This window comes from Ornithodoros turicata, chromosome 1 (genome assembly GCF_037126465.1).
Source record: "Ornithodoros turicata isolate Travis chromosome 1, ASM3712646v1, whole genome shotgun sequence".
Taxonomy (NCBI): Eukaryota; Metazoa; Arthropoda; class Arachnida; order Ixodida; family Argasidae; genus Ornithodoros; species Ornithodoros turicata.
Genome location: NC_088201.1, coordinates 74,392,606 through 74,464,385, shown reverse-complemented (window position 1 = coordinate 74,464,385; position 71,780 = coordinate 74,392,606). Strand labels below are relative to the sequence as shown.

At 45.4% G+C, this 71,780-nt stretch overlaps 3 protein-coding genes and 1 pseudogene across 7 annotated transcripts; 1 reads left to right on the top strand and 3 right to left on the bottom strand.

The window, feature by feature from the left end:
• Positions 1-14,458: 14,458 nt before the first annotated feature.
• LOC135378395 (uncharacterized) lies at positions 14,459-62,818 on the bottom strand. Of its 5 annotated transcripts, none has more exons than XM_064611431.1 (8): positions 62,406-62,818; positions 60,233-60,403; positions 59,178-59,532; positions 51,699-51,852; positions 44,692-44,874; positions 42,271-42,336; positions 36,334-36,488; positions 14,459-18,481 (listed from the first exon to the last, which is right to left on the bottom strand). In XM_064611431.1, exons 2-6 carry the CDS (start codon positions 60,305-60,307, stop codon positions 42,288-42,290), a joined length of 816 nt encoding a protein of 271 aa, XP_064467501.1. In that variant the 5' UTR covers positions 60,308-60,403; positions 62,406-62,818; the 3' UTR covers positions 14,459-18,481; positions 36,334-36,488; positions 42,271-42,287. The 5 variants fall into 5 exon arrangements, with proteins under 5 accessions (XP_064467501.1, XP_064467496.1, XP_064467500.1 ...); XM_064611429.1 differs by lacking the exons at positions 14,459-18,481; positions 60,233-60,403 and adding exons at positions 25,055-25,093; positions 26,036-26,170; XM_064611426.1 differs by lacking the exon at positions 60,233-60,403.
• LOC135373213 (tigger transposable element-derived protein 6-like) lies at positions 22,988-24,529 on the bottom strand. The gene has a single exon (XM_064606466.1). It carries the CDS (start codon positions 24,527-24,529, stop codon positions 22,988-22,990), a length of 1,542 nt encoding a protein of 513 aa, XP_064462536.1.
• Positions 29,610-31,363, top strand: LOC135373136 (myb/SANT-like DNA-binding domain-containing protein 3; annotated as a pseudogene).
• On the bottom strand, positions 31,435-33,146 carry LOC135400972 (putative nuclease HARBI1). Its single transcript, XM_064633033.1, has 3 exons — positions 32,679-33,146; positions 31,982-32,196; positions 31,435-31,759 (listed from the first exon to the last, which is right to left on the bottom strand). Exons 1-3 carry the CDS (start codon positions 33,129-33,131, stop codon positions 31,435-31,437), a joined length of 993 nt encoding a protein of 330 aa, XP_064489103.1. The 5' UTR covers positions 33,132-33,146.
• Positions 62,819-71,780: the final 8,962 nt, after the last annotated feature.

The window sequence follows — 71,780 nt, the reverse complement described above, 5'->3', positions numbered from 1 at the left end:
TTCTTTTTTTTTCAGTTTCTGCTACCTCGTTTTTGTCTCATAGATGGAAGCTACCTGACGGATAAAAATGAAATCGGAAATAGGGAGACAAAAAAATAAACTAGACTTTAATACGTAAGACAAACGTCTGACATTGCCAAAGGTGTAGTGTCGAATGCCTCCATCAGAATCAACTGTCGCTTCTCCCCGGCCGTCTCGGGTATCGTGCCATTCTCTCTTTGGTGCGCGCGTACTTCGACCGCTGCGCTAACACGCTAACATACCCCAAAGGAAGCAAACGTTGTTCCGAAAAGCTACATTTGAATGGTATGGAGGAAAGAGTATGTTAGAAGCTCTGTAATCGAAAGTCGCCGGATGCGATCTTTCCGGAATCGTGCGTTACGTGGGTCGTCGCATAAGCTGGGACTTAGAAAGTTTTATCTCCGTACGTGTCGAGCAGTTAAGAGACCTTTGTGTGTGAGAGTGGCAAGGAGGGGCAGGACGCTCTGATGATGGGACACGGTGGGGTTCCGAAGGTTCTGGCACTTAGTTTCTTATTTCTTGCCATGCATGCCAATCGCTCGGTTTTGGGAACTGCAAAAGAAAGTCAGTATCTATAGTATCTAATTTATGTTGACGAACACTGAAATCTTGAACAACACTTACTTCTACAATACACTATCGCTTTGGTGTTCAGTTGCAAGTTACTTAATTCTGTACAAGCATGCTGCTCAAAGCGTTGCACCAGGGATTTTACCACCACACACACACAAAAAGAGAGGAACAATACTGCACTACCACCAGTATATACCTGCTAGAAAAGCTAAAAAGCCCTAATTCCAGTAGATATAAGATTTACCCCCCCCCCCCCCCCCCGGTACCCCAAGATGAAAATCGTCTTCGAGATCCCTTCCTTAGACAGGAAGTGCATGCACTGAATCCTGCACCGCGCGTGTGCAAAACCTGCGACAGAAGTGCGTTCTGGTACCTTGGTATTAAATTCGTGTATGGTGGCATGCCAAATGTAACTCTCTATCCCAGCGGATCCATCACAATTACGACAAAAGGCTCCTGTTTCCCAAAGCGTTGTGCATAGCGGCTGGTAGAGACGCGGGCGACAGAGCTCTCGTGCAACAGTTGGAATACAAATGCGGATTAACCAGCCCAATGACATCATTACCCTACACTGCGAGGTGTTCCCGGGAACTAATCAATGCAAACCATTCATCAATGTATCAATGTACATCTCGTGGTCGTGCGTTGGCGGTGATGTAAATACCCGTACCATCCTGTACGATGTCGGACAATAACCTTTGTGCTTCTTCAGGTGTCGTGTTTTATCTCAAATAAACAAAGAAAAAGAACAGCTTGTTGACTGCGAGAGCACCACGTTTACGGAGACATTCAAGCCGTCAAGCCAACGCGGAGCCCCCTTCACGGCGGCTTCCCCGCATTCTAAAATAAAAGCTTCTCGCCTTGCACCAACAAAAACTGTAGGCGAAAAATTCATGGAGAGATCGTTCCTTGATACACGACAACCGTGTTTACTTATCAAAATATTTTTTTTTTCTACTTGCACTGGACACACAAGTACATCTGAAAGAGTGCATTGCAGCAACCTTATTTCAGAGGAGCAAGTACCTGACGGAGCGCGAGCGCCGCGCCGCGGCCACAATTAGACTCGAGGAATCGGGACCATGCTTTCTCAACGGCGACTCGGCAGAGTTCGTTCTCCTTACTTCTCCTCCGTGCTCAGGATCTAGCGTCTTGTGCGACTGTTGTGGGTACAGTAAGATGGCGGCAGTTTCTTCACGCTCGATCATGGCTATGGCTCAACGCTCCTTACCCGCGATCCAGCCTTTTAGAATCGAGATCAGTGGGTTCAACCCACTGATCTCTATAGTATAGGCTGGATCGCGCATAGGGTGCTCCACAGCGTGGAACCGGCCGCCATATTGGTGGGCCCAACGCATTCTGTCGTCTGCGTTTAGTTCAAGCGGGGCTGCCCGTATTTTTTAAGATTTACTTTAAACTAAAGGGCATGTCATGCCAGTTTGTTGCAGCTTGGAGTACACTTCACACGGACAGAGAAAGAGGGATAATTTTTCACAGGTAAGCTCCTTATTTTGAAGAAAAATATGTTTATCCGTATAGCGTGTATCTGACAACTCGGACTTGTTTGCACTTCGCTGGTGCCATTGCGCACTAAGAAAGTATGTGTGACTGCTCCTACAAATCTCAAGACCACGTATTTTCTATAAACAATGCCCCAGACAACACGTATCGTCGCAGGGACGTCACAAAAACGTCCCTACGTCGTTCGTTCCACCGGGGACATTCAAAGCACATCCATCGGACGTGCGTTCGTAAGACATCCTACTCGCGGCCCCAGAGGCACGTAAACGGGAGTACAGGAATGGTTGTCGGAGGAGGGGGGGGGGTGAAAGAGAGGGAAGCGGTGGTATAGCGCCATCTATGTGGAGCTGTGCAAATATATGCAAGGCAGACGCTGCTTAGCTCCACGCCAGTCGTTTGAACCGGAAAGCTGACTCATCAGGTTGTGTTCGAGCAACGTGCAAGTGCAGCAAGTTCCAGCAATGTGCAGTAAGTGTATATGTTGAGTCCTTTGCTATACGTTACGTTGTACACTGTTGCATTGTTGGACACTGGCCACTTCAAATCAAGGGAATACAACGCGTTTTTTCTTGGTGTGGGCTGTGACGCACATCATCCACGCGTTCCTTCACAAGAAGCTGCTATAACTGCCATGAAGAAGTGTAGGCAAACAGTTCGTCAAGTGAAGCGGGCGCTTCAAGAAAGCCTATCTCGTATTCACCCGTCATCAAGTCCTCCACACGATTTCACCCTCAGTATACCTCTTCAAGATGAACCTCGTCCTGTGTCCATAGATGATGTTGACACTGATATTGCTTCATCTCAGTATGGTTCTGGAGTGTCAACGCGACTGCCCTTACCTTCCCGCGGCAATGGCTCTGCATTTGATGATACGGCAATGGAATTTGGCTTTTCTCATTTCAAGAGAGCGAGGAAAGCTGTGCGATAGCTAGCGTTTCTTCGCTGCCATGCTTCGAAGAACAACTGAAAGCCTGGGCGCTCGAATTGACCGTTACACATTTGGACTTAACTAAACTTCTGAAAGTATTACGGACGGTTCCCAGTCTTTCTGAGGTTGGAGTGTGTGCGAGGACCTGCTACGAACGCCCCGTGCTGCTTCTGGAGTAGAGCGGATGGGAGATGGAAAGTATTGCCATTTATTGTAAAATGGCACACATTTCATTCATGCAGAAACGTGCCTTCAGTTTTGAATGAAACTACTTTGCAAAGTACTATCACAATATAGCAACAGCCCCCTGTTTTACTGGTGGAGGAGATATATGTATATTGGAATAAAATAAATCTTTATGTATTTTTTAGTTTTCATGTGCAATATAATTGAAGGTTAATTATATTCCGTGCAGAATTGTACTCAATGATTTCTGAGGTGCAGAATGGGCATAGAAGGTGGCTTACAGATCTGACATCTATTTTCTAAATGACTAAGCAAGCTACTGCAGCCAAATATCTCGCACAAGTTCAGCGTTATGCCGGGTAACCCACAAACGCAAAGTGCATTTAGGGAGCTTTCGTCTTTTACTGTAAAGTGCTGTAGAGTGATTTCATGCCGAATCAGACGGGGTGGTCCGGTCGACGTCTCCAATTTTTTTCTTTCAAACATATATTGAGACCTTGTCCCTAGGAGGCAGATTGGCACTGAAAGTAGTTGAAAATAATTGGTGGTTATTTTTTACTGACTTATGATTCAGTTGTGGGCATTTTGAGCACTGCGCTTCCTACGAAGTTTGACACCGCGTATCTTCATAACTATTCAACATATACAGCTTATTTTTTTACATATTGTCAGGGGTGGGTAGCATTGCATCCGAAGTTCTGAAGATTCTAAGGTTTGCCTTTGTGGACATAAAAAACTCGCAAAGTTGCCTCATTTGTGAATTATGGTACGTTTTGGAACCTCACTAGTCGTCTCTCAATTGCGATACCCGAAAGTAATCTACATCATTGTGTTCGTCTCGAAATGCACTTTGTTCTCATAGCGAGTACGTCGTATTGTGATTTGAGGCAACGCACCCAACAGTCTTTTTGTGAGAGGTGTCTACCGAAAATGCGTAACTCGACAGCGCGCATCCCATACATCCCCACTCGTGACAACTTTCATATTAGTCACAAATGTTCTTCATGACTACTCAAAATAACCCAGAAAAAAATTTGCTTCAGAGATGGATGAAGTTACGTTCGTAACGCAACGTCATTCGCAACGTTACTTCGACGATCTCTGAATCAATTTTTTTATGTGCTGTTTTGAGTCGTCATGAAGAACGTTCGTGAGTAAAATGAACCATGTCACGAGTGGAAATATGTGGGATGCGCGCTGCCGAATTTAGGCATTTTCGGTAGACACCCCTCACAAAAAGACTGTTGGACATGTTGCCCCAAATCACAATATGATGTACAGATATGATGTACTCGCTATAAGAAGAAAGGGCATTTCGGGATTCTTTGATTCGGGCATTCGATTTCTTTTCGGTGCAGATTCCTTTATGGAATCACAATTGGGAGACGACTAGTGAGGTTCCCAAAACGTACCATATTTTACAAATGAGGCAACTTTGCGACTTTTTATCTCCTCAAAGGCAAACCTTAGAATCCTCAGAACTTAGGATGTAATGCTATCCACCCCTGACAATATGTGAAAAAAAATCAACTGAATATGTTGAATAGTTATGAAGATACGGTGCGTCAAACTTCGTAAGAAGCGCAATGGTCAAAATGCTCAAATCTGGATGATAATTCATTAAAAAATAATCACCAATTATTTTCAACTATTTTCAGCGCCAATATGCCTCATAGGGAGGAGGATTTAATGCATGTTTGTAAAGAAAAAAATTACAGAGGTCGACCGGACCACCCTGCCTGATTCGGCGTGAAGTCACCCTGTAATGGATGAAGACACACACACACACACACACACAAACGAAGTGGGAGGAGCTTCCCGGCATATGTCCCATGGAGAGCTGAAACACGTCCGAACGGCATCGCGCAGGTACGTCCGCTGAACGTCTCTGTGATGTACTTCGGTGTTGCATTCGCACGTTTTTGGGATTTCTGGAGGATTGAATTCGGACGTCCCAGGGATGTCCCCAACGTCCCCCGATTCACGTCCCCGGGATGTGTTTCGGATTCGTTTGTGTTGTCTGGGGCCCCAGTAAACCAAATATGTCCCAAGAATATCCTGGGGAAAAACTGAATTTGACATTTGGATATCCCAGGGATGTTCGTAAACGTCCTGTTTACGTCCGTGCGACATTTCTGGGAACAGACTTTCTTCCTCATTTTGCAGTCCGGGGGACGTCCTATGAACGTCTCCGTTGGATATCTGGATGTGAATGGGACGTTTACCGTTTCATATCAAATTAACTTGTATGCTGAGCACTATGCATTATTCTTCAGATTTTGTTATCTGTCCAGGTTCTAGAAATATTTTTGGATAAATAATCGACATCTTTTGTTTGAGACCGGTATGCAACCGATGTATACAGCAACGCCACGTGACCTGCGTATCCCACTGTATGGGATCCCGGGCATGGGAGACCGCTTGCACTCGCACATACACACATTTGTGATATCGAGTAAGAGCACTACCTACGGAGGCCTGTGGTGGTCTCTTTTGGCGTACTAGATGGAGCATATACTGAAATGACAGTTGTAGGAGTACGTTCAGTACGTGTACAGCGGGGTGAACTACGCTTGTAACGGTGAAGACGTTTTGGGAATTAATTAGTTTGTGTGCCAACAACGCCGAAGCATAACCGTTTATACTTTTGGCGTCCCTTTCTCACAAATATTGTGTTTTTAATTCAACCTATCTTCCATGATGTGATTACTCTGCAAATAAAGGTCTAAAACCAAAATGCTTCTCGCTTTGCTTACGTCACTTCAGTACGTCCCAGATATGTGCGCAAAACGGTGGGGTAATTCCTTTTACATTATGCAGATGTCCCTGGGAGATACGATGTCCGACGATTTTCAACGTCACGTTGTGGACGTCCAAATAACGTGTGGTGGACTTCCTGGACATAGGTAACGTGTTCGACTTTTCTGGGACGTCCCTGGTATATTTCTGGTTTACTGGGGCGCTTGTGCTTGCAGGTTCCCCTCACAGTCACTCAGCTGTGCCGAAGAACCGGATGCAGAACCTACGCCAATATGGGAATTTGTTCCACTGTTCTTTTAATCTGTGAGGTACGGTGGAAGCAAATAAACTGCTGTGCTAACCTCGTATGTGCAGTCGCTCCTACAGCGTGTGTGATAAGTCATGCATGTGCATGCTCTTCGTGCACAGGGCTTCGAATTTCTGTAATGAAATACGCTGACAGCTGAACAACTGCAAGGCACTCGTGACAATAATAACGTTATTTTAAGATGAGGAATGGGGAGTGTCATCGCCAGGGTCCATACTCCACCCCATTGCTGGTGGTGGATAAAATATAATGATCCCCTTCAGAATAAGGATCGAGGTTAATTGTGTGTTCTGCAATACACACCGGGACACTAGTAGAATATGTATAATACGATAACGGAAAAAGTCAAACGAGAACCATACAACACCAAACCACACAATAACGAACGCCGCGCGCGGAACACCACACGAAAACCGAACAGAAACGAAAACAAACAAAAAATGTGAAAACGGAAGTACCTCACAATAACAAACAGTGTGAAACCTTTCTGAGCAAAAATAATTAATTTTATAGGTTGACATTCACCAAATTCACCTTCATGCGTATGCGCCCTGTGCACGACAGTTACGACCCCCTATTGGAATACAGGCAGCGGAGAAGAAAAAGAAGGCAATTACCATTAAAAACTACACGAACACGGCTGAAGCACGTTTGGAATACATCAGCACATTGATTCCTAAGAAAGATGCGTGCTAATCAGTAATGAGGAGCGTTTAAAGCGCAATAAATACTCCAAATCAAATCGCTTCCCATTGTTTCCTATGGGAGCAGCATTTCCACATCTTTTATATTCAACGTGCTGGACATCTTAGTGTGCAACCCCTGACACAATCAAAATCTGAGCCAGTATGGGCTCATGAACACACCGGTGTAGCATGAGCAAAAATAAGACTGACGACATGTAAACATGTTGCAAACCGCTGTTCCATCTTACAAATTTGTCATGGACGTCTAGCTATTTTTGATATTTTTGAAAGTTTTTAAACATTTCCAGTTCTTTTATATTCAACGTGCTGGACATCTTAGTGTGCAACCCCTGACACAATCAAAATCTGAGCCAGTATGGGCTCATGAACACACCGGTGTAGCATGAGCAAAAATAAGACTGACGACATGTAAACATGTTGCAAACCGCTGTTCCATCTTACAAATTTGTCATGGACATCTAGGTATTTTTGATATTTTTGAAAGTTTTTAAACATTTCCACACCTTTTATATTCAATGTGCTGGACATCTTAGTGTGCAACCCCTGACACAATCAAAATCTGAGCCAGTATGGGCTCATGAACACACCGCCATAACATTAGCAAAAATACGGCTGTTCCATCTTGCACATTCGTAATGCACGTCTAGGTATTTTTGATATGAAATATTATAATCATCAATGATGATAAGGGCTTATTCGATGCAGAAGCATGGTCTTTGATGCAGATATGTTGGATGGTCCTGAAAAGGGCTTTTTTTCATAGGCCAGGGGTAATTGAAGACGTTGACGTAGATCAGCTTATCCTTGATTTTGTCATTTGCTCCAGGGGTAATGACATGAATGGAAAGCCTTCACTTATCACGTTGACAACCTCGTGCCGCTTGCGGGAATGGATAGAGAGAGCAGCTTTCTTCAGCAGTCTATCCAAGTTCTGATACATATGCGAAATGCCCAAATCTGAAATTTTGCATAACGTATCATGAAACACACATTTTTATATGCAAATAAAAAGCTACGCAACAAAAACAAACCTTACAACACCTTTCAGGAGAATACAACATCATGTGTACGTGACGGATCGAAACAGGTTCCGGATTGTGCGCACAACACATGCTGGTATTGGCGAGCAGTGGCTACACACACACCTGCAATGTTTGTACAATTTAGAATGGTGTCACGATCAGGCGGAACATATATAAGCAAAAACGTGCGCTTTTATGGATGAGTCTTACCCGTCTATCGATTCCGGATCATCCACTACTTTCACTGGCTAACCACATTGTTGTGGCAAAGGGTCAGTAGCCAAAGGTTCATCGACGTCCCCGGTTCTTCAATCGATCGGCGCCGATGAGCTCATCTTCACCGCTTAGTGACAGCTTCTTAGTGACACCACTTAGTGACACCGCTTAGTGACTTCAACCCCCCCCCCCCCCCTGGATCCGCCCGTGGACTGATGCCAGCAGGGAATGGCTCCGCCCCCATGCGCAGTGTTTGGACATCTTACAAAGTTGTAATCTAGTGTAAAGCAGAGCGTCCAAGGACAGAGTTATGTTGTTCTCCATCAGAGCCAAGCCCGCGGTGCCTATGACTCAACAGCCTACAAACCCTACAATACAAAGGGCACATCAGGACTAAATGCCCTTTTCACGACATGCACTGCGAGGAAGCCCTCACGAGCCCTGAGGTTGGTCTGAGGGTATTTTATAATGTGGTGAGCAACTGACAGTCTTCAGCATTGTATTGGTGTGCAACTGCCCACGCCCTTCCCCTCCTACAGATACTTCGACTCACAACTTCCTACGTTGCTTTTGACTTGTCAAGTTCAGCCTCTATCGATCTGACCAAGCCGATCACCTTCCTCGTAGACATCAATAAGTGAGCAAGAAATTTCGATTTTGTCAACGCAGCGAGGAAGGAAACAAACTGAAGTTTGGCGAGCGAAAGCTGATCTCATATGTAAATGCTGTCCGATATCCATAATACGACTTAAATGAACATTGTCGTCGAAATATGTTCCTTATCCTCTAAAAATGTGTTTGTTTCCTTCAGGTCTGGTATACACGAAGAGCTTCGCAAATATAAAATAAATACAATGTGTAACACGAGGAATGTGTTTTTTCGTGCTTGTATGTGCGAATGAGGGCATCGTCACCCCCGTTGCTTCAGTCCTGGAAGTGGGGAGAGAAATGAGAACACCAATTTGGGAAAAATGCAATTCATGACCCTCTTGTGATATTTGACAAAGCCTGGTGCCTAAAGAGGACCCCTAAAATGCAACCGTTAGCGGCAATTCTACTCTGTCATTCACTGAGAACTCCAGAACGCCAGCAAATATTTGACGGGAAGTTTTTCACTGTCGCCCTGAAGATCGAAAATCAATGAACATAAGAAGAGGAGGCAAACAAGCTGGTATATACGATTGAACGGAAAAATCTCCTTGAGTACCAGGAGCAGCGGGGGGGATAGACAGGACAGACAGGGGACAAGAACTGACGACGACAACCCAAAACTAGCAAATGAACACTTTGAATGAAAGTGGAAGAAGCGATAACGAGTTCGTTAGCTGGTTTTGAGTCATTGTTGTCGGTTCTTGTCCCATGTCCGTGCTTTCTAGTCCCTCGCTGCTCCTGAGATTCAAGGAGTCGTTTCCGTTTTATGGAAAGTCGGTCTAAGCAAGATTGTGAAATCATCACACTGCATAACGGAAAAATAAAGAAATATGTGGCCATTGTGTGCAGCAGACATGCATCCACAGGTGGCTCTATTTATACACTAATTTAAAAGAATAATGTGCCTGGACAGCTCAAAGCATTTACGGAAGTACTTACAGTATTTAAATACTGTCCTAATGTATTTATATTTTGTATTTAATTACTTTCATCATAAAATATTTAGTGTCAGTATTTAAATACATGAAAACATGTATTTTATATTTATATTTAAATACCCGAAAAGTGTATTTATGCCCGTCCCTGGTGTGTATGCACGATAGGAGTACAACGAAAAATTAGGCACTTCGATTAAAATGCAATCTTGAATTATGATAAAACGCAGGCTGCGCCAGAAGAGGAGAAACACTTTCGTTCTTCACGTGACATACCTCAGTAGGGGAAATGGCATATACATTAGGTGAACTTGGACCCCACGCCGTTCCGTCTGAGGGAACATGGCGTGGGAAGACACGAGCATAGTGATACGTGGTCTATGATGTAGTGTAGGGAAAAAATGGTCATAGGAAAAAAAAGTCCCTGTGGCTGCATGGGTGGAAATAATGGTCCCGCAAGGTTCCGTGAGTCCAAACATACAGGAGTGTCGCTGTGGAAAGCTGTTTAAACGGACGATCAAGTGCTATAATTTACTGTCTTGATTTGTTGAAATTAGGAGACATGCTTTTTTTTATTATCATTAATGTTCGTGAACAAAAAACAGGCATTGAACAAGGAACATAAAAGCCGTTGTATGGTATGGTGGGGAAAGATTAGACAGAAATTTGCAATTAAGTGTGAAATTTTTATTGAACATGTTTTTGTAAAAAGATATTGCCAATTGCCATAGGCACATTCTCAGGGGTCTAGCGCTTCTGACCTGTAAATTCAGTACGCACGTAGCCAGTATGAAATAAACACATTCAAACAGGACATTCAAAAACAAGGATTTCTCATCTTGCCCCAACTCTCGTGGCAAGATGAGACAGGTCGTGGTAATGAACTATACAGATTAGTTTTTGCAATGCAAGCTTACAAAAGTAAAGACCGTGGGCCCCTACACAACCATCTTAAGCCCAACGTCCACATCGTGCAAGAAACCATAGATCGAGAAGTTACCCGTCAAAAAGATCTCGTTACGAGTTAAGTTAACGTGTGAAAAATGTAACTAAGTTAATAACGAAGTTCTTCAGCCTGAAATGTAACTCGCAGAACGAGCGACTTCCAAGTTACTTCAGACACAAAATGACTTTACACAGGTGCAGTGCGCGTGAGAGTTTAGTTACACATTGAGTTGCCTGTGGAGGAGTGCAACATGCTTAGATATACATAGTTTTCGTTTATGTCCAACAGTAGACATTTCTCTGTTTGTAAGCAAATGATGTCACAGTGCTCGACAGCACCACAAATTTGGTGGAGTTGAACTACGCTTGAAGCTAGAGGTGAACAAGGTCGCGCCTGAAAGCCACGGATGGTCCCTGAAAGGGAACGTTCGTGGAACCCAGTCCTCTTCTTCCGATTTGTTTCGGTTTCAGTCTGTCTACCAACGTCATGATGACGCTTCTCTAGTAGAGGTCTATTGAATGCTTTGCATCTTACTCCCTGTGGGCGCACAATGGTTCAGCTTCATTTCAAAGGCAGCGGTTCTTACTTCCTGAATAGAATACTGTCATTGATTGAATATCACGTTTTATGGCAAAAAATGCCATGAAAGAACTGGAGAGAAACCAAGAAAATATGTGGACGTGAGTGAAAAGTGAATTGAAAGTAACTTAGAACTTAGCTTAAGTTACTTTGGAAAACTTACCTGAAAAAGAAATTAGTTCCTCTGAAAGTTACCACGGCACAAAAGTACAGAGTTAAGTTACCAAAAAAAGGAACTTAGTTACAGTAATAAATTTCCTCGAACCCACACAGGACGAGTGACGAAATTTGGGCTTGTTGGTATGAGACCATATTGCTGCTCAGCGGTATAAAGACGACTGTAAAAGTAGAAAGAACCGGCAGGTGGCCAGGGGCGTTTAAGCAGCTGATGCGACAAGTTTCATTAAAGTGTTGGAAGTTAGCGCATGTATTGTGTTCCTGTCTTATGTCCTCGTCTTTATAGCGCTCAGCAGCAATATGGCCACACAGGACCTGGTGCTATTTTGCTCCACTGTCCTACGCAAGCAAGGCACCACCAGTCTGATGTGTCGAAGGTCGTTCCCTTTTGCGTGCACTTCTGCTTTGCTTGAAATATCATAGGAACGAGGAAAATCAGTTGGAAAATCCTAGGCAGTATGCAAGGCCACCTAACAGATGACCTATCTGTTTCTGTCGCTTCTGTCGAGCATGGAGAAACAAGATGAGGTCCTCATTGGTCAGACAGCTCAAGTGGTGGGTTCAGCATGAAGTATAGCCGCACTCTATGCGTGGCTCCACTGAGCTGGATTAGTGGCTCACGTGTGACTAACGTGGTCATCGTGATCAGCCAACCACGGCGAGCAGTTCTCACCATCAGCACCACCACTGCAGCAAGCAGTGTTGCCAAATCTCATTCACAGGAAGTCGGTGGTGCTGACTGCAAAAGTCGCTAAGAAATCGTTGCCGCTGTGCACCTTTTGTTCGTTGCACTTATGAAACTTTTTTTTGTATGCGGTGATAGCGTCGCGAAGCGACTGTAGCTATGACCGGCGCACAGATGTGAGCAGATGGAGAGAGGACAGCAGGAAGGAGTGGGGGGGGGGGGGGGGGTTAAGACACGTCCTGGGCAGTCTTCAGGGGAACTGTGTCGACATTCGTCTGGAAATTCTTCGGAAAACAGAGGAAAAGCCTCAGAGATCACAAGCGCTGGTACGATTCAAACACACCACCAACCATTATTCCGCACGACCTTGGCTATCACCAAGGAGCGGGACGCCTTAACCCGCCCGGCAATGCCGCTGGTACCCTCCTTTTCTGAAATGAATGTGGTGACAGATCTATGGAATATTCCAGCAAATGAGCATGCTAGACAGCCAAGAAAGCACAAAATCGGTGAAGTGGACAAGAATGAGAGAAAGTGTATGAAGTTCTGAATGTCGAAAATGTTCTGCATAACTTTTTCTTGTGTTGCCATCGCAGCCACCAGACATGATTGTGGTCTGTATGTTGCTTGCTAAAGTTCCGATGCCTTCCTGTGTTTTTGCGACATACTATGCTTCTCTGTCTCACGGACTCGCATAAATCTCACACTTGCAATAGGTGCACTGTGCCCTTGTGTCACAATGCGTGACTGGACGCAGTTACCCGTTGATTACTGACAGCATAACCCAGCTCTTGTGGTACTTCTGGTATACTTAGGGGGTATTTTGGAAAGGTATGCATGTAATCTACGCGGCACGTGAGAAAAGGGACAAACTGGAAAGTGCTCAAAGAAACTAGCGCTACTAAGAGCAGCAAGCTGCAGGGAGCACACTGGAGCACTCCGTGAGATGTGATTGACCCTGAGCAGTTATGTCCAGCAAAAAGTAGCGTGATTTCAGATTATTCTTCGCCAGAGCTTGTCGTCCACCGAAATAACCCAGGAAAATCACAATTCTTCCCGACGTCATAAAGGAATTTTCGTGTCCCTACGTCGCTGAACATATCAGAAAGTCACAGAAAAAATCCGCTACTCCCAAATACAAAATTTTATCTCTAGATAGACCCCGAAATCCACCAAATTTATCGACTTTTCCCTGAATTGCTAAACACAATGGCAGCGGCGTAAGCGGAGGCACTGCAATGGACGACAATGGGGACGAGGAGTTAGTAAGAAGATGACGCAGAATAAGAATGCTGCTGCAATTAAAAGTAGCTAAAGCTTGGAAAAATTGTAAACGTAACGGGAGAACAAAAATTTCAATTTCTAAAAAAATGTTGAATTGTTGTTAGCTTTAGAAAGCATGCCCGTGACCCACGGACGCTGCGACCTGTAGTTAACGATAGCAGGGCCGCCGCTAGATTTTCGCCACTTGCTCGGACAGCCGTCACAAGGGTCCTGCAACAGCCGTTAGTTTAACTGCCCTGTTGTCAATGTAACAAACTGTAACTGGGCTACGATACCCAGGCCCGGCGAGAATAATCGCGGGCCCTGGGAATCAACCATCTCCGGAACCCCACCTCACGTCCCGATACCATGGTCTAAGTATATGATTAGGACGGGCTTTAGGGTCGTGCGAGGCCCTAAAGCACGGGCACCAGCCCCAGCTGCCCCACACTTTCATCGGCCCTGGCGACATCTGCATCATGATAGAAAGTGGAAATTTTAATTTAGAAGTGGCAGAAGCAACCGACAGAAAGAATGAAGCGCACAATTACGGTTCATATAAATCCATGAAACCAAAGTGTAGGACAAGTGAATATAACCAGCGCCGCTCACAAGCAGCGCTAGCCTGAAATTAAGGTACTTACCTTAAAAAGGGGTAGTCGATGAGCGCCCACAACCAAACCACATTGGCCTCTAAAGCCACAGGGAAAAGGAAACTAAAAATAAAAGTGACCATGTGCAGGTGGTAGGACTCAATACTCTCGTAAAATAAATAATAAAAAAAAAAGTCACGCAAGAAACCGCAGGATACCACAAGAGAGCAGGTTACACTCCGTTTACACTTTTCTGAGGTATAGGAGAAAATGTGTGAAGGTATTGAAGAAATCGTAAATTATGTAAGTACCACGAAAGATTTGAAAGTTAATATTAATTAGTGGAAAATGAATACGAGCACAACTGAGACGCTGAAGTGACCAGCACTGACATTGAAACGATAATTTATTTTGCACAGTTGAAATATCGAGAAGAGAAGAAAGTAAGCTCACTCAGCCTGTGGTGGCACTATTTTCACAAGCGTTTCCTTGGTTTCGGTACACCCATAGCACCTCCCTACAAATTCTACGCACCTATTACTATGTTTAGTTCTGAATGCAGCTACACTATCCTTGTTCCGTACTTTTCTGCACAGCACACTCAATTTGTTGGTTAATTACAATTGGTTGGTTGGGTGATTTCATTCAAGCAAGGCCATTCCACTTTCATCCATCAGCACCACTGACAACTTCAGATAGCAGCCCAACATTAAATAATTAAAACGAGCACTGCATGGCAGCAATCACACTATCATTTGAATAAAGTTGTTAGTGCATGTGCTACAGCAACCTACTACACCACCTACTTTCAGGCCACCGTCCAATTACAGTACAGTAGAACCTCATTAGTTTGAAGTCGTACGTATGGATGACAAAAAAAAATATTGAATTAAGAGGGTTGTCACATTAAGCAAATGCCGACAAGTCGGCTGGAATCTAGCTTTATTGAGCATGTAGAGGGCTGCAGAAAACTACTTTTCCAAATCAGCCACGCACAGTAACTGGCATCGGAATCGTGTGTCCAAGGTGGCATAGGTCAGGACCATCTATTTGCTGCTGTCAGGGGCGTCGGATGCCCCCTCACAGCAGAGGGGGCAGCCCTAACCTAACCAAGCCTAACCTAGAGGAGCCATTGATGCCATTATTGGAAATGAGTCGTCCATATGCTATCTGATGGGTGTTATTACTGTTGCACTAAGAAGGCTCTGCCGAATGTTCTGGCCATGGGTCAGGCAAAGACAGCAGATATGCTACGCGTGTCATCAAGCGATGACCAGCGAATTGCTTAGAGACTCCTTGCCGCAGGATAAGAGCTCCCCTTCCTATCCCCGAATGTGTCCTCGCGTGGATAAAAAATAAGTCGACTTCCTTGCTGGAGCGGTGCCACAGGGGACCTGTACTGTAACTCGTTGCCACTACTTCTCCAGATACAGCAAATTCATACACCTTGCACGTTTTTGAACATGTTGCATCCTTTGCAGCGTCGATGATGGCTACCTATTCTTTTGCTGTGAGTGCCTTGTAGTTAGGCATTGTGTCACATCGCTCAATTGCAGCATCATTTTATGAAGACAAAAGTGACTGTCGTGCACAGGGCCTCAACAGGTCATAGCACGAAACAAGCAAAGGCAAGAGGGTGTGGTAGCTCATTGGCTGCTGCCATCGAGTACGTGAGTGTGTGACATCTAGGTTCTCTCGCAATCCTGCCGGAAATCTTACAAACTAACATGGCTGAGAGGTGCAGCTGACTCGAATCATGGGGTCAGATTGCAATATTCAAACAGGGGACAGCAGGAAACTTTCAAATTAATCAGAACTTTCAAATTAAGCAAGTGCATAGTGACGTATTCTCAAGGGGTTCAATTGTTATATGCTGTTAGATTCGTTGCTTCAGTCAAAATTAAATCAACATCGCCCAACTCAATCCCTAACTCTACGAACGCAAATATCGGTTGTGATTCACACCGTTCTGTTGGCTGTGTCGTCAACAGGAAGGGTCTTGATTCCCTTAAAACAGCGAAAGCTTTTTTTCTCCTGTGTTCCAGCCTCAGAACATCAATTTCCATCACGTTCAACTGATGCCGCTTGAGTCTCCCTGTTGTATGAATGTGTGAGAGTGAGAAAACATGCAAGAGTGAAACTGGAATGTGAGTGAGCGGACGTGGCTTGTCCCTTGAAATGACGCAACTCTGGAGCTAATTGAGGAGGCGCGTTAGCTTAGCTCAATTGGTAGAGCCCTGGACCGGCAATCGAGAAGATGTGGGTTCGAGTCCTGCAACTTCCTCCTGACTTCCTCCTTTCTTTGTAACGAAAGCTTACTTGCTTTGCCAACCACGAGAAAGCGGTATCATTTGTGCACACTATTATGGCGGTTCATTCCATGTTCTTCTGGCACAGGTGGCGAGTAACAGTCATATAATGGTAACAAGCAAATTGAACACTTAATAAGTAAGCGCGCTCCTGACATGCCAGCAGTGCGTGGCCTAGTGCTTTCAAGCCGATGTATAGTCGGGCTAATCTGAGTAATCTTGTTCAAATAAACCATTGCGTACATTCTTACGTTAGAATTGCTGGGTGTTTTCTCCCATGGAGGAAAGTTTTCTCCATTTCTCCCATGTTTTCTCCCAATACAGGACTTTGATGAAGCCCGAGCATCGCTTTGAATTATCCGTCAGTTTGGATTACGGAAATGTACGGTAATATTCTTCCCGAAGTGAGGCTATGAAGCCTGACCAAGATTATTTCGCCATTTTGTATAAATAATATGGCATGGAGCACAATGTTTTTTGCAGATGATCAAGGCCCTAGTTCAGCATGTGGAGAATGAATGAAAACTGCAGCGAATGAGGCAGCTTGAAAGAGAATGCAAACTCTGTGTGGGTTTTACAGATGCTGTCACTGCGGTGCTCTAGAGGATCTGGGGCACATTCTTGTTCATTGCCCATACTGCCAACCATCCCGAACCGCACTCTCCGGGTCTCTTAGTCAGCTGGACTCTCGCCCCTTCTCCTTATCAAAATTGCTTGGTCCCTGGCCGAATCCAGACCACCAACGCTCTGCCCTCAAAGCTTTTTTGACATTTTTTAACACAATCGGACTTCGATCCTTATTGTGAAGGGGCTCATTATTTCATTCCTCACATCACCACCAGCAATGAGGTAGAGATCGCCTCTTGGGATGAAACTAAGCTTAAAATAAAGTTGTTTTGAAAGAGCTAAGGCAGTGCTGCCCTGCAAGTTGCTGTAACCTGTGCTGAGAATTTTTGTTTTCTTTGCAGCCACTGATATCTGAAGTCAGACGAGTGATATAGTTAATAAATGCCTTTGCTTTTTCCAGTATAAAACTTGCATTTCTGCAAAGTGGGATTTACAAATCTGCAAAACAGGCAAAAAATGTTACAGCATACTCCCAAGGTCACATACCGGCTAGTCCCATGTGCTCTCCCAGCCTTTTGTAACTTCTCAGTGCACAAAGCAAATTAGACTCAGCCCAGAAAATTTCTCTGCGGGCATTCCTGTCAGCTAATTGTCTTTCGTCCCGGCACTTTCAACCGTGTAAGTTCCAGCAGTACCAGTCGCGTCAGGCATTGCAGCCATGACTGATCAGGTTTCACCCACGAAAATGTAGCAGATCAATTGAAATCCTTACATAAGTTTGTAATATGTAGAATATTTAGAGCCTGATGTTTTTGGGAAATATTTTTTTCTAAATTTGTGGGGTTAAAATCTGGTAAATAAACATGTGCTCTAAATTCATGCGAATTCGGGTTAAAAAACTTCCAGTATGCTAAATTTGGGGAAAGAAATCGGGCTCAATTGCTCAAACTTTACTCTACTGGCTTGCTACAAACGGTTATTAACTGCATTTGGTGCCAAACAAGTTAGTGTGCATTCCTACAGACTCCTCAGTGAGGGTAATTTGCCGGGTAAAAATCGGGTTTCACCCTAAAGAGTAAACTTTCAGGTCAGGGTGCAAATTTGGGGAAGAATCAAGTTAAACCCTAAGACTTCAGGCTCTAAGAATGTTCTGTGACTGGTGATGATTCCGACAGAAACCTGAGGTTCCATAACAACTAGAAAACTAGGGGCTCTAACTGCTAGTCACAGAGGAGGTGCTTTCTCACAAAAAGTAGTAAAAAAACTTAGTAATGAAAGGGAACAGGCTTGCTTGAACTGAATTGAAATTGCCCAGCTACAAGCGACAGTCCGCAGAACACTGAATCAACCTTCCAAAGATTATGGAAATATTCAAGTAAAGCAGTCGTCAAAAAAGCCAGACGGCACCACTGGCGTGAAGTGAATGTCTGCTATGGTTGCTATGGGAACATGCCACGTTCTTCTGAGAATGCCTCCAGCTTCACAGGATCAGTACAGGTGCCACACGTATCAAGCAGGCTCATGTCCAGCCATATCTGAAATGGAAAAATCTGATCCACCACAGGAGCAAAACAACTGGGAACTGGAAATTTAGATATAACCGCAAAAACCAGTCACTGTATTGAAAACAAAAGAGCACAAAATCTGCTAATGTTGGTGCTGAAAAGTAGTAGTCTACTGAAAGACTGAATATGACTGATGACCATATGGAGACGCTGCAAAAACGACAGACACTGCATAAAAAACTCCTAAAATATGCATGCAACTGTGCACGAAAGATCTTCTAAATATGCAGCAAAAACTGTGAATACAGTATATGAAATATTTTCCATTATTTTTGCAACAAAGGTAATGCATATAATGAATATTTAACAAAATTTGAGCATTGTATTAGGGATCACACGGTAAAATCAAGCTGCCTTTGTTCAGGAGCACACAACAGGAGGTTTGCACAACAGATCTACATTATGCACACTAGGGCTTGGGATCTAAGAAAACGTTTAAACGTTTAATATAGAGCTCTAATGCACACAGGTCGGAAAATTCATTCATGATGGTCTTCACAGACCTCACTAACCATCAGACCATAGGGAATGATGTGAGGTTAAACGAAGGGCTACAAGGTGACGTGATATTGAAGTTGAAGTTCAATGAAGGGCTATGATCTGATGTGATGTTGAAGTTAATTGAAAGGCAATGCTGTGACGTTAAAGCCTCATCCACCGCATGTGAACAACGGTGCGTAACAAAAAGGCAGCCGTACAAGTCCACATGAACGTGAGATCTGCTATTTGCACTTTCAAGCAATTGGCTCTTAACAGCCGGCGCAACATTGTGCAACAAACCCAGAGTGTGAGCAGCATCTGCATCAATCACCAGCACATGCACGTACATCTGCCGTGCACATACACTACCACCAGGCTACCCCACCACCCAATGAGACACGATAATGGATGTAAAACTTGGCACCCCTCACCCTTTCTCCAAACACTGTTCAGAAATTCACGCAATCAGGGGAGAGCAGGACACCAACACAGTAACCCAGCAGCAGATACACTAACATAAGACCTCACTGGAATTCAACTTCAAAACCGATCACAGTCCTCAGAACCCATCATCGGAATTCAACTTCAAAACCCATCACTGTTTTTGAAGCTGAAGCCCGTGTGACGGGTTTTGAAATAAAGTTGGTGAGAGGGGCTTTGAACTTAGTGCGATGGGTTTCGAAGCTGAAATCAGCCTGATGTGTTTCGAAGGTGAGGTCAGTGTGATGTGTTTCGGAGCTGAAGTCAGTGAGTTTCGAAGGTAGAGTCATTGTGATTGGTTTTGAACTTGATGTCGAATGATGGGTTTTGAAGTCCTTGTGAAGAGATTTGAAGTTGACAATGTATAGCCAGTGCATAACATTCGCGCATGTGTTGTGGGTGTTACTTATGTCTACGTGCGTGGACTAAAAGATAAAAATGTAGGTGTGTTGTTATAAAAGCTTAGCATTTTGTGTCCGATATGGAGCCTAATTTGCAGGTGGCGGGAGAGGGCATACCCCTCTCATTCCTCGTTGTGTGTGCTGGCTTCCCGTGGATGCTAGAAATGCATGAACAGACAAAGGGGCAGATCCAGACCCTCGGTTTGTCGGGTATAAAATTACTGCAAGCCCCAAGCCGAGGCATTCAAAGAGTCAAGTGTGCTCTTGTGCTCATCTCAGCAAGAGCTCAAGTATTCTACCCATGGCATAGTGATATTCGGCAAAAAGGTTGCAAGTCTACTGAGGCCAGCTGAGCGTCAGCAAGTTCCGTTCCAGAAGGTGTTCAAAGTCATGTTTGCATTATGGGGCTATATGGAAGCCACATCACTGGATAATTATGTTGCTCTATGAGGCAGGAAGGAGCAGAAGGTGAGAAGCTATCCACGAGGGAGAAAGGCTAAAAAGAGGCATGCAGCAGGCAGCTCAGAAAGCACAATAAATACTTGAAAACAGTGAGAACTAACAATCTTCAAAAGCATTGGGCCCATCACAGGTCAAGTCTCTGTCACATGAACTCAATGAATTCAAGAACATTCCAGCCACAGAAACATAAGGTTTGAACCTCCTGGCGCAATGGCTACTTATTTGCAGAGAGCCAAGGACCTGAAGTTTGCGGACCGTGATTTGGATCCATCAGTGTCTAAGCAGATCAGCCCACCTTATCAAGCCTTAGACATAATTGGGTTTTGGAACGGAATGAGAGTGCTTGCTCTGAATTTAGCGTGTATTGTGATCAAGTAGTTGTCAATTCCTGTAAACTCTGTGGATGTGAAAGATCCTTCAGCAGGTATAAAATGATCGTAGGCAACAGACTGCATTCTCTGTCCGAGGAGAACACAAAATATATCATGTAATGCTGAGCCACAACACTGCTTTGAATCTGTGATTTGATAAAATATTCTTCGTTCCCACATTATCCAAGAAACTAAGGTGTTTCCCGTTTCAAGCAGCCGTTGACTCCTTGCCACGGAAGATCGCGAAATTTACAAATCGGTGCCGCAGAATCCTGAATTTGCTGCGGCAGAAAACCGGAGCCATTAGCCATCGGACCTCAACTTCAGAGCTCATAATTGGAATTCAACTTCAAAGCCACGATGGGATCTGAAGTGGAACTCTGATATGAAATTTGAAGTGTGTCGTGGGATTTGAAGATGAATTATGGGTTACAATGATGTGATGGGTTCTGTAGCAGAAGTTGAATGATGGTCTATGATGGTGGCATGATGTGATGGGCTGTGCAGAAACCATAATGTCATGTTGAATGAATTCTTCTGAAAATGCCAGCCTATGATCATACAGCTGAAAGGCTTTGCTTTCAGCTCCGCACTACAGTGTAGATTTGAAATGCAAATGCCACCAGTCTCCATGATGGTGAAGGAGTGGAAAAGGAAAGTATGGCCCACCAGCCATACACGCAAAGCGAAGCGAGTTCTAAGTGATGCAAAGGCACAAGCCTTGAAAGTCAATGTAAGAACAGATCTCAAACATCTATGGCTGGTATTAGATGCACTGGAGGAGCTAGGATAGAGGCTGAACAGCATATCCCGCCGAAACATCAAAATATTCTATTCTGACAGAAATTCTTGCAAAAGTCGGCCCAAAGCCTTCTCAAAGGCAGCTCTCGCATTTGGCCATCTGAAAATATGGCACAAATGCACATTTTCATGCGGAATATGCCACAGGATGCAAAGCATGTACTTATATGCACAATAATCAGTCCCACACCACAACCAAAAGTTTTTTTGTTGTTCAGATACGAAACAATATTGAGAAGCAAAAAAAAAGCACAGGTACGAAAATTTGCGCTCTAGTTGTGATAAACATGTTCTTGCTTTATCGTTACTGAAAGACATACAAATGTTTCAAGCACAAATTAATTATTCAACAACAATGCTGGTGTAAGCATGAACAGACAATTCAAAACACAAAGCAGGACACGACTTTTGTCCTGCATTTTACGTTTGTTTTTCGTGTTCATGTCTCAACCCCAAACTCAGGGGCACAATGCCTATATGAAGTGCCAAATCTGCTATTGCAACACAATTATAATAATAATAATAATATTAATAAAAATAGCACACCATGAGGTAACAAATTATTGAAATAAATGTGATGGGTACTAGTTCATATCCTGGAAAATTGCTCGCCATCTTCGTCAGCCAATTGTTACTTAGTGACTGTCATTGTCGTATTTCCTGCCTCGACAGCACATACCAAGCACTGTGTTGGCTTATATCTGCATGAAAGAAGAAACAAAAAGGGAACACACATACAGTTGAACCTCTCAATAACGAACGACGATTTAACGAAATCCTCTGTTTAACAAAGAATTTCCGTTCCGCACATATGCGTCCCCATAGACGCCAATGCATTTTTGCGCTCGATTTAACGAAATACGTTAGTATGGTCACCTTTATTTAGCGAAGTCTCAGTGCGACAAAAGCCTTTTGCACGTGTCTTTCTCTTTCACCACAAAGAAGAGGAGGAGGGGAAACCTTCCCCTCTCCGTTGTCCTCGCACAAGTTTTCGTTGCTTACTTCGGTTGTCACGTGCTGTAGGCACGAGCGTGTAGACATGTGCATTGTCGCCGGTAATCTTCGGTGCGCTGACGCCGTTTCGAAACCGGCGCTAGGGCCTCTTCGTACCTGTTTTCAGACAAGAAAACACGCATTGCTGGCATCTCTCGAAGTCTAATTTGCTTTTGTTGATGCCAATGACAGTAGGTTGCGGTTTTGTGCTGTTTTCTTACTTGTTTTTGTTCGCGCCACTGATGCTGACGATGGTAAAATGGGCATGATGCCGCCGCCGTTCAAGGTTCCATCGGCACAGACGTCTACGTGACGTGATATGTACAGTCAAACCTCGCTATAGCGAAGTACCACGGGAACTATAGATTGGTTCGTTATACCCGAACTTCGCTGTAAAAGAATGATGCAAAGAAACCCCATTGAAAATGGAAATGAAGTGCCCGCAGTGGGGACGCCATATTTATTGAGGCACTTACATAATAATCCTTTCAAACAGCGAAAAAGTCGGTTATTTTCTGCTGCTTCGTGGCACTCGAATGTGCGAGAATAAACTCCCCAATCCTGTCGGCACAGCGGTAAGCTTCGCAAACGGCTTCCGACGACGCTGTCGGGTGCGCCAATACGAAGTCCTTCAGCGCGTGCACCATATTTAGCGCTTCTTCGCTTCTCACGTGAGGTGGTTGCAGGCTTTCGTGGGCACCGTCGTCGTCATCTCCGCCGTCGTCGTCGCTGCCAGTATCAACACCGTTGGTGCCAACGCCGGCAACGATATCGTCGTCGGTCAGTTCCGGCGCCACCATGACTGCGTCGTCAGCCGACACGAAATCGTCGAACGTAACGTCCTCGACGTGAAGGCGTCTCCAAGCGTCCATCTCGGGCTGCTCCAGGTTTGCTTCTTCCTGTGTCGTTGGAAGGTCACGGGCGAAACCAGCCTTTACAAAGCAGTTCTTGACTGTGGCCGCGGTGACATCGTTCCAGGCTCCGTATAGCATCTCTATCGCTGTTCTCACTGTTATGGCTGTTGGAACCCTCTTCTGGTCCATGTCGAACACGAGCCTGGAGACGAGACGTTTCCTGTACAAGCTCTTTAAGGACCAAATTATACCCTGGTCGAGAGGCTGCAGCAGCGACGTCGCGTTTGGTGGAAGGAAGAGCAGCCGAACAGCCCGTAACTGCGTTGCAATTTTGTGGGCTGCGCAGTTGTCCAAGAGCAATAGCACTTGCCTGCGTTGCCTCTGCATGTCGCGGTCAAACGCGATCACCCACTGCTCAAAGAGCTGTGACGTGACCCACGCTTTCTTGTTGGCGTAGTACTCGACTGGTAGCCGCTGGATCCCCTTAAAACAGCGTGGGTTCTTTGACTTGCCGATGACGACCAACTTCCGTTTGTCAGAGCCATCCATGTTGGCCGCACACAACACTGTCAAACGGTCCTTGCTTCTTTTTCCGCCGTGACAAGTCTCACCTTTCACAGCTAGCGATCGCTCCGGAAGCAGCTTAAAAAACAGTCCAGTCTCATCAGCGTTGTATATGTCCTTCTCGTCGTATTCTTGCAGTAAGGGTGCAACCTTTTCCATCCACTTTTCACAACTGTCCCGGTCAACCGCAGATGACTCACCAGACGCCACATGACACGTAATTTCATGGCGCGCCTTGAACCTGTGCAACCACCCACTGCTTGCACTGAAGTCCTCTTCCTTGTGGCCAAGCAGAAAAGCCAAGTCCATCGCCTTTTTTTGCAGGAGGGCACCTGAGACAGGCAGATTCCTTGCTCTCAAATCCTTGAACCAAGCAAGCAGCGCCTCTTCAACGTCCGGAAACGAGCACTTCCGTAACTTCTTGCGACTGCCACACATTGCTTGCTCGTAGAAGCTGTTTTCGATGTTCTCCCGCGCCTTTAGAATTGTCGAGAGGCTGTTCGCAGGGATGCCGTATTTCTCCGCGACGTCCTTCTTCCGCATGCCGCCGTCCACGGCTCGAAGCATCTCCATCTTCATGTCCAAGGACAAAGCCTTCCGCTTTCTTGACATGCTGAGTGATCGGTAGCAAGCAGATCAGACAAGAACGTACAAACTCCAAGCGACGAAGGGTAAATGAGACCACGCGAAACGTGCAGATCGAGAAGGGAAGGTCACCGTGGCCAAGGGCGATCACGTGATGGCACGTAGCCACGTGGCGATTGGCGGGGGTGATGGCAAGGGTCACAGGGCGCAGCAAATAAGATCTCCCGGCCTTCCCGAGTTCGTTGGCCTCACGCTCTCCCCTTTTACGACCCAGAACCGACTGGAAGTGAAAACGTAATCCACGGAGTGGCCCAAATGACCGTTGTTTGCCGCTTATCGCGTCGTAAATCCTACGGAATGCGCGTGTTCTTTCGCCGTGGCCCCTTCGTTTTAACCGAAAATTCTAAGAACGGAGAGTAGCGAGGTTCGTTACAAAAAATGAATCTCCATAGAGTTAAAGCGTGACCAGCCAAAATGAAATAAAACTTCGCAATATCCGAAAATTCGTAACATCCGAGTTCGCTACAACGAGGTTTGACTGTACTCATTTCTTGTTCTTTTCGGTATTCAACAGCGGTGTATACTCTCGTTCTTTCCAGAAGTCATGAGTGTAAGTGAACCAACCAAGAAACGTCGATACGCGAGCATGCAGGAGAAAGCAGTAGAGGTCATCCAGAGTTACAAAAACACTCAGAGCGATATTGTGCACAAATTACGTATTACCTAGCGTTATGTGGTGAATAAAGCTTGATATTTTATGCCCTTCTTAGCTTGATACCTGTTTTATGACAAATGACGTTTTGCGGTACGCGTGGCGCAGGTAGTGCCGGTGGCCATCTTTGTTTCACTTCGAGTGTTCCATTTAACGAAACAGGGAGCCAGCATTTACAATTTTGTTATATGGAGGTTCAACTGTATACAGATTTGTGTGCTCCAATGCAACTTCGGAACGACGCTTTCTCAGTAGCAATAGGAAGTAGGCAACAGCAATAGACAGTACCGCTTCTATTAATCCTCACAAAATGGGTTTGGTCCATCAAGCAATCTAATCTGATCTAGTGGTTCGGTAAGTTTCGCAATCACCTCTTCTCGGTCCGAAATATGAATTCATGCGAGTACAGAACGTGTGTGCTCTTTCCGTCATATGCCTCAGCCACACAGTCCGTCTGAGTTCAACCAACTGAATAACAGCTGTTCGTCTCTGTACTTGCCTCTTACACTCTCATCATAATTATTTCCAGTAATTACCATTAACAATTACAAATGAATTAATCTAACTGCACCTGAGAAGGAACTTATGTCTAGAATTGCTTGATTTTCACAGCTCTGACTATCCACCTAATACAATTAGTATTAATTATATTCAGGGACAGAGGTTTTCGGGTTTTACCGGATTTTTTCCTGAAGTTTTCCCAAATCACACATTCAGTGACCAAGGTAAAACTCGATTTATCCCTGGATCGGAACGTTTTTTGCCGCACGACACAGAACCATGACAAACAATTCCAGTAGTGGAAGAGAGGAGCGGAATACCGAAGGAAAGAGGAGGCATCACAGGCGAGAGGGTAAAGCATGACATGGAGGCAACTCAGGCTGTTCCATGTGGTTTGGGGCATTCCTGGTTCCTCGTCTCTGGGTTCACTGAACATGTTCACTAGTGAGCTCGTCCTGTGAGACATAGCAAGAAAGCTGCTAGAGGTAAGATACTCCAGTTTATTACCATATTTTCTAAAATTTAAGGACCACCCCTGAATTGTAAGGACCCCCCAAGTTTGCACACCCTAGTTTTAAAAATATGTTTGCCCGTGAATATAAGAACTCCATCCTCATTCTGCTTCTCCCCAATGGCCGAGTCGGTGAGTCATTTGGACATGATCGTGAGCATCCTCACTGGCCTTGACTTGACCTCCTTTCCCATTGCGCTTGGAGTTTCAGCGCTTCTGCTATTCAGAGGGGTGTCACAACTTTCCTTCCTGTGCTGTCATACTGTGCAGAACGCAAGGCATCCAGAATGCACTCAAAGAGGGCATCGTACTCCGGACAGTTCAAGCGAAAGGTTATTCTGTACGCGGAATTGTATAGCAACCATCAGTCAGCAAAGGAGTTCAGCTTGGGAAGGACTTGCGTTATTTGCTGGCGCCAGCAGCGAGATGCAATCTTCCACTGCACATCGACGAGAAAGAAGTTTTCAGGACCTAAAGAAGGCAGGCATCGAGAAATGGAAGCCGAAGTCACAGAGTGTGCGAAGAAGGAAACAAGAGGGGGCTTTGCCGTGACCTCTGATGGCACCTGTGAGAAAACCAGGGAGGTCACAAAGAGGTCTAATATTCCACACCTCCTGTTCTGGGCCAGCTGAGGATGGGTTCAATGGTTCGTGAGACGCCAAGGGTTTGTCCGTTCGGCAACGGACTACAGCCTGTCAGGAATTCCCACAAGACATGGAAGAGTGGATAACAGCCTTGCAACGAGCTGCGACGGAACAAGGATTACCTAATGGAACAAATTTGAAATGCGGACAAAACGGTGTACCCTGATACGCAATGGTCAACAACAGTCAACGAGATTGGAGCAAGACAGGTGACAGTGCGTACAACAGGGCACGAGAAACTTCGTGTTACGGTGATATTGTGTATAACAGCCGATGGGAGGAAACTGCTGCCATATATCATCTACAAGAGGAAGACTCTACCAAAAAATGAAGCATTTCCTAAGGATGTCATCGTCCGTTGCCAGTGATAAGGCTGGATGACATTGGAGCTGATGACAGACTGGATAATGAATGTGTCGCCGCTGCGGCCTGGCACACTTTTTCGTACACTGTCCATGTTAGTGGTTGCAGTGTTCCGTGGCCACTTGACAGACAAAGTCAAGGAAACACGTGAAGGACTTAACACCGACCTGGTGGTCCTCCACGGAGGCCTCACGTCAGTTTTGCAGCCTCTTGATGTATCAGTCAACAAACCTTTCGAGGCAAATCTTTGTGCGGAGTACCAGGATTGGATTTGCACTAACCGTCGGGAGCTGACACCGACTGGAAAAATATGCAAGGCATCCGCAGCGGCAACAGCACAGTGTGTGTCAAATGCTTGGAAGGTGGTGCAGCCTAAGATTGTTGAAAAATCATTTAAGAAGTGTGGCACCAGTAATGCCTTGGATGGAACAGAGGACGACATGTTGTGGGAAGACGACGACTCAGCGGGCAGCTCGCAGTCAGATTCGGATGAGTCCATCCATAGCAATGGAGAATAAACCTGTACAACAGTAGACTCCCACTAAACAAAACTTGGCTAAACGAAAATTATGCATATATGGAACACCACAGGCCACTTTGGTTGGTTTCCTACATGCACAATGGTACAAACCTACGGGTAATTGTAACATATAATTCTGCACACTTAGGTTAAATGGCCACGCTGAATTCTGCGACACCGCGCGACGAACGTCAAAAACGGTCGCTGGTCGTCACACAACAATAAGAAGGCTGTGGCTAGATGTGAGCCGCAGCACATCCAATGTGACACAACATCCGGGTTCGGTTATCAGTCACGTGCACAGCTGTTCACTGGTTCAGGGCACTGCTGCATGCTACTGTCAAGTGATATCCGAGTTAGGCCTACTTTTGGTGTGTGCCGTCCATCAAGAAGCGGCCTCACAAAGCGCTTTCGCTTGCGACGAAGCTGGACATCATTCAAGTCCATACTCAAGGAGGGATGACGAAAACAGAGGTGGCAAAGAAATACAACATCCCGAAGTCAACACTTTCAAGGATATTGAAAGAAAAGGATAAAATCCAAGAGGCAGTAACAGCCGGAAACTTCGCAGCTGTCTGAAAGTGTATGCGAACAACGCTGTACGAAGAGGTGGAAAAAGTGATTTTTCTATGGCTGAAGCGTTCCCACAGCAACAATTTTCCAGTTAGAGGACACACTTTACAAAAGAAGGCCAGGGACACTCCTTCCCAGCTGGGTGTCGGCAAAATCTTTAATGCGAGTGATGGATGGCTCAGCCGCTTTAAAAAGTGATACGGCCTTGTGTTCTAGACGATTTCCGGAGAAGCTGTTGCTGTCAACTAATACTTGTGTGCCAGTTGGCAACAGGGTCGACTTCAAGAGATCTTGCAAGCTTAAGAGCCACAGGTCATTTTCAACATGGATGGAATGGGATTGTTTCATAAGGTGCTTCCAAATAAGACTCGCACTTACAAGGGTGAAACATGTACCGGACGGAAACGAAACGAAGAGTGGTTTACTCTGCTTGTGGATGCTAACATGAATGGTAGTGAAAAGGTGAAGCTTGTGGTTGTAGGAAAAGCGAAGACCCGTGCTGCTTTCGAGCTATACCCAGACTGCCTGTAACATATCATTCAAATTCAAAAGCTTGGGTGACACAGACAATCTTTGAGGCCTGGATACAAGAAGAAGATGTGAAGTTTACACAGCAAAACAGGAAGGTAACTTTCATTGCGGACAACTGCAGAGCCCACAGTCAGGAGGATGGACTCAAGTCCACAAAGCTTGACCCCCGAATTCATAGATGCGCCTCGACTTGGAGCCCGCGCCTTGACTTGCACAAGACCGCGCCAAGTCAAGATCGCGCTCAAGACGCCCGCGTAATTCATAAACGCTCCCGCTGACTTCCTTCGCCAAGCATGAGCTTGCTTACATTTCCGTGCGTCTGAGAGCGAGACTACCGCCCGAGGCGGGCGTCCTCTCTTCACGACGCATGCGTGGTGTGGCGCACCGCGTCTTTGATCACGTGAGTTTGCGCTCGCGCGCGTTTTGAACAATGCTTCGCCGATACAGCTTTTGGGCAAAGCTGTTCGGATCCTTATTGATGCAACAAATGTGTACCCTTTGGGGAAACGCGGGGCCTGCTCAATTCGAAGGGGAATGTCTTACATGTGCTTGCCAGATGTAAAGAAAGACAGGTGACTTTACATGTGGAAAACAAGTTAGAAATAAAGCGCTGCTTTCAGTATAGACCTCACTGGCTGTGTGTTCATTTCGGTGTTCCTCTCTGCAATCGGATATACGTGCGTCTCTCAACATCGGTCATCAGCCGCTTGCTGCACTGAGGTAACTTCAATAATCGAGTATTTTTAGTTGAAATGGCTGCCTCGCAAAAAAAAGCCGCGCCGCGCTTTACCGCCGACGAGAAAACTATTTTAATTGAACTCGTAAACAAGTACAAAAAAATATTGGAATGCAAAAAGACGGACGTTTCATCATTGAAATTGAAAAATGAAACGTAGAAACGACTCTGCACGGAGTACAATGCAAACCACGGGGTCGTTCCACGAGATTTTAAACAGCTGAAGAAGTGCTGGGGGAACCTCAAGCAGAAGTGGAAAGAGGAGCGCTCCGAAGAGAAGCGCCAACTGCACAAAACAGGTAAGTGTATTTCCCTACTTTTTTGAAGTCCTCGATCAATGGTATATTCTTTTTCTTGTCGATTTTGGCCAAGCTCACGTATATATCGTTGCGTACATGTATAAAATTCTTAGCCGAATATACCGTTGTGCAAATAAGAAGACAGCTGCTTTCATTAGCATATTTATAAGAACGCAGAACATGACATGATTATAACACATGTGACAAATGCTAAACCTATGGTAATTTCAACAACAATACATAACAATTGCACAGAATGTTTTATGGTAAATTGAATGCATGCACATAATGATGTGTTTATTATATTGTAGTGTATGTTTTTGTTAACCTGTATGCAGCTTTCCCTTTCACCCATTTATGCTTTATATCAACATGATGATATCAGTACCATACATAATCTGAATGTTTCTCTATGCTGACATGTGCTGTGATGCCATATTTTAGGAGGTGGACCAGCTCCTATTGCAATGAGTGCAATTTCTGCGTCTGTTGGGGCTGTTGCCGGGCACATGGCAACACGTCTTGAAAATGAATATGACAGTGACACAGCCCCGTACCTGGTGCCTGTAGAGAGTGAGCCAGTGGTACGACTGCTGCAGCCAATGGTGGATGGCTTTGATGAGGATTTCAACTACATCGGTACAGTACAGTATTATACACAGGATTCGTAACAGTGCTGCAGTCATGTAAATGTCGTATGATTATGTAGTGCTCAAAACCATAGTTCTTGTAGTAAACGAATATATACCAGCAAGCGCTCGTGGTCTATTTTTAGAATACTTAATATGACAATGATCATTATAAACTTAATAAACTAATCTGTCCAGCCCTGTAAGAAGGTAAAGCTGTAAACTAAGCTGGAGTTATAACCCCAGCTTCTAACTATCCCCAAAGAAGGTAAAATGCGGCTCAACACAGTAGGCAGCGTAGCGTGCTGGCGTGAAGGATGTGGCATACTACCACTTTAAAAAGGAAATGGCTTGGTTCATTCCATATTTGGTGATGAATAAACGATTTGAATTCCGTTTCTATTACCTTACGCATCTTACTTTTTCTTACAGAGGACTCAAGTCAGCTAAACACCTCAGCTAGCATCGAGCAAACTGTGCTAGATGAACCGAGCAGGCCCAGCAGTACACTCCCTGGGCCGGCTCCAGTTCCTACAGGTGCAACTGCTGCTGCAACCAATGGAAGCAGCAGTAGTGACCCTGTAACGGCTGTCAGTGACAGTGTGAGGCAGCCACCCAGGGGACGGATGGCCCTACTTGAGAAGGCACTGGATAGGGAAAATGAAATCCGTATTGAACTACTGCGCGAAGAGCACGCCATCCGCATACAAACTATGCAACAAGACCACAACGACGTCCTACAGAAAAGGGCAGAAGAGCATGCTATGACCATGGACATTTTGAGGATTAAGAAAGAAGCAGAGCTTCTGAAGTTAAACAAATTGCAGGCTGATGAGAATTAATAAATCTTGTGTATAATGTATAAAATGTACACTGAGAAGTTGCCTCGGTTCTTCTAGTTAATTAAGGAAAGCTAAGAGAAACATCTCTGGATGAGAATCTCCCTTGCACGTGTGCCAGTCATGGAGTCCTGTACAGCATCCACAGGAGGAAGGTGTGCAGGCTGCCTAGTTCTCCGAGTCCTGGAGCTGCGTGTCCGGCGGAGTGCTGTTGAACAGGGAGGGTCTGGCTCCTTCCTGAGGCGTCCCAGGTTATGTAACGCAGCACAAGCTGTAATGATGCGAATGGCACGACGAGGCTTGTGCTGCAATCGCATGTCGAGGCAGGGAAAGCGGCGCTTCCAAACGCCAAATGCCCTTTCCACGCTGTTGCGTGTCTTTATATGAGCTTTGTTGTACCTGGAGAAGTGAGGAGATATTATCTGACATTGCTGTAATGACATCAGCAGTGAGTAGTGAGTGGGAGTTCCTATGTGCTGATATGAAAGTACTTGTATTTGAGTGCTCTAAACCGTCGATAACTAAAAATTAAATTTCTTTTCTGCACATGTTTCGCAGTGGTTTCTAAAATCCAAAGTTTTCGCCAACACGAATGCCCAGTCAAGTTTATAGCTCACTTACCTGCCTCGTGGTGTGTCTTTTGGTCCAGGGTCTGCCAGGGGGGTCATGAGGAAGGGGAAACAGGCATAGCCCATGTCCCCTAGCAGCAGTCCAGGCACCCGGTGCTCTTCGTACAAAACTCGTGCGCGAGAGTTGTCAAAAATGCGGCTGTCATGGACAGACCCTGGCCAGCTCGCCACCAGATTGAAAAACTGGAGTTGGGGACCGGTGATCACCTGCATGCATATAGTATTGACATGATATAAAATGCTTCACGGCAGTTAAAAATGTGGTGATTGCATTATTATAAGCATTATAATATCACTGTATGAGGTGTATCATAATATAGCTATAGCTGTGTTACAGGCGTGCAAACCTTTAAAAAAAATCGGAAGATCCATGACGACAGCTGTACGTCATTAGGAATTACTTTTAATCATATCTCAAGATGTTACAGCCCGTAGCTTGGATTGGGCACCTTGATTGTGATTCGACTACATGCTTGACACCAGTTCAATGCTCTTTCATATTTATTTACGTTCCACATTTGAACCTCAAACGTGTCAAACACACTTTTGTGTCAAGAGCTACGAAAGCTTTTTTTTTTCTCAACAAATACAACAAGTCCGTCACCATCTCATAATAAAGGTGCTTGTTTTTGTTTCAACAAATTATTAATGCGGCACGCGGTCTATATAAAAATAAAGAGAAAACTCACCTGCACATTGATTGAGAAAACACCTTTTCGGTTTCGATACACTTCTGCGTCGTCACCGCCGGGGCTTTTAACTCTCACATGTGTACAGTCGATGCACCCCGTCACTCCAGGAAACTTTGCAATCTCATAAAAGTCCTTCATAACCTCACTGTATTCAGACGCACTCGGGAAATGAACCAGGTCTCGGAAGAGGTGTCTGGCGATCAGCCGCGTTACAGCATCGACGGTGCGAAACACTGTGGGCTGTGACACGTTGACGAGATCCCCAGCAACAACCTGGAACGTCCCGGATCCGTAAAACCGCAACGTAATAAGCAGCTGCAGCATAGGAGGGAGCGGCAACCCCCTGTTGTCGCTGCTTGCATGAAGAGGCACCATCGCGAGCAGCTCTCGCACAGTCTGCTTGGTGAAGCGGTACCGTACAAGGAACTGCGCGTCGTTGTAGGCCTCCATTGGATTTCCGCGGTCACGGAGAGATGGTCGTGGGACTCTCGGCAAATAGTATGCGTCACCAAATAGTATGCGTCACCCGGCAGTTTGCCACCTTTCAATGCAGCTAGAATGAAGAGTGACCATCAGTGGGAAGAGCTTAGGAGCATGCCACGTCACTGCCGCGTCACAATGTGATGTAGGTGAAAACTCCCTATATGTGCTGTGAGTTGAGGCAGGGGAACAGTTATAGAGAAACTTTACTAAAAAAGAGTACATGCCGCATGCTTAACACATTGAGGCCGAGACGTTAACTGACTCTCATCGGCCGTCCGAAAACCTGAGAGCGCGCTAAGAGTGACCACAGGTGTTCAAAAGCCGGATGCCTATCTGCTTTCGTTATCCGATCCTTGCGTGCTGATTCTGTGTGCGTCTGTGTGTGTGCTATATTTGGCTCGGTCTGTCTGGTTGTACAATCTCACATCCCACCGGTGCTTAAGAAGACCAAGTCTCTTGGTCGAGACGTGAAGTGCGAAACGCTGCACGAAAGACTAATAAAGTTCATAGTCCTGAAGATGAGAGGGGCATCTCCTGGAACACTGAGGGCGGTGCTCGCTGCTCAAATGGGAAGGCGATGAGTGAGGGTCTGAGTGTTCCCATGATCGGCAGGCTGTGTGTCGTGGTTGGCCTCTGGTATGGCGATTGGCGAGACTGGGGAGTGTATGCCTTGATTTGTGATACATGCACCGTTCGTGGCAGGTTCAAGAGTTGTGGCCCATAACTTGACACACAAAGCGCTATGAAGGCTCCTGGGGTCAGCGGTTCCACTAAACGGTACACACCGTTAAAACGAGGTGACAGTTTTCCATCTGGCATGGGTACTTGACGTTTGACCCATGCAAGGTCACCAACACTGCAGTTGTGAGGTCGGTGACTGCGGTCAAGATTTCTTGTGGTGAAGCCTGGGCTGCTTCGGCCTGTTGCGCTGCAACATCCAATATACGTTCAGCGAAGTCTGATTGCTTAATGGGGCGAAGGAGCTGCAGAGGTGTCTTAGGCACATAGCCGAACAATAGCTGAAATGGAGTGAAGCCCGTGCTTGAGTTCGTTGAGGTGTTGATAGCGAAGGCAGCTTCTTGAAGAAAGAGTACATGCCGCGTGGTTAACACACTGAGGCCGAGACGCTAACTGACTCCCATCGGCCGTCCGGAAACCTGAAAGCGCGCTAAGAGCGACCACAGGTGCTCAAAAGCCGGATGCCTGTCTGCTCTCGTTATCCGATCCTTGCGTGCCAATTCTGTGTGCGTCTGTGTGTGTGCTATATTTGGCTCAGTCTGTCTGGTTGTACAATCTCACAGTGCAATGATAAAAATCTTCGAATAATTGAAATAACTCGTTTTGTGTACTTAGGGTAAATGGAACAAAGTGGAGGTACTGAGATGCCGGCAAACCTTGAAGATATCATTCACGTCTCACGACCTGGGCGGAAGCCATGGCCAGTGCAATCCAATCCATCAGTCATTCGTATAACATTAGGCTTAGCTCGCGTGCACGTGTGTCTTCATGAAGTCTGTCAAGAAACAGCCACATAAAGTGGTTTCGCTTGCATCAATGTTGCGGATAATTCAGGGAAATGATCGCAAGAGCAAATCAGAAACAGAAACCGTGGAATTTGATATGCCAACACACACACACACACATAAAGAGACGACGATGAATGGGGCTGATGCCAACCAGCAGGCTGGGCATTGCCCCAGTGCCATTTGTAGATAGTGAGAGATGATGAGGATTCAGGTGATCCAAACAAGGTGGAGAGACCCTTTGATGACAGGAATTCCCAAAGGTGACGGAGACCTTGGTGCATATCAATACTACTGGACAAGGGGCCCAACACCTTGCCTATGGTAAAGGGGCGGTGGTCAATTGCATGCATTCCGTGCTGCAAGATCACACGCTCCTGCTGGTAGACAGAGCAGTACATAAGTAGGTGGTGCAGGTCAGCGCGCACATTGCTTGATGCACAAAGGTCCGATGGCGAATGGCCAAGGTGCTGCCTCATAACTGTAAACGCTGTCCTCACAGCAAGCTGCACATTGAATGAGGATGTGGGTGATGCTACATGATACTCATATCGGAAACCTGGACACGGAAAGAGGATGCGTAGTTTGGCCAGCAGAACAGAAAGATAAACCTCATTGAAGACAATTGAGGTGCACATGAAATTTTTTCCAAGCCTTTGAGGCTTGGAAAAAATTTCATGTGCACCTCAATTGTATGCATGTATATTTCGTAAGGAAAAAAAAAAGCAATCGTAAAACGCGGAGAGAGTAGCCAAGAACTTTGTTTTCCTTGCTGCTCACAGTAGTGGAAATTGATTAACTTGAAATAAACTTGCATTTCATGAAATCTGTGTGCTTTGCTTAAACAAAACTTCTGATAAATGGAACTATTGTTCCATTCCCTTAGAGCTTCGTTTAAGTGGAGACCTTGATAGAGAGACACAGTAGAATAACAAATGAAGGTAGTTTGTTTGTAATTTTGTGTGCACTGCTTAAATGAAACTTCTGATAAATGGAACAATTTTTCTGTTCGCTGCAAGTTCCGTTGAAGACGAGTCTACTGTATTAAGGTTGCAATAAATTGCATCGTTTCTGGTCAAATGCATAAAAGGTGTTGTCCAAAATCGCAAAACTTTGGCAGCAGCGGCGGCATCCGTTTGAACGCAGGTCACCGTGTCACTTCGATTCGAGTGAATGGGACTACGCTCGAATCTAAGGACCCCTCCCCGCTTTGAGAAGCTGAAGCCCGCTTTGAGAAGCCAAGAAGAAGAAGAAGATAAAAAAAAGGGGGGTCCTTAGAATTGAGAAAATACGGTATATCTTGTTAACACATGGCCCAATGTGAGACCTTTGCTTTTCTGCAGAAAAATTCTGCTTCGAAAGGTGCGCACTGGAGATGAGCGTATTATAGCTCAGCCCTACTATGTGTGCATGTCGAAGTGGGCTGGCGGCTGTCTGTCGACCGGTTTACAGACAAATGCATCTGTTTCGTGAGTATCACACTGCACTTGGTTCACAAGCACATCAGACATTTACTTTCCTTGTGAAAACATCCCTTCAACATGATCCACAACTCTGCATCATCATGCTCACAAAACTCTGCAGCAAACTGGTATGTAACATATGCTTGAAGTAGCAGCTACACATGAATATGTGGTGAGACATACCTTACAAACATGCCTGCAAGCCCTCACAGCACGGAACGATTCCGGTCCTGCACATTAGACATGCCCTTCCTGCACATTAGACATGATTTGGCAGATGCTTTTCAGGAGATGAGAACATATTAGAAAGGCCTTGTCCCTTTTAAATCCTGCTGTCCCTGCAAAAAAGAGCAAATAGAGAAGATAGCAAACATAGCATCTAGATAACAAACAAACAAACAAATTTTAATTCAGACCAATGCTGGACCACAGGAATCAGAATACGCTATCAGTAAATGAAGTACCATTGGAACCTTGTGTTTTGGGTCTTCGTGTTTTTTTGAAAATCTGGGCGAAAATCAGGTTTTACCTCAAAAGCTGTAAAATGGCAAAATCTGCCAATATTGGGCAAACGAAATAATGACACAAGATGAAAAAAAGAAAAAGAACACAGTGTTTCTCACCTTTCGGATGTACACAAGATGATGACAGGCCATGTTGGACATGCAGCACATGGCGTTTACCAGTTTACCCGTTTGGTTTACCAGTGCTCAAATGGGTGGCTTAATTGGCACGTTGTCAATTTCATTTTCCTAGTTTTTTTTAGTTTTACCCTATGTGGTCGTGATGCAAATAGGGGTGTAAAAACCTTTTACGTGGTTTAACCTTAAAACACAAGGTTCTACCCTAATAGTTGTACCCTAAGAATGGCATCTCCGGCACAAAACAACTTTATAATATATTCTTATACATTTATATGAAAATAACATGTTGCAAGGAGAAAGGTGGTCTGGCGAAATTCTATGCACAACCTTTCAAACACAATGTTGGCTTCTGGTGGTTAAATATAGAAGGAAGAAAGAGGCTCCAGAAGTGCCATTCTTAGCTTGAAGACAACTGTAGGTGCTATAATGAATACACAGCATGTGCAAAGATCTCGAGAGGGAGCACAATGCCTCACAGAGCTTATCGGTGTCACATCTTCAGTTGTGCCATGAGCAGAGCGTGTACCAAACTACAGCCTTCAAATTGCCAGATATTTCCAGGTTTCGACGGACTATTTAGAATTTTTTTTTTTTTACCGATATAAAGGGGAACTTCGCACCTGCTCCTAAGCTTTCATGTGGATCACTTATAAAGCAGATCATTTACAGAATAATTGGGATAATACGGATCATTTATTGAATCAAGCCTCGAGTAGGGAGACCTCGCACTGTGCCTCATTTATAATGTTTGTTTTTTTTCGTTTCTTCAAAGGTCACTGACTACCAGAGTAACTCTTTACTGTAACTAAGTTCCTGTTTTTGGTAACTTGTAACTTAACTCAGTACTGTTGTGCCGTGGTAACTTTCAGAGGAACTCATTCCTTTTTCAGGTAACTTTGCTAAAGTAACTTAAGTAAAGTTCCAAGTTACTTTTAACTCACTTTTCACTCACGTCCACATATTTTCTCTCTCCGGTCCGTTCATGGCATTTATTGTCATGAAACGTGATATTCAATCAATGACAGTATTTTATTCAGGAAGTAAGAACCGCTGCCATTGAAATGAAGCTGAACCACTGCGCACCCAAAGGGAGTAAGATGCAAAGCGTTCGAATAGACATGACATTGGTAGACAGACTGAAACCGAAACAAATCTGAAGGAGAGGGCTGGGTTCCACGAACGGGCACTTGTTCTCTGCCTTCCATTGAAAGAAAAGCAGGACCAAGGGTTGCATCCCTTTAAAGGACCATATCGTAATCCACTCAAGACCGTGGCTTTTGGGCGCGACCTTGTTCACCTCTAGCTTCGAGCGTAGTTTAATTATACCAAATTTATGGCGCGGTCAAACACTATGACGTCATTTGTTTACAAACAGGGAGAGGTGTATTGGTGGACATAAACAAAAACGATCTAATCGTGTTGCACTTCTCCGCAGGCAACTCAAGGTCTATCTCAACTGCTCACGCGCGCTGCACCTGCGTAATGCTATTTTGTGTCCAAAGTAACTTGGAAGTAACTCGTTCTTTTTTATACTAATATATAGTATATATATTATAGTAACTCACTAACTGTGAGTTACGTTTCAGGCTGAAGAACTTAGTTAACTTAGTTACATTTTTCACACGGTAACTTAACTTATAAAGAGTTCTTGTTGTTGGGTAACTTCTCAATCTATGCTGATTACTGAGGCTGCCCTACTTCTCTGCGGAACTGTTACTTGCGCACAACGGTGCTGCAGTAACGGTGCAGCCGCTCCACTAGACTGAACGCGATTCGCTGCATGTCACCTGGCACTTGTCCGCGATTTCCCCCCGACTTCAGCTGTTTTTTTCGTCAACTTCAATGACAATCCTCTGACTTGTCCACTTGCATCAAAATTCCTTGACAAACTGCAGTTTTTCACGTTTTCCAGGTTGATAGATGCCCTGGTGTTGGTGATGACAAGCTGACACATCTTTGGTGTGTTCTGTATGCAACCTGTAGCGTTCCTTTTAATGTGGGCCATATAATAGGGCACATGCATGTTCGCAGAGGTTTGACACGCGAATATGCTCAGAATTGTTCTGAAGCACCAACAACTGCAGCATACATGGGAATGATCACCTCTGGATTTTAAATGTGAAGTGTGTTGACAATTTTTTTTTCTTAAAAATATTTGAGGCGATGTAAAGAGGCATTCTAAAAGCTCATTTACTACAGCATTCATGATGATACTTGAGAGAGATCTACAAGGTGCTGTTTTCTTTTTTTCTATCCTTTACAAATTTCTTTTAAAGCTGTGAGGTCAGCACACATTTTTGTAGGTGGGCTATGCCCGTCACTCCCTTCCTACTCAAATGAGTAATTTTGGTGTCGACTCATTTGCATAGCAAAACTTAGCGATTTATAGCTCAAGGTAGGCACCTGTCTCAGGATATTTAAAAAAGAGGGCAGAATTCGATAATGACTGGCTCCAATTCCGCTACCTCTCCTCCACTGTTGCAGAGACTATCGCAATAAAAAGTCTAGTCAGGTTAAATCCATCATCGCAATCAGGTTAAATGCCTTCTGCAGATTCATGAGAGAAAAATATAATTTGGGATGAATTCGAGTGCTAATGATACATGTAGGTGTTATCAGGTTACCCCTTTTGTTCTTTCTCTCCAGCAAGCAGACTTCAGTTAAAGGTGCATGTGTGGCCAAACATGCATTCATCGTGACTACAAACTACAGTAAAACCACAGTACAACTGAATTCATGAGGATCACAATTCTCTTTGTTGAATCTAATATTTAACTACACCAGAATAGCTTAAATTTGAAGAAATTTGTTATGCAAACAGTGAAGAGGCAAGCAATATAAGCATGTATATGCAACAGAACCGTGATTATATGATCTTTTTTTAAAGTCTGTACACGAGCACAACTTAGATAACTAGTTAAATTTTGGGATATGTAATACCCAGTAGACTTCCATTAATACAACTTCCAATAATTCATTTTTCCACTTAATTCGATCGAATTTGAAGGTCCCGTCAAATGCCCATATGTTTCTCTTGATAAAAAAGTTCACTATTTCGATCGTGAAATCAGCGCACATCGTATAATTTGATCGATGCGTCTGAGAAACAAGCACCCGCATCGCCCGCACCGCAGACAGGAGCAGAAAGTTCGCCCTAAAGCTCAGGTGACAGATTGGCAGATGGCGACTGAACGGTACCGATCCGTTCCGATAACCGCGAGTTTTCATGCACCGTACGCTATTGTATTTGCGTACATAAGCGATAGTGCTTGTGGTTCTGCGCACGCACAAAACATAGAGCTTCGCGCATTGTGCAGAACCATCACGCATCCCTTGCATACGCAAAGCCGAATGCATACGATGCACTAAAACTCAATCCATTTGGTGGTGGTTCGCGGTTCTGACGAGTGCCTGGCGAGGAGGAAACCTTTCCCCTTCTCTCGTTTTCTTGTTTCACGTTTCACCGGGCTTTCGTTCGGAAACTATCGGTGCAACAAGAGTCCGATGCCCAACGTGCGCTTGGCAAGTTTCGATGACTTCGTGGAATTGGATAACATCATTGTCGGACGTGTCCTGACCGGGCAAGATGGCGGAAGCGAAACCGAAGACGATTTCGCCAAGAGCATTCAGTGTTTGTGTGTGCGTCCACGCACGCACACTGCGGGCTCTCCGCGAAATCGTCTTCAGTTTCGCTTCTGCCATCTTCCGCGGGCAGGACACGTCCGACAACGATGTTGTAGCGCGAGAGAGAGCTCCATGTGCAATGTTTCCAGATGCACGTTTCAAGTGCGAGCGACAACAGAGGAATGCACGAAGGTGACATTGACTGCTACAATTTTTCTGCCTATTCTTAATTTGATCTTCGGATAATTTGATCAAATTTCGCATTCCCGTCAAGGTCGAATTAATGGAAGTTTACTGTACATGATAATATGAAACACTACGAATAATACAGACAGACAAGCTACCAATTAGGTCACGCATATCACTTGTGCTTGCGCTGGAAACTGCACTCCACTGAACTCGAGGGAAAATCAGCCCCTCTGCCGTTCCAGATACACCTTCGTTCCTTAGCCACTCACATGCGGCATGGAAAACACAAGCCCAATCAGTTGCGATCACAGCAGGAGACTGTCTTTTGCCACAAGGCGGGATCCCATAACACGTGACGTGCTACAGATTCTGTCGCTGTCGCAGGTGCTGCGACCAAGTCCACTTGCAAGGCGATAGCAGCTAGCGACAAAACTACATTTGCGAGAGACAAATTCATATGCACTTTTCAATTGATCATGCAGCATCCTTGTCTCAAACATAATGAAATTTTCATTGAACCACCACTTGAAAATAAACAGAGAAAATTGCACTACAGTATGTTTGCTATGATATATGTGTTTGTAGTGGCACTGCAGTTCTATCCATTTCCACAAAATGTGCAATAGATTTTGGTCACACACGACCTTCAAATGGCTACTTTCCACCTACAAGCTCAAAATTAATTGTAATACTGTAATGTTGACTTTGCTCCAGTTAAATACTGCCAAATCTAGTGAATTTGGGAACGCGTTTAGCAATGGTCAATGGCGACAAGTGACGAATATCTACAGCAGGGGATGGTCTTTTGCCATAAGGCGGGATCCCATAATATATAAAAGTCTACAGGGAGTAGATGCAGGATTTTGGAGCCACAACACAGCTTTTTGTCGCTACAGCACGGGTGCTGCTGCCTCATTTGTCGCTGGAGCCGTCGCAAAGCAAGTTTGTGTCTGGGGCAGGGTAAGCATGAAGCACCCCTCCCTCTCACACTGTTGTCAGAAGCTCCGTAAGCGAAGAAAAGAAAATGCTCATTCACACTGCCGAGATTCTAAATCCAAATTCTCTACATTCCTGCTTTCTACTGTACAAAAACCTGCTAGGGCCTGCTGTTTGGCGCCCTCGCCAGAGAGGGCGCCCAGGGCGGCTGCCCCTCTCGCCCCCAATCACTACGGTGCTGCTTGTTGCATGTAGTTGTTGTTTGTTACGATATTGTTCATGTGTACGCGGTTGCTGTAACCCCTGCAAGAGTTCCCTATGTACCAACGTGGAGAGAGAGAATAACTTTCTCTCCCACATACGGAGAGACGCTGAACATGTGAACGTAAGACGCGTATAAAACTTGTCTCTGTGTATTCAGATCATTAAACCAGTTGTTCAAAAACATACAGTTTTGTAACATTACCCATCAAGGTTTCTGCACAAATGTCAAAATAGCTCCTTCTGAAGTTGGCCCAGGATTATACTAACCTCCTGTCTCCCCCTTCACCCTGCTGTCCTCCATCCACATGTTCCCAGTCTACACATTCTCTACGAGACAGCAACAATGAAATTTGGTAAAGTTTGGTTGACAGGTCGAGCCACTTTTTCATGCCCCTCCTAGCAAGACTCCCTTTTTTATACACTGCTTCGAGAAGGGGAATGTGATCAAATGAGATGAAAGTACCGTTTTCTGTCTTGGTGTCATTTATTGCAGTGAGAGTGTTGGCTGTGCCATGTCCTCGCATGTGACCTGCACATGAAAACAGTAACACAGGTCACAGGTATCATTGCACAACTACAACGAAGCACAGAACGTTCTTCTCACGTTAACACAGTCATCACAACTTAATGGAGGTAAGAACTCCTTTCTGCAGCTATTGAGTAACGGGTGTAATAGGCGTAATATTGTTCTTCTGTGCTTGTAATTCTATCTAAAAGTTCTTGTTCGATACTTCTCCTTCATAATGGGTGCAGCGTTAATAAAATAACACACCTTTTTCGGATACGGGCGACTAGACGTACCGCCATCCAGATACCTCTACCCATTGTTACATCATTTGAAGAATTGTAGCACCCCATCAGACACCAACGCGGAGGCACAGATAACGTCAGCTGCCGTCAGTTGGAGAGCAGACAAGAAGCGGTGCAGAAAAGTGACAAACTCAGAGCGTAAAATGTTGTACAGAAGATGTGGGACCATGCAATATACTACTTCTGCACGTCATTCTTTTGACGTGCCTTGTATTTTACGATGTGGTGCAATTACTTTCTTTCTGCGTCTCACCAGGGGTGGATCCTGAGGGGGATTGCCCCCAAAACATCAGTTTACACATCGGATTTCCCTCTCTCTCTTCCCCACTATGCGTTTCGACAAAGAAACCCCCCATCCCCCAAAACCGAGGGTCTCGATCTGCCCCTGGCCCTGATGACAACGATAGCACACAGCATAGGCATTTCGTAAACAAAGCACGCGGGCACCTTTCTTTCTTTCTGCACATGCTTTCTATGATAAAGCCTAAAATACGATGATAAGAATAAATGTGTGCTCACATTGAAAAACAGTGGCGGACCAACCGACCGCGGAACTGAGCCGAAGTATTGATCGCATTGGTTGGATACGGACCTATCAGATTCATCTGTACAAAAGGTGTCACAGCCAACAAGTTAAAATGACCATTGGGCGCCGACACAGTCAGCGGGCTAGTTTGGTAGAGTTCATAGCCCCTTTAACACATCATTCCTACCCTTTTAAATACAATATCAGTGCTGAGGACAGGGCCCAGAAGAAGTGTCTCTGTTCAAAATATTGCCGGCTCTTGTCCTGAGGAGCTTCCCTTCACAACCAGTAACCACAACCTTCCTAACCAGTTCGTTAGATTATTTACCCTTTTGCAAAGTAAAGATATGGATATAGTAAAGAGAGCTTCAAGTCCCAATTAAACAGGCATATGCCTCCATATTTTTTTTTTTTTCTCTATAGTAAAGGCAATTCACGAACAAATGGATACAGTAAAGAAAACTTTTGGAATGGTGCTTCAAGCTGCTCCAAAACTAAACTCTCATGAGAGTGAAAAGGTTATTTGAAGTAACCTGTTCACAAATGTGTGCACTGAATGAATCTTTCTGTGTGCAATCTTCAAATTTATATTCCAGCTTGCATGAGAACTTTGGCATGACAGTTTCAAGGCTTAAAATTGTTGATTTGGGAGGTATTGCGCTTCCACAACGTCATAAGCAGCCACTATCGGGTAGGGCTACGACGCCCTATCATTTTAGGCTCTCCAACATCGCATTTTGCGCGGCCACAAGCATTTCACTGATAATGACAGTGGTCTTCGTCCATCCACACCAGTGGCGCTTCGTTTCGTCACATTTTAGGAACATCCTCCAGAATGGCGGTCACACGTGGTCACTTACGCTCAGCGGCTGGCTGTGCTCAAAAAGAAAACCAGTGAAAAGGCACTTGGTACGTATGAGGAACACCTGCATTTCTTATTTTTTTGGAGAGCACCATCGGAGGAGACAAAACTATCATATGTAACAGGACTGACAATAGGATGATAGCAAGTGTTCTCGAGAAACATGGACACAATGAAACACGCGACCTGGCGCGACCTCCAGCCACTGATGGTCATGGCGCGAAACACGTGTTACAGCTTGTCGAATTCTTAGGAATATGTTTGCGAAACATTTAAAGAAAAACGCGGCCTAAAATTTCCGGGAGAATGGAAGGCGTGTCCGTGAAATCGGGAGACTGACCGAAATTCAGGATTCTCCCGGATAATCCAAGAGAGGGCAGGTATGTTTAATGCGGATTGTAATTGCAAAGCATATATGAGAGGTCTAATAATCTGCTTATTACCCTTCTCTTCAATCAAAATATTGACATGGCCCCAATGCAGGGTCGTAAGCAGACTAGCTCTTGGAAGCCACAAATTCGTGGCAACACTAGTATGTTAATTGTCACAAAAGATAATTAGCATAAGATATTACTTTGAAAATTAATTAGCATCTCAAGTTTACTAGCCATCCTGGGGAGTAAAACGTGTACATGCACGCACGCGGTACAAATATGAGAACACACAGATACAGGGTGGTAAGTTACCTTTTGCATGTAATAACAGCATGTACAAGGGTACCCATGGTTGAAAGCTGAACCTGACATTCAGTAGTGCCACAATCCCGGCAAAACTGCAGCGCCTCTAGGAGTTGAGTCCTGGAAACCACGTAATTAGTCTCCTCTGCAAGGGTCTTGCCAGTTGCCGATTGTGATGTTTCCTGAGCAGACCTGTCACAACACAATTATCAAAGATACATTGAAACAGCACAGCAATCTAATGCCACAAATTTTCCTTTCTGGTTGCGGCTGAATGCATGACAAACAAATATAGTCTTCGTACAAGAACAACGAGCACAGCAGATCTAAAGCATGTCTGTAAGGTCTTTGTACAGCATGCACCAGTGTTGCAACTTTTATGTACTTGTAGTCGCTAAATTTGGCTTCAACAGATGCTAAATCTCGCCAAATTTGGCCAAACAATCACCAAATCTAAAATAGGTGCGTAATTATACCAAAAATTACTGTCTTTGGTAGCTTTAACGAATTATCGAAGACAAGTCACATGAAGCTATGTGAAACCTATTTTGGTTTGTTCATGACCATGTCATAGGAAAAACAAAAATTTATACTTGTGCATTGAGTACTGAATGCAGAACGTGCACTGACAACTTTAAGAGGCAACAACAAAAAAAGAAAAGTAGGATAATGGATTAGATTAGATGAGATGAGAGAAAAGGAAGATTGTGAGTTCAAATACAAGTGTCAAATGGGGGCTATAAACAGGTCAGAAAGGGTCACAAAAGGGTCACATGATAGCAAGGGCTGGAAACTCATTCCCACAGGCTCCTTCTAGCATGTGGAATTTGGTGCAGAAATGGGTTTTAACGACTTGTCATAACCACCAGCGGAGACAGACTCTTAGCCCTCTCTGACTAGTCCTCCCACTCACATTCACACACTTGTTCAGAGGAATGAAGCCCATGTGCAATACACACTTTGATGCATGCAGGTTATACAAGGGCAGCACGCAACACATTCACTGGGCGTCTGGCAATGTGAGCTGCTTCCCATGCCCCTTTTCCTCTCCAATCATCACCGCACAGGCAGGCCCAATGTGTGCTGATCCCGTTTACGTACAAGTTGAGTACAAGTCTCACACTCATTCTCCATAACATAGGCTGCGCTTCCTGAACGTGTGCTCAATGCCCTGCCAAGGCTATTGAGTATTAGATTCATGTTAAACTTTTATGCAAACTGGCCCTGTCCTTTCTCTCAATGAGACACGCCGATGCACCATTACACATTGCGAGAACTCGCTGATACTTTGCTGACTGGAGGAGCGCGCAGCAATTTTGCTTGATCTAGCAGACTGAAGTAGCATACCAACTAGAAGTGTTCAGTTTCTATCTTTTCTTGTTTCCACGTTTTCTCAAGCTGACACCGTGGAATCTTCAATACCACAAAAACCAATTTTTACCGGTGTTTTCATAGTTTCACGGTCGCTAAAAATCTCATGGGCTGCTGGAGGAAGTCGCTAAACGCAGTGTATGAAAAAAGTCGCTAAACAGAGCAAAAGTCACTAAATTTAGCGATAAAATCGCTAAAGTGGCAACACTGGCATGCACACTTGGGTAAGTTGCTTTCCTTCAAAGAACCCCATTTAAGAATGAGAAGGGTTAATCTTATTTAGACCCTCTTGTATCGTTATTAATCACCATAATGTTATTAATCAGCACACAGAAAACGTTTATGCAAGTTTACATGTATAAATTGAACACATACGAAAAAAAAAGAAAAGGATTTCGGGTCAACTGGAGCAAACAAGGACAGAAAATTTATAGGTCAAGTGCGCAATACGAAGATTTAAAAATAACTGTACAGTATAAAAGGTACAGTATAAATAATAAAACAGCATAAACGCAGGAGGAGGAACTCCATACTGTAAAGAATGCCTGCCTGAGTTTGGGCAAAAAAAAAAAAAAAGAAAAACATTTTGAGTCCTTCCATGTCGTCCATTCTTATTTACACAAACTCAGGAGTTTCATAATAGGGTCACATGAACAACTTTTAAACTGCTTGGAGTTGGTAACGCTAAGGCTATGGCATGATTTAACTGGAAAAGGGACGGGAAAATGTTTTTACTTCAGGAGATGCAAAATAAGGTACAGTCAGGCGATATGAGGTGGAAATGCAGACTTTGAAGTGGAAAATAAAAAGAGAGCACAAGATGCTGAACAGCAGCAGAGAATGTGCAGTGCTTAGTGTTCTTCAGACCCCATATTATCCCAGCGCTGGGGTAGGGGTGGGGTTGTCGTACAAGCTGCAACAGCGACACGATTGCAGGAGCGTGACAGAGGGACCGACAACCGACAGAAGGAGGAGACAATGCAGCCAAGAGGGTAGGGCATCACAAGCATCTGGCCGTTCTGAGTGTTGCACGTGTTCATGCTGGTTCATGCATGGGATGTTTTTGCAACTGTCCCCAGGATAACGTAATGGATTGTATCCACCTGCACAACCCTATCACAACCTGTCACAAATTGTAATACAGCACGCATTTCCCGTCATTCCCACGGAACATTCTAATGGAAGAAAAAATAAATGTCACTGGGCAAAAGTTTTGCCATGTATCAATATAAATTAGCACTCACGCCATGCCGGAATATTGACATTGCGTTGGAATGTGTCTCTTCTTGTTGTCTGCTATGGAATACCTTGTGGCTGCACCCCAAGATACTTCTCGCCATCAGCAGTGCACAAGAAGACATGATGTTCAGCACTCGCACTTTCGCTGCAGCTAAAATCAATTACTTTTTCGCGTCTTCGGCTGGACTATGCAGAGTTACCCCAGTGTCTTGAGCCTTATGCTGAGGAATGTCACTTGAGAGAATACATGGAACAGCGCATTTTGCATTTCCCCCCTTTTACTCGTCAGCAGCATCTGTCGTGTTCTTGTCTGGAGCAGCCTAGTCTAGTTTTCTGAAAAATTGTCGCCAATTTCTCTTGCCACCTTCAATCATATTCGTGAGGATCAAAAAAAAAAAGAGAGAGAAGTGCTGCTGAGAGAGAGAGAGAGATTCTGCAATACTGCACAAGTGGTTTTTGCTGACTCAATAATTTGCAAATTTGTGAATAGCCAGGAGAAGGCAATAATTGGTGGGACCTTAATTTCGACCTGTTTGATTTGTCTTGCGTTAGAGTCCTTCGGACCCAGAGAACTGTGATTAAGGGATCCTTACTCTGCTCGGCTGGTATCTGGTACGCGGAGCACGTACGACTGGTACGTGATAGAGTGATTCTGTAAATTTTTCAAAGGCCGACCTGCGTGACAGCATGCTTAAACCCATATAAGCTGGCTGGACGATCAAGGCTTATAAGGAACTGGAATCACTGGATGCGGACATCCACGCAAGATTTATGATGGCTGAACTACTTTCTTCACTTGCAACAGAAAAGAACTTAACACCTTATGAGGCACAGCAATGTAATAGTGCAATAAATCTATTACATAAGTTACCCCAGTGTCTTGGGCCTTATTTCTTACATATTTTGCTCTGGTGCTTATTTCTGTCATTGGTTAGAATATTTTGCAGAACTATAAATTCACGAAGAACAGAGTGCTCACGAATTTCACGAAAATTAGACCCTCGCAAAAATTACTACTTATACAGTATTTTGTGTAGCCTGATGGACTGGAACATTCATTCTGATTTCATACGAGTTTCAATGCTACTTGAGGGCTGTTCTTGGCTACGGCTTGAGCGATTCACATGAGTCGGCAGCTAAAATTTTTTACATGTGGTTCGGTTTCGGATTACAAACAGTATCTCTCAATGAAGGGCTACTTGAAACCTAAAGTCACTCCATATCGCCTAGTATTCACTGTCGAGAAAGCCAAAGTGATTTATTCCGAAACCACGGCGTTTGCCCTCACTTAGCCGTGGGACTTCGGAACATGAAAGTATTCCGAAATGCCAGGATTTCGGGATCAGTACCCTAATTACTAAGGACCTCTTAGCACACTCCTCATCTTTCGACCATTTCCTTTTATGTTTCTGATGTGTATAACATGGCCAATAAACCCTATTTTTACCTGTATTACACGTGAACTGGATGCTGCTGTTTTCCACCTGATTTTTGCCCACCAAATTTGCATAAAAACATATCCCGAAAGCTAGGGGTGTGAAAATCCGAATACATTGGACTCCCACTAAACAAAACTCGGTTAAACGAAAATTACGGATAAGTGGAACAATAGGGTCACCTATGGTTGTTTATTTTTAATATGCAATGACAAAAATTTTTGGATAATTGAAACAACCCGTTTTGTGTAGTTTGGGTAAGCGAAACAAAGCGGAGGTACCGAGATACCAGCGAACCAAGAAGGCTATCACTCACGTGTCACAACCCCATGCGGAAGTCGTAGCCAGTGCAAACCAATCCATCAGTTACTCGTACAATGGCGGCATTCCAGTACTTAGGGTCGATTCACACGATGCAACTTTAGTTGCGCGCAACCAGGTTGCGCCACCAAGTTGCACCGTGTGAACGCGAAGCTCTGGTTGCGCAACTCGAGTTGCAGGAGTTGCAGAGCCGATCGCTTCACGAGCGATTTCTCCTGCAACTCTAGCTGCAACCTGTCAATCACACGGCTCCGCCTTGCAAGCGCGACCAATCAGGAAGACTTCCATGTGTCAGTTATTGCAGCGGCAGTACGCGAGACGATGAAATTATCGCTAACCAGTGGAAATTATGCAAAATTATCAAACTCGCAACGGATTGAACTCGTAACGAGCAGAAGTCGCAGTGCGATTGGACGAAAATGATGACAACGATGTTTTTCGCGCCATCTGGCGAGCTCGGTGACAACTACGGCATTCCGAGTTGCTCGTCGTATGAAAGGGACCTTTTTGGTGCAACTTCGGTTGCGTGCAACTATAGCGGAAACCGAGTTGCAGCAAAAAGTTGCATCGTGTGAATCGACCCTTATTCAGGTCAACCCGAGAGTAGGGAGAAGCTACTCTCCGCATTCCAACACCTACTTGATGACGTCATGACCCCCGTTCCAAAAGTGAGTCGCCTACTCGAGAGCAGCTACTCTCTATCAGACACGAGTAGCTAAGAGTAGTGACGTCAGAGCTGTCATCTGCATTGAAATCTATGGTCATCTGCTTTTGCTGTTGCTCGGCTCGGCTGCATCATAGAGGACGCAGGAAAGTTCCAGTGCGGATTTTACGACTTGATGTTTTCTTCAGAGCAACATGCATGGAACCATACATACAATACACATCAGATCATTGTATGTGAAGGTCGAAAGGTGCTTCTATGTGTTTCAAAGCTAGCTGCTGGCAAGAACAGCGCTACAGTTTCTCTAAATGCACGATAAATACCCCTAATTCATGGCGTGAATGCTTTTCGAACACACGCAGATGACCCCATACCAAAGTCAACACTGTCACACTAAAGCAAAGCAGCGGCCAGCGGTCCTGATGTCCCAGGCCGCAAATGTCAACTGTCGCCTACTATCGCCATGTCGAGAATCGTACCTGCACCCGTTCCACAACCTACCTGACCGTTCCCCTACTCTCAGGGTCACATAGTACAACTCCTACTCGAGGGTTAGCTCTCGAACGCACCCAATGTTGCGCTTAGCTCGGGTCCACATGTGTCTTTATGAAGTGTGTCAAGAAACAGCCACATAAAGCGGTTCCTCTTGCGTCATTGTTGCGGAAAATTCGGGGACATGATCACGAGAGCAAATAAAAAAAAGATAATGATGGTGTTCCCAGCATTGCAGCTGACTCTACACTTACTGGGGCAATAATCTTGATTTCAAAATTTGATGCCATGCAGCGGCACGTTACACAGATGAGGCTCTACAGTCGCCATCCGATTTTTCGGACTCGGCGGGGATCGCGCAAGAGTCCGAATAATTGAGCAGTCCGAAAAAACGAATTTTGCTTCAAAATAAACTTTACTAAGCCCTAGTAGGTTGGAAAAATTTGTCGATGCTTTCCTAACGCGCTTCCAGCTCTGCCTGATACCATCAACTTCTATTTCCCGAAGCGACATTTCGTCACTGTAAATACACTGACAGAGGCACCACCGTCATCAAGTCCGCAAGTCGGCTTCACCTAACGCATGCGTGCTTTAGGTGAAGCTCGCTTTACAGCGCTATCGCGCGACTCGCGGGCGGACAGCACGTGCTGGGCCGTTGGCCAAAAACGAAGACGCAAAAGCGCTACGACAGACCTCTTCTACTCAGAGGAATGGAAAATCAACAATCATCACTGCCTATGTTTTTTTCTTCAATATTGTAGTTGGTTGATTTCTTTTGATACGAATTTCAGATGATACCAATGTTTTCCGTCACCCCATGGGAGAAATTCGCGGGTTGGGCAAACAGAGTCCGAAATATCGAGCGACGGAGCTGCACGGCGTCCGAAATTTTGGACGTTCTTATACATCACCTCTATGGGACCCGCGGCCGTTCCGCGAACGAGTCCGAATAATCGAGCATGTCCGAAAAATCAAGGACCGAAAAATCGGTCGGCGACTAATAGCTTCTGAACATCCACAGGTCACTTGTGAAACAAACTGGCATCCTGCCTCAGCTTTGCCATGAACATGCCTTGGCTTCTTCGCTTTAGTGTGTATGTCTCGCCGCCTGATGTTGGATTGCCGAAATCTTGAACGTGAGGGATGCCAAAATTTCCTGTCGGCGCTGCTAAAGCGCATGTGGGAGGGACGACACCCGTTCCTCAGTCCAAGTGCACACAATTACCTTGGGCTAATGTTATCCCACGCTAAAATGTGTTGGTGCGCGTGTTGCTCCTGTAGCACAAGCGATTACGTGAAGTCCACTTTTGGGGTGGTGTCGTTCATATTTGTGGAATAGTGGAATATTCGTAAAACTTAGATTTGCAAATAAATACTTCGAGTGATTGATACTAGATTCAAATTCGAGGAGTTGAATATTCGCATACCCCTACCGAAAGCCTCAGGCCCGGTCTATAATTTAGAAAACATTTCAGACAAAGGCCCCTACTCACGAGCTTATTACTGCATACTGAGTTCCCTGGCATGATGCAGTCACTTCTCCATCATCACTAATGCTACTTCTGACTGTGCCGTGCTGCTCAGATGACACAGATGGTCCACGAGATGGATCACCGGATGAGTGCATGACTGCTTCGCTTTGAGGGCCTGTAAAACATTTTCCATTTGTGATACACTTCTATTTCTAACCACTTTCTGACAGTTTAATTATAGAGTAGGTGACAATACAGTGTTTAGATGCCACAAGAAATCATGAGCAGAGCCCATAGAATTCCGTTTGTTGAGAAAAAGCATAGAAAATGCAAGTCATGAGTTTCGTGTCAGAAAAATCAACTTGAGTTTTTATACGAAAATTCACAAACTTCAGAAGTACTGTAAAAACAATGCCAAGGAGCATGTCCTAAACTCACGAATGAAACAATCAAAAACGTGCAATCATGACATTAACATTTCAAGCACACTATGTCCATGGCGATGCTACTAGTACACCCTTCCATTTTTGGGTTTGATTGTGTGATTACATATTTTGCGGAAGAGAAAGTGTGTATTAGAGTCACACACACACGGTACAACATCAACTATGGAATGGAAACAGCCTGTAGATAATTTGAAGTAAATTTGCCTTGCTCATTTCAAAGTACTTGCAACAGCATTTAATGTGCAATAGAATCTCAGCCCGAAACCCTTTCTGAAACACACTCCTAGAAGATTTGATATTTCCAAGTTGTGCCGTACTACCATATTGCTACCATCCTCCACCAGGTTCAAATCCATAATGTTTGTATCAGCAATAACCATGTTACAAACCAGGGTTGCCGGGTCAAAATCGTGAAAAGTCGCCAATCTGCTGTAAAAAGTTAAAAGAAGCTAAAACTGGCAAATTTCACATGTATGTAGCCAATTCCGTGGTCAGTGGTGTAAAAATGCGCTGAGTCTCACTTAGTATCAGCGGTAGTGATGCAAAATTATTGTTAGTACGATCGATACTACATGAGAATCCGACTCTTGATTGTACTAGGTATTGGTAATCAACTATCAACAGTACACTATATCGATAGTCGGCTATCGGAAAACTATCGGGGAGCAGATAAAAATAGAAAACGAAAATGCCACAGAGCAGCTTTCCCTCCGACGTGCCGCTCGTGCCGCTCAAATCAACCGCAAGGCCACATGATTCTCTCTGCACTGGACTGATTGGCAGTGACTGGCACTCTGACTGGCATTGTAGTCTCATGAGTGCATACGATTTTATGATGAGCATCTTCTTTCACTGCTTGCAGTGCATCATTCGTGCGTTACAGCTAAATGAAAGGAAACTATTGATAGTTTTTCAACACTATTGATAGTCAACAATCAATAATTTGTACACTATCGACAGTCAGCTACTGATAGTTTTTTGGCACTATCTATTCGCCTCGAGATCGAACTGTAGGTGGCGCTGCGACGGATGCCCTAGTGGGGATACGGCATGATCGGACGCAGCAGGCTCTGTCTTTTCTGCGCAGATATCGCAGTGTTTCTGGATGAAATGCTGCTGTCAGTGCCTCACATATTGTGGATGTGTTGAAATGCGATACCTGGAACGCTGATAAGGTGTGAAAGTTGACAAATATTGCTGCACCGCGAAACGCTCAAGTCGCGAAGTTGTAAAAAGAAAATATCCTGTGTGCTTTTGAAGGGAAACACTGCCTCCTTTGTTCCAAGCGTGATTTTGTTTGTTTTTGCTGCTCTCGCACGAATATTTATTCGTCGCTTGTGTATTGCTGTCTTTCCCTGTACCTTTTTATCTTACGTCGAGACAACAAGGATTTAAAAAAAAAGACTCACTCAAAATTCCTGTCTCCACTGATCTAAATGTACAATGTACTAATCAACAATAACAATGAATCTAAATGTACAAATGTGCAAGAATGTAACATAAGGGCAGAATAGCCCAGTAAGTATTGAAGCCCCTCGCTACAATTTGTGCAACTTTGCGTCGAGCGAGTACAGGAGAGGTTCGAGGTTTGATTCATCTCCTGGGCGGGCATTCACTAAATGGTGCTAAAATATGTTACGAGATGACCACACCTTTGTGGTGGACTTGACTTTGGGGTGCTACCGGTCAGGTAATAACTACATATAAACTCAGTTTTTGGTTCCAGCGGCAGGTATATATTCTGAAACGCTGTTGCACACGTGCTTCATACCCCCCCCCCAAAAAAAAACGCGTTTTAAATATTACGTTCAGGGGTGGTGATAGCATTTTACCTTGAATGCGTGCATTCCAATGACTATGTATGTGAGAGATAAAAGTCTAGTCTGTCATACGGTTAGATGAAATGAGATGAAAGCTTGAAATTCACACATTTAAAAACACCCGTGTCATAAATATATATGTATATTAGAACAGCTAGCACAGAAACCATTCTATAAATAACTGACATAGTTTTATACTTATAATAAAAAAAAAACTGTTACAACATTGACCTTAGCTCTTGGTACATTTTGTTTGACACACAGAACCGCAGTGACAAATACAATATAGTAAAGGCAGAGTGGAATCCGCATACTGGAACATATGCACGTTTTGTAGTTTTCTTCCCTGCTAAGCACGCTGGTGCAGAGAACTAGAAAAGTTCAAAAAAGTTTTCCACCAAGTCATTTTCACTCATTTTGAAGCGATTTTAAAAGCACAAATGTCCAGAAATTGAGCCTTCCAAGCACGTTTTCAAGCGCAATGACCAAAGCGAAAGCACCGGCTCAAGCCGCGCATCCCCACTAAAGGCAGTTCACGGAGCAGCCGCATGATGGCGACGCTGTTCGATCTCGAGGCGAATAGTACTGGAAACACTAAAGATAGTTTTGCATCACTAATTAGTAAAGCCCAGATTTTTAGGCACGGAAAAAACTTGCTTTAGGCGCCTAAAAAAGGCCCTAAAAATCCAGATTTAGGCACTAAAAGTGGCATTATAGGCACTATAAATTGTCTTTTTTTTTTTCTGTAGCACTGAAAGTGCAAAAACAAAGTAAATAAATCAGCTCCATCTGCAAGAACAACACCGTAAATGGGAGTTGTGACTCTTTTGCCGATGTTTTTTGCTGCATGAAATGCAAAATTTATCCATCCTACTATGGACAAAAGGCTTTCAGCCACTGCCACCGTTCCACTACACTTTTCAGAAGGACTTGTCGTGGCCAGCATACTGACGATTTGCGAGAAGGGCTTCGAGCATCGAAAGCTTTAGTCTAACACACTAATTTCTTAGTTCTCGAATTTTTTAGCTCCACCTTCTAAATTTCATTTTCAGCATTACCACAAGTCTCGCAACAGCAAGCAAATGGTGCAAGCAGCTGTTTTAACAGTTTTAATGACTATTTTTCCTCCGTTTTTCATATTGGTAATCAGAGTTTGATCTTGTACCCAGAAACGACATCCCTGAGATTGAGGATATAACATTTTCTGCCTCTGGCATTTTTAACCTGTTATTAAGGTTGAATTGAATGAAGGTTGCTATTAAGGCTGGGCCCCACACTACGAAAAGATGTGGCCCAGATTCGATCACAAACAAGTTTATGGTACGTTACGCTGAGTGGGTGTCAAAATACCTCGAAGTTACATTCTGTTTCTCTGCAATCTGGCATGGTTCCTGATGTATGAAAAAAGGCTAATGTAGTTCCTGCATTTAAACAGGGTAACCAGCAGTTTATCATGGATTACAGACCAATTTCATTAACCGCTACCACATGTGAGCTTTTTGAGCATATACCGTATATTCTCGTGTAAGGCCCGCCCCCGTGTAAGGCCCGCACCCCCCACTTCAAGTCCAAAAATTTTGAAAAAAAAAAAAGTTTTCGAGGCCACCGCCGGCGAAGTCGACTGAGTCGCCACGCGATGGCGAGAGCGCGTCCTCGCGCCCAACCACGTGATCCTTGACACGTCACGGGGTCACAGGTCGTCCCCCAGCTGGTTCCCACCATTTCCACGTGCGCTCCATTGACACCCAGTTGTTTCGAATCTGTTGGTTCGCAGCGATGGGCAAGCGTCTAAATGCTTACACAGCGGCGTTCAAGCTCCGGGTTGTCCAGTACGCTGAAGAGCACGGTAAGCGGGCAGCTGGACGGGAATTTGGCGTCAACGAGAAGTGTGTGCGTTCTTGGGTACGCCAAAAGGAACAACTCCTCGGAACCAACCGAAACCGAAAAGCCTTCCACGGAAAGCAGTGCAAGTTCCCAAAAGTTAAAGAGCAGCTTGTGCACTACGTAAACGCGACAAGAAACAACGGCTATGCGGTGTCAACTGAGATGATACGGGTTAAAGCCCTCGCCATCGCCCGCCACATGGACATTCCTCACGTGGAGTTTAAGGCAAGTCGAGGATGGTTGGTACAATTTATGAAGCGTCATGGCCTCTCTGTGCGACGGAGAACGACGCTGTGTCAACGACTTCCTTCTGAATACGAAGACCAGCTGCTGATGTTTCACCGGTTTGTCAACTCGCTGCGGAGGGAGCACGACTACGACCTGTCGCAGATAGGGAACGCTGATCAAACCCCTATCTGGTTTGATTCTCCTGTACGCACGACAGGAGGTGAGCGACAGAGATGCACGTGGCAGGAAACTTCCCCCCTACGTTGTGTTCAAGAGGAAGACGCTTCCGAAGGAAAACTTCCCCCAAGGAATCCTTTGGACGACCACCTTTGGACTGGCCGTGACGACGAGAGCGCGAGTGATCTCGCGAGCGGGAGCGAGGAAGACGATGACGACTGAATAAACATTTTGTTTGATACAGTATCCGAGTTATGATTCGCTGCATTACTCTTGGTAACAGCTGCGGCAAAGTTGCGGCTGTAGCACGTGACCGCGACCGTGTTTCGTGTAAGAGCCGCACCCCACCCGGATAACGAAAAAAAGTGTGGGCCTTACACGAGAATATACGGTACTTTGTAATCATATATCTCGTCCTTTGGAAGATAACTCGCGTTTGTCTAATCTTCAGCACGGTTTTAGGCGAGGATATTAAACTACTGCCCAGTTGACTGATTATGTGTTCAGCCTTGCATCCGGCATTAACGCTAATAATCAAACTGATGTTATCTTTATAGACCTGTGTAAGGCATGAAGTTTTTCATCAGAAGCTTCTTTTGAAACCGAACAGTCCGATAAAGAATAGTAACATAACTAGGTGGATTGATAGTTACTGATCAGGTCATACACAGAAACTTTTGTTTAATCATTATTTGTCTACAGAAGTTCCTGTAACCTCAGGGGTACCCCAGGGGTCAGTGGATCATTCACTTCATACTATCTAGGTATGATCCATTTTCTTCTCCTCGTTTGCCTCCTCCCCTTCTAGTACTTAAACTGCTAAGTACCAGGCATAGGGCACTTTGTCTGAGGACTTTTCACTCCAGAGTTAATTGTGTGTTAAAAATTACATTCGAGAATTATCTGTCCTTTGCTGGTGCTTCTCCCCTGAGAAGTACTCCAGTTTGAATCTTGCACAGTATGCATGTCATGCTAACTGTGTAAAGTTTACTTTTTTCCCATGGTGCAGTGATGAGTGGAATGGCATTGATAGTAATGTTCGACAGTTGTCTTCTACACAGTTCTTCGATTCACTCCTGCTGTAGCCTCGACTGAGGCTGCAGTATATTCAAACAAATGAATAAATATGGGGGATCACGTCTGCTCACACTGGACGGGGCGTCAGTTTCACTCGTGTCACTTGCTTGCATTGACTGCACGCGAGAAGGGCAGCTTCCCCAGGTGGCCAAACTGTAGGGATTGTACCTACCTTCGTACGTCACATCCCCTCCCCAGCATTTTACCGTGTGTCAAATTCGTTGTAAAAAAAAAGACCGAAGGAAACTAAAAAGCTTTTTTTAGATGTAAACATGCAATTGCACTGTTCTAGATTTCGACAAAACCGTTATGAAACGTGCTTATATTTGATAATAGTGACCCAGACAACAGCAACAGAATGCTGGAAGGGAGAGAAGGAACGAGTAAGCAACTGTACTGAGTAACCCGTTTTCAATTTCCGGCTTACATTCCAGTACCTCTGAGATACTCTCTTCTTTGAAGCGATATCGACGGTTTCAAAGGATGTACGACGTGACCAATGTCAGTTTCAACTGCACAACACACTATCGCCACTTCTCAAGAGCCATTATAGGAACTTTACGTTGTTTAATAGGATTTTTAGGCACTTATACGAAAATAGGCACTAACGCCGGAATAAGTAGGCCGGAATTTATAGGTAGGGTTCCGGTTTTTGGATTTATCTGAAAAAATCTGAAAAACGTACTCTGGTAAAATTTTAAGCAATTCGAATTAATTCGAAAAACTCTGCTTGGCAAATGTTTTCCCTGATAACCGGGTTATTGTTCTTGGCCTCCTTTTGTCTCTCGGGTTTCTTCTGACCTCAGATACCGGCCCCACTGCAACATAATAATGGTTTCCGTGACCTAGCGTTTTCTTCGGCAGTCATCTCGACCACTTGAGGATTCACCGCCCGGGTTTTTCCCCAGTTTGTTTCCCAATTTCCTTCTTCTACACGTGACCTAACCTAAGCACTAAAATGAGCATCGAACCGAGGTCATACGGAGTAGTCTTTTTGAAAGCGCAATTATGGTTGCAGTGCTGATGACAAGATGGGACACAAGCGAAAGCCGCCCTGTGACTACGCCAGGGAGTACCCTGATTTTGAGGAGTTCACATCGTCCCGTGATCGCGATGCAGAGGTTGTTGTATGTAAGTACTGCCGCAAAACAGTGAGCACTGCACATGGAAATGCGCATTTGGAATTGTGGAACACCACAGTGTGTGCCGCACAAAATGTATTGTTAAGCTTGTGTCTCTTTAGTGTTGAAGCAATAAATGTGACAACTGCGTTTTCGCTGCACAACTGAGCGTGCGTCGTCAAGTTTTCTCTGAATCTCGGATATTAACAGAGCTGTAAATCATACACTCTGAAAAACACCCTCCGGTAACGCCCAGAAATAAACTCCGAAAACCCGGAACCCTATTACAACAATATCAAGACGATACAGGAGGTTCCCCAGCACCCAATTCGCACTCCTGTATTGAAAAGGCAGTATTAGAACCACACACAAAAAATAGGCCATTGCCTACGAATCTCGGCTCTACTAATCAGCAGTTATGTTCTCTTTCGAGCAGCTTTTGACACAAAGCTGTGTCAATTTATAGATAGATAAAATCCTTTGGGGCCTTGCTGTGGCACCCCAAGGTCCTCAGGAATTCCTGGTAGAAATGGGCTTGTACTTGAATTTCACAGTGTGTTCAGGGTGCAAATGTCGCGAAAAGTCAGGTTTGACCCGAAAACGAAGAACCCTGCTGATCCAGCAGAGCCAGTACTGGTGCTGCAGTAGGGGAACACACACCCATGTAAGGCTGTAAGGATTCTCCCAATCTTTGACTCAGCCTAATCGATCTTCTATCACGGACACATGATATATGAGACTACTAACCAGTGAAAATGTCTTTAGAGTCTGTCTGAGTAGACTTGTGATCATTAGGCTTTATGTCTGCTTGACATCCCACACTGCTAGGTCTTTGGCGCCTTCTCTTTGGTGTTTGGTCTTTGGTGTCTTGTGCGTCGTGCATGAAAGCCTGACAGCCTTTGTTCCTACTATCTATAAATGACTGCGTGCCCATGCTGCGCCGGTCAGGGAAGGCCAGGGTACCCCTGGTTCTGTAGTCTGGCATTGCCTGACAGCTACGATTCGAGCAGGCAGAATATGTTTGGGTGGACGTTGTTACTTTGGTTGAGGCACCAGGGAGCTGTATTGGCCAGTGGTTGTCCCGCACAGCATCTTCAGCAGGCTGGAATTATTAACAGTATGGTTTACTTGCAAGAGAAAATGCAGTTACAAGAACAGTTACAAGAGTGACATACACAGATCAGCTTATATGATTAAATGTGCAGGGCAAGACGGGTGCACAACTGGACAGGATGGGTAACTCCCCACCTGTTATCGATAGTTAGTCTATTAATAGATAAATCAACCTGTTATCTGCCAAGATGGAATACCCGAAAGCTGAAGAACATGCAAATGTCTGACTGAACTGATTTGCTCACAGGTGGTGATGTGCAGTACTGCCATGGTTCGTATTAAGTTTCAATATGTTACAATAGCAGTTAGTTGTAAGTAAAGCATTAGTCTATCATCCGTGTCTTATTTGTTGCTTCAGTTACGTTCAATTGAGTGAGCATGAGTGAGCAAACAAGGATACGAGTGGGAGATGAGTGAGCAGGAGTCACAGGTGCCAACCTCTGGCTATCAATGATGATGATGATTATTATGATCACTGAAGTTTTCATTGCACACAAACAAGCTAGGGTCACAGTACAGTGGTGAAATTTCGACTAGTTAAATGCAAAAAATTCCGTTATGTTAGTTGAAAGACAAGATGAACAGCAAATTCATAACACAAGAACTACAAGTGGTTGAGGAGATAAAATTACAGGTTGTCCATACTGCTCATGGCTACTGCACAGCAACACTGAAACCAGATTACATACCTGCCAACTTGGGAACATCCAAATTAGGGAGATTTCAAAAGCGGGGAGCCAATGTTGGGTGCCTTTTATTTGCATATGTAACAGGAGCACACTTCACACCAGCAGGCTCATCGGGCACAAGTTGTGCAGCACCAGACTTTGCCCTCTCCAAGAAACTATCTGGGTGTCAACCTGTGACAAGGATATGACACTTTCTCAAAAGAACGTGAGGACACAAAACTATGTCTCTGTTCTCTTTGCGAGGTACGCAAGGTCTAAACAGGTAGGGCAAAGGCACCTGTGTCGCCCGAAAACATGGAGGAAATGCCCGGAAACTAGAAGTGCTAGAACTAGAACCATGACCAGAACCCTTGAACTCTGTAACACAGAGGCTCCGGGAAGCGGCAGCGATGCCGATTGGAATTGGGCTGGTATTGGATTGACGTTTTCGTCTGTGTGCCCAGAGAAAAAGCAGGCGTTTGAGATATAGAGAAGGAAACTGCATTTTCCGGGAGATTTGCTTCTCGGCCGTACAATCGTACAAACCGGTCCGAATCCGGGAGTCTCCCGGATGAATCGGGAGAGTTGGCAGGTATGAGATTATGTGTCATCCATTTCTTCCTTTCTTATCACAAAAACTGAAACACTGTCGCACAAAAGTTTGCTTGTGGCGTCTACGTGCGACCTACACAGTCAGCACAAAAGTGTGCAGAACATGTATGGCTGTCTACCAAACAGAATTTCAAAATATGAAGCACAATTTTGCAGTTTCATTTTTTGCAATAATGCCTTCTGTTAAGAAATAGCCAAGCAGAGGCTGACACACTGGCAAACAACGCAATGTCTTCAATGCCGACGAACAATGAAATGGTGAGACACGGCGGTAGTCGAAAAAGCTAGACAGTGCTATGAGAATATAACACGGATGCAGACCGGCTGGTGGACAATCTCGATATTGTGAAAAGCCTGAGTCGGGTCACAACTAGAAGGACAGGGCTAACAGATGATTGAAACCAGCAAAAGCTTAATTTTCATGAGGCAAGTTACAAATAGATAAGAAAATGGATAAAAAGTATTTTCAAAGCCAACCAACTCCAGTCAGAATGAAAGCAGGTCAAGCGAAAGTATGAAAGGTTTGCGTCATGTGTTATTCCTGTGTATGTTTCCTGTTGGCATTCCTTTGTAACCACACCTGCTGATCGCCGGTCAAGTGTACTGCTCATTACACCATGTTGGCAGGACTGTGCTGGTAGGTTTACAAAGGGCTGAGTTCGGAAGGTTGTTCTGAAAACCGCATTCTTTCAATCTGTGAATACCTTCCAGAGTTTCAGTGTATTCTGATGCAACATTTCAAGGAAACGGCAGAATTGGTCATGGATACTGTGTAGGAGAGTGCGAGAATGTGTAGAGCGCGCGGGTCGGGACTGAACATGATTAAGAACGCAGAGGGACAAGGACGCCTAACGCCTCCGTGTGTGTGTTGTCCTTGTCCCTCCGCGCTCTTAATCATGTTCAGTGTAGGAGAGTGTCAACAAGGCTCTTCTTTGGAATACTTTGTGCAAAATCTTCAGTCTGAACCGCACCACGCAGAAGAAGGACGGGATAGGTGAAAATAACATGAAAGAACCAATCATACAAGCACTCACAACCGCAGAAGATAAGCCACTTATGCCATGCAAATACAGCTGAGTGAGATATAAATATGACGTGGTGGTAGAGAATGACCAGCAAGTGAATAGTCATCGCCGAAGGGGTTGAGGCCCTGAAGAAAGGAATCAGGATAAATAATAATACTAATTCGGGGCTTTACGTCGCGAGACAACTGTGATCATGAGCGGCGCTACAGTGGTCAGGTATGTGGATTAATTTTTGCCCACCTGCTGAGGGTTATTTAACGTGCGCCGAAACCTCAACGCACGACATACCGTATTTAATGTCATTCGCGGAAGACAGCGTGTCTGCGCAACTTGAATCAGGATAACCGAGCTATCGAGCTATAAAAGTGATATTCACATTCCTAAAACGCAACGAATACGAATTCAGCCGGACTATATGTCGGACAACAGCAGATGGTTCGCAAGTCTTTGTGAGATTACTTTTCACGTTATTCTCGTCTGTCCCGTCTCTTGCTTAGCGTAGTTTAAACTGGATAACGTAAACTTTGGGAACCCGCGTAAGGATTGGTATACACTACCGCAAGGCGAAGTTCTTTTGTCGACGTACAGCTTCCCCAAGTCTCAGCAGCTGCACGCTTCCTGAGTAGGAAAAGGGAAGGCACAGCATCGGGACGCAGCTTGCATCCTTTCCTGCTGAGTCCAAGACTTAGTCGGGCAGTTATGTTCTGCTCGTAGGAGTCGTCCGAAAAATGGTCGGAGCAAAGCACGGTGGTTCTGGCGGGGATCCATCCCGAACAGTTGTTGATCGCACGCAATGCCACTATCCACCGTTGTCGAACGTCAAGGTTGGATGGAAATGAGTGGAACACTATCGCGTTGTTCCTGCCCGAGTAGTTACCGCAGGCGTCGACGCAACATTTATTACCGCCCATTTATGCAGGGAGGGACAACTAAAGAGTATACGACGTACGACCAACCGAAACCATTTCGGCTTTGCGGATGGATGGATTGGATCTTGGATTTGGATTTACTTGGATTGATTGTTGGGTGCGTTCCAAAACGCAGTGGATATTCTGTTGACCAGACCACAGAATAACGGCGCGCTTTATTCTATGGACCAGACCACAGGATAATTAACAGTTTTAACGAACGGTACTTACCTGAAGTTAAAGCAGGAATTATACGAAGTATATGGAAGCACTTACTATCATGGTTAACAATAGCATTTCCTCGTAGTATTCCGCCAAAATCAGCCAACTTCAAAGTCGCTCCTAGAGCTTTAGTTTCTAAAAATGGGACCAGGTGGCGCTCTCAACTCACCTTCCGAGATGGCGACGCGCAGAAAGTATGAGTATGACACAGACAGGGTTGCGTAGGGTGTTTCCCATTTCTATGCAACTATCCTGCTGTGCTAATTAATCATACTCGGTCCACGTGTCCTCGCGAGTGGAGCGAAACTTGCCCCCCGGACAAGGGAGAATAGGGAAAAACACCAACACATAGAGACGGTTCCACAATTTATTGTGAACTGTTTTTTTTTTCTTCTTCTTCTTCAAGTGTTATTCAGACTGCCTATGTCTGGTCTGAGTTATTGTGAAAAGCCTCCTCGACCCGGGAACCGGTTGATACCTGTAACGAGTAAAAGCTCGAAGGTTGAATGGGGAGGGTCTGGGCGGGAGTTACATGATAGTAAGTGCTTCCATATACCTCGTATAATTCCTGCTTTAACTTCAGGTAAGTACCGTTCGTTAAAACTGTTAATTATACTTCAGTAATTCCAGCACTTACTATCATGGTTAACAATAGCATGTTCAAAGCTCAGCTTAGGACCTGCATGGCAAAGGCGAGTGCAGTTGCAGGACGGTAATAGAAACGGTTAAAGTTAAATTCGGACGACCAGTCAGCCACCTTGAGAATGTCAGACAACGATACCCCTCTTGTTGCTGCAGCTGTCGTAGCTGCCGCCCTCGTGGAGTGTGCTGTAAATTTAGTTACATCTATCCCGGCTGAGGCCAGGGTACGTTTTATCCAGTGACTGATCGTATCCCGTGAGGCACCCGTGAAGGGTCTGCGTGTGGTAAGGAAAAGCTGGTCTGTGTTGCCGCGGAGTGGGGCAGTACGTACAAGGTACTCTTCCAAGCACCGAAGCGGGCAAAGGTCGTCCCCATGGGGGAAGCGGGGAACCAGCAGCGAGCTGGGGCAGTGCCCCGGACGGGACGTTTTCCTATGTCCTAGCAATAGTAAGTTCCAACCATCCGGGGTCTTGGAGACTGCCTGGGTTGAAAGTAGGGAAAGGTCTGCCGTACGTCCTGCTGTAACCAGAGCCAGAAGTATGCAGAGCTTGTAGGTCAAGGAGGTCAGCGACAAGGAAGCATTGGGTCCCAGAGTGCCTAGGTACGCGGTCACCTGCCTCACGTCCCACAGTGGGGTTGATCGCGATTTTGGAGGTGAAGAATTGAAAATCCCTTTAAGGAGGCGAGAAGTAAGTGGATGTTCCCCCAAGTTTGTGTTCTGAAAAGGTGGAACCGACTGAGAGATGGCCGATCGATAGCATCCAATAGTACGATAGGAAAACCCTTGTAGGTGAAGCCACCCTAAGAAGTTAAGAAAGTCTGTCAAAGCGGGGTGAAGTGGATTAATCTGCTGTTCAAGACACCAGCGAGACCATTTGCGCCAGCACGAACTATAAACTGCTCTTGTTCCTTGACGCCATGCTGCCTTGATGAGATTGGCAGAGTGAGATGAAAGTGACTGCGAAGATTCTGGTCGCTGGACACCTTCCAGGCTGCTAGACGGAGTCCACCGCTCAAAATTAAGGGGTGACCAAGTTGGGCATTGTTCAGTAGCAGATGTGGATGGTGAGGGATCAGCCTGGGCAAGTCTACGAGTGCATGCAATAGAACTGGGTACCAGGTTTGGGCTGGCCATACTGGTTCTATCAAAACTAGGGTCGAGATGGTTTGTTGGAGTTTCTGGAGGCATTTCCCTACCAGACAAAAGGGAGGAAATGCATAGTTGATGCCTATACTCCAGTCCTTGGTGAAAGCGTCCACCCCGTGGGAAAGTGGATCTGGTCTCCAACTGAAGAAATGTGGAATCTGGAAATTCGTAAAGTCTGCAAAAAGTTCTGTCAGGAAGGGACCCCAAAGACAAACTAACTTGTTGAACTGATTGGGGTCTAGTTTCCAACGGCTGCTGTCGAGATCTACTCTTGATGCCCAGTCTGCCTGCACATTCAATTTCCCTGGGATGTGTTCTGCCTTCACTGTCAGCCCCCTTTGGAAGCACCAGGTCCACAGCTGGCGAGCTAGAGTTGAAAGAGTGATCGAGCGAGCGCTGCCCAATTTGTTGATTGCTGCTACAGCTGCCATGTTGTCCAGCTGAAGCAGTACACACCCCTCCCGCAACTCTTTTGCAAAAGTTTGAAGGGCTAGGAAAGCTGCTTTCAGTTCCAATTCGTTGATGTGTAGTTTGCAATCCTGCTGGGACCAAAGGTTTCCTATGTGACGTCCCGTACATACAGCTCCCCAACGAAGTCGTGAGCTGTCGGACTGGATCACTAACAAGATCTTGTCGTCGTGGACTGGTCGACCGTTCCAAAGGATTAAGTTTTGTTCCCACCACAGAAGCTCTTGAGTGGCTGCTGGAGTCCAAGAGACTATTGCCTCGTATGTACCAGCTCGCAATGCTACTCTGTGCAGTTGCTGCAGAGCTCTGTAATGTAGTGGAGCTGGAAAAATTGCCAAAACAGTGGAGTTGAGCTTGCCGAGAATTTGAGATAGTTCCCGTAACTGTATCCGTGGCCTGCTGAGGAGGGATCGGATCTGGCGTAGAATTTGCACTTTTTTCTCTAGGGGGAGCTGAATATGCATGGTCTGTGTGTTGATTATGAAGCCCAGAAACTTCAGAGATTGGCAGGGAACAGTCTGAGACTTTTGTGTATTTATGTGGAAACCCAGGGCCTCCAACATTTGAGTTACTTGCTGAGTTTGCAGCGATAGCATTTGCGCATCCTGATGCATTAGAAGTATATCGTCTAAGTATATCACCAAACGGAAGCCTTGGGAACGAAAAGAGGCCACTACGGGCTTCAGGAGTTTGGTGAAGACCCGTGGTGCTGATGCAAGACCGAAGGGGAGGACTTCCCATCGAAATCGCTGGTCTAGCCAGTCGAAGCAGAGGAATTCCTTGTGCTCTGGATGAATGGGAACCGAGAGATACGCATCCTGTAGGTCTATGCGTGTCAGAAAGTCCCTGTCGAGAATCAACGATCGCACTGTGTGCCACCCTTCCATTTTGAAGTGTTCGTAACGGAGGAACACATTCAAGGGTCGAAGATTGAGGACAGGTCGGAAGCCTCCGTCCTTTTTGGGAACTAGGAACAGGGAGGAGATGAACTGGGACTGGGACGGTTTGATACGAGTGATGGCTCCCTTGGCGAGCAAGGAACTGATTTCTAGACTGACCAGTGCTCTCTGAGCTGCTGAAAGTGTAGGAGGACGGGGCTGACTGGATTGAAAAGGAGTCGTCAGAAGATCGAGGATATAACCCTGCACAGACTGAATGATCCAGGGGTCGTCTGTCAGCGTCCTCCAAATGTCTACACAGTGTGTTAATTGACCCGCCTGCTGAAGTGGTTTGACACAGGGGAATGGACTTACCTCTGCCCCTGTATGTTGTGCCCCTCCCCCGGGAACCACTGGCCAGAGGTAGGGCTGGCCGAAAGGGCCGCGGTTGAGGCTCGCCTCTGTCCCCTGCTGTGCTGCGAGGCCTCTTGGTGGGCGCTTGTGAGCTGGCCCCTTGTGCCGGGCGTTTGGAGGCCTCCATGGCGGTGTCTAGGGACCTCCAAACCTGCGTTTTTGCTTGGAGCCTGGAGGTGAAGGCACCCCCGAAGAGCTTCCCAGCATCTTCCCCCGATGGGTCTGGCAGGTTTTCCACCAGGGCTTTTAAAGACGGTGGGAAGCTGTCCAAGGCTGCCTCCCGCCGGGCTTGCGCATTGGCCTGGGCCAGCAAGGAAATTGCCGCCCCCACGTGCCTGGCTACAGCCGCCTTCGAAGGCGGTGCCTGGATGGATTCTGCCAGCAGTGCGGCCAGAGGTCGCACTACTGACAGTATCCCCGCCTGTAGAAATCGGAAGTTCCGGTCCCTTGCCATGTTGATTGGTAGGGACCGGCGCACACCGAAGTCTTTTATCTCCGGGTCAAAAGTGGGAGCCTGAAGGGAGGCGATCCCTAGCTCAGGGAACGTGTCCTTGGCCGCCTTGGATCGTTCGAGGCGACCATCCTCCCTCCAGAGCTCCTCCACAAAACAAATCACCGCTGGCGGGTAGCGCTGCACTGGAGGTCGCGTGGGGGCCTGTAGAAAGGCGATCCCTGGGTCCTCTGTGGACCCGTCAGTAATGATTGTGGTCTCCTCGACCCAGGGTGCGTTACTCTGCTGTTTAGGGCACTCCTCCTCCTCTAGCACCTCCTCGATCACGTCGCCTGGGCCCGTCTTTGAGGGCCCAGACACCGGGGGGGGGGGCTAGATCATTCTGCAGGGGCGCCTGCAGCTGGGACCTGGTCTTCTCCGCCAGGAGCTCCTGGAGAAACGCTGAAATATTGCTGATGTCCACCTGCATGGACTTGACTGTCCCACCCATGGTTTGCACTGTCCCTTCAAGGGCGGTCAGCCGGGAAGGGCTACGTTCTGCCATGCTGCAAGGGAAAGCGGACTTCGTTATCAGGTGTGTCGACCAGAAAGATCAGGGTTCGAGAACCACATCTCTGCTCAATCCTCGCCGCAAATCGCGGGAAGCAGAGGGTTCGAAGTTGCTGTTAATCAACAAAGTCAACCTTCTTGTGGACAGATTAGTTCCTCTTTTGGGTTGCAGGTAAGCCCAAACTGCAAACTTGGTGAAACGAAGGTGAAAAGCTTCCCCTCGTAGCTGGGTCTCAGGCATTGCCGTTTTTCATTGACCTAGTTACTGTGTGGGTTTGCCCTCAGCATGTCCACAAAAGGGGCAGGGGGGAAGGCAGAAGTCTCTTGAACATGCCCTATGTCTATCTCCTTGGAGTGACCCTATGAGGGTTCCAGAGTGCTTTCCTTAAGAAGGCACCTACCCCCACAACCGTAAGGAATCTCTATGAGGGTGCGTTACTCTGTCCTGCCCACTTCTGCCTCTTGCGTGCCTGTTGTTTGTGTGGTATAACGCTAGTGAGATCTGAAACGGGTTGTCAACTGTGCTGAACACATTACCGTCTCTTGTGTGTTCGTTTAAAGGAACCACTTGTTCCACAGACTGCAAGGCACGATTAACGTCAGTGTGAATGTAAGCAATCGCTTCTGTGATCTGCACTGGACTGCTACTTGCGTGTCCGCTTACGGGAAACACCTGCTCCCACGAACCGCAAGGAAGGTGTAAAGTTAGTGTAAATGTAAGCGAGTCGCTTCTGTGCTCTGCACACGACCACTACTTGCGTGTCCGCTTAGGGGAAACACCTGCTCCCACGAACCGCAAGGAAGGTGTGAAGTTAGTGTAAATGTAAGCGAATCGCTTCTGTGCTCTGCACGCGACCGCTACTTGCGTGTCCGCTTAAGGGAAACACCTGCTCCCACGAACCGCAAGGAAAGTGTGAAGTTAGTGTAAATGTAAGCGAATCGCTTCTGTGCTCTGCACGCGACCACTACTTGCGTGTCCGCTTAGGGGAAACACCTGCTCCCACGAACCGCAAGGAAGGTGTGAAGTTAGTGTAAATGTAAGCGAATCGCTTCTGTGCTCTGCACACGACCGCTACTTGCGTGTCCGCTTAAGGGAAACACCTGCTCCCACGAACCGCAAGGAAAGTGTGAAGTTAGTGTAATGTAAGCGAATCCTTCCGTGCTCTGCACGGGACCGCTACTTGCGTGTTCGCTTCAGGGAAACACTTATTCCCGGTAATCACAAGCTATTTGAATGTGTGTGAAAACAGTGCGTGTAAGTAACAATGTGTTCGTGGACATAAGTGTAAGTGTGCAAGGTCTAACCGGCCGTAACTACGTGAGCTGATAAAATGGTTAAAAAGCAAGCGAGCTGGTGGCTAAGATCCATGACGAAAACCCGAGACTGGGAAAAAGACGAAAAACAGACTGTGTGTGCTCGTTGCGCGCCGGAAACCGAGAGTAGCTAGGCCAGGCCCCCACAGCTCCCCCTCTTCGCGGCTCTAAAAAAATGTTTGCACGTCATAAACACGTGGTATTACTCCGTCAGGCATCATAGTTGATACCCATTGGCCGAAGGACATTGCGCGCTCCGCTATTGATTGGCAAAGTTTCAAAAGAGCATTCTTTCGCGGGCTGCCTGTCTGGCGGGCAGTTACGAGAAGAGAAGGGAGAGAAGTGGCAGCGGCGTCTCGCGTCTCGACGATGTCAGTTGACACCACGGTATGATGGCATTGTTCAAAGAGAAGTCCCAGATTTGTTCGTGTGTCAAAGTGACTCAGCGCATGTTGTGATGTTTCCCAACACAAGTATCCTACGTACGAACAGTCTCTCGAGTTCAGAACTCGAATGCAGCTCACGCCTGAGGAACACTTGTGAGCGCCGTCGCATTTTCAAATGCAGTCACAACGGAGACAGGATTCGGTGTCCGTGCGACAAGCATTGCCCGCTTCGTTGAAACCTTCGCACTGCAGCCAACGAAAGGAGATGCTAACCGTGAAATCGGGTGCACTCCTGTGATCGTCGCTTACTTCTGGGAGTAGTGTGTGTTTTCGTGTTCGAACTTGGTCAACGAACGCAACGATTTGGACTCTGTAGGCACGGTGAATATTTGTGTCAGATTATTGAATGAGTACGATGTTTCAAATAAATGTGTATTTTGTCAGAAATTTGCCTAGTTGTTCTGGAATACGGAATAACAAGCGTCGGGCATGAAAACCAGTAAAAGTAAAAGCCGATGGTAGCCAGTACTGGCCAGTACCGGGCCGAAAGGCGAGCCAAACTGAGAGACTCCTGATTGGCCGAAAGGTAGGCATCATAGTTCATTTTCATTGGTTGCATGTCCAGTGTTGCCTGAATTATCTCAAACTATGGGCTCTATGGGGAGCTGTGGGAGCCACTTGGCCTTCGGGAGAGGAAAATGAATTGCACTGCGCATGCGCCAGCAAGGACGTCACGCGTCGCTTTTTCACGCCGCATTGTCGTCTGCTCGCTTCTCGTGTACATGCGCTAGGAGCACGACCATCACACTCGCCCGTTCGCCTATGGGACTTCCGTCCGCGGCTCGAGGAGCGGAAGTGATGTATTTACGTAGAGTAGAGTAGAGTCACTGATCTCGATTGTAAAAGGCTGGATCGCGGATAGGGAGCGCGAGCGTGAAGAAACCGGCCGCCATCTTACTGTACCCACAACAGTCGCCGCAGCGATCATGGCAACTTCTTGCAATTACGGTCGTACCAACCGTACTGGCAAGGTTACAGGGCCTAAATTTATACAGGTGAGTCACTCTTTATCGAGGAATAAATAGGCGTCCGTTCTGTATATTTAGTTGACCATTATGAAGTGTTTTTTTTTTGCCCAAAACGAGCACTGGATGCAGGTTGCTTGATCGCTCTTCCGACGTTCAGTCGAGCACACTTGCATTTTACCCGGCGGCAAATACAGTTTGAGTGCATAATATGCTTGATAGAACACGTTACACTACACAGGTAGTGTTGTCATCAATATATGTGCGAGCACTCGAGCGCTTTTTTGCATGCATTGCTAGCATGGTACACGGTGTTCTCTGCGGAAGCAAGTGCCACATTCATTTCTTTGAATTACCTTCACGCACAAGTTCGGTATTATGTCATAATGAGACCACGATTGTCACCTTTTTTCATGTATTGGTATTGTTTTGTGCCTTGGCTTGATTTGTGACAAAGAATCCTACGTAACGGTGGTGTGGCGCGACTTGTATAACGCCTTTGTGTCTGAGCTGGATCGTCAGCTTGTTACGATAGTAATAATTTGTAGCGTGTCGTGCTATTTGTAGCAGTTTTTAAGGCAAAAGTGGTCTCTCAATACAGGTTTCGTCATGAGGGCTACCCAGTGAATAATCTGTGCAGTGTGATACGGCTGGGTGTACAGGTAAGTATCACGTTCCTCATCCACTGGTTTCTACTTTACAGCAAGGAACAACCTTAGTGCACGCACTGTGGTTAGCCTCTCTCAGTTTTGCATATTTTCTTACATGTTCACATCAGAAACACACCTTACACTTTAGGCTCCTTCACCCAGCAATATAATAATTAGAGATTATAATTCTTTTTAGAAGAGTTCCCCATATTCTTTTCAGACTAGTTTTTAATCTTTTTAATTTTTAGAAGATACAGGGATTGTAAACCATGTTTTAAACTGATGTTTTACCATTTGTCCAAGTGCATTTATTAAACAACATATTCATTTTTAAAGGAGCATGGAAATCATTTGGAACATATATTTTTTCACCGCTTGATATGAACATACTACCTTCATGAACTGTTACGGAAAATATTTCCTTCGAAAAGCGCGAATTTCCTGAGAAAATTAGTTTGGAAGAATGCGCTCCGCGGCGACAGTCTCCCCCAAGCCGAGTCTGGCGTGTGGTGACGTCAGGCGTCCGAGCACTTCATTGGCTGCCGGAAGCGTCCGCTCCCCGCCAGAATCGTCTGCTAGCTCAGGAATCGTGGCAACTTACCGACTGAGACGCTGTTGCTATTTATTTGCGTTTGACATTCACTTGCGTTCTTACATGATTTGTCTCGTAAGTTTTGCATAAAACAAGACTGCGGGCAGTGTAAAAGGTGTAGCCAGGCCTCTGTGTTGCAGTGACGGCCCGGGTTGAGGTGGATCGTACGCGGTTGTGATTTCTGTTCCGATTGTGCTGAGGTGTCGTTCATTAGTGAACAGTATTGTGCCTGTGTGTGCAGCATATATATATATGTGATACGACTAAATACGTTCCTGCCAGTTGG

Excerpts from the sequence above, each read along its gene's own strand:
- LOC135373213 (XM_064606466.1), bottom strand. The coding sequence starts at position 24,529 with ATGTCAAGAAAGCGGAAGGCTTTGTCCTTGGACATGAAGATGGAGATG.
- LOC135378395 (XM_064611426.1), bottom strand. The coding sequence starts at position 62,759 with ATGGGCGGTAATAAATGTTGCGTCGACGCCTGCGGTAACTACTCGGGC. Across the intron at positions 51,853-59,177 it reads CTCTAAAGACATTTTCACTG|GCCCTCAAAGCGAAGCAGTC; the intron begins GTTAGTAGTCTC and ends AATGTTTTACAG. Across the intron at positions 44,875-51,698 it reads CAGTATGCAGTAATAAGCTC|GTCTGCTCAGGAAACATCAC; the intron begins GTGAGTAGGGGC and ends GTGTTGTGACAG.
- LOC135400972 (XM_064633033.1), bottom strand. The coding sequence starts at position 33,131 with ATGGAGGCCTACAACGACGCGCAGTTCCTTGTACGGTACCGCTTCACC. Across the intron at positions 32,197-32,678 it reads TTTTCTCAATCAATGTGCAG|GTGATCACCGGTCCCCAACT; the intron begins GTGAGTTTTCTC and ends ATATGCATGCAG. Across the intron at positions 31,760-31,981 it reads AAAGACACACCACGAGGCAG|GTACAACAAAGCTCATATAA; the intron begins GTAAGTGAGCTA and ends TCACTTCTCCAG.